The 72,089-nt window shown below is 36.3% G+C and overlaps 1 protein-coding gene across 2 annotated transcripts; it reads left to right on the top strand.

The window, feature by feature from the left end:
* The first annotated feature begins 33,728 nt into the window (after positions 1-33,728).
* On the top strand, positions 33,729-46,260 carry LOC142547362 (protein S-acyltransferase 21-like). Of its 2 annotated transcripts, XM_075655618.1 has the most exons (11): positions 33,729-33,917; positions 34,084-34,134; positions 34,911-35,024; positions 35,109-35,229; positions 35,517-35,722; positions 36,936-37,004; positions 43,511-43,582; positions 43,687-43,815; positions 44,194-44,274; positions 44,424-44,630; positions 45,297-46,260. In XM_075655618.1, the coding sequence occupies exons 2-11, from the start codon at positions 34,090-34,092 to the stop codon at positions 46,188-46,190; spliced, it is 1,938 nt and encodes a 645-aa protein (XP_075511733.1). In that variant the 5' UTR covers positions 33,729-33,917; positions 34,084-34,089; the 3' UTR covers positions 46,191-46,260. The 2 variants fall into 2 exon arrangements, with proteins under 2 accessions (XP_075511733.1, XP_075511732.1); XM_075655617.1 differs by having other exon boundaries at positions 33,729-34,134.
* The last annotated feature ends 25,829 nt before the right edge of the window (positions 46,261-72,089 follow it).

Here is a 72,089-nt window from a genome sequence, read left to right as displayed (position 1 = left end):
GATGAGTTCAACAAATATTGTGCAAAGAACAAGATCCAGATGGAGAAAACCATTCCTTGTACACTCAACAAAATGGCGTAGTTGAAATGGTGAAATGGAACCTGAATGAACATGCTAGGAGCATTATATTGCACTCTAAATTACCGACACTGCAACATATCTGCTAAACAAAGGACCTTCGGTACCGCTTGACTGTAGAATACCCGAAGAGGTATGGACGGAAAAAAAAGTAAACCTTTCTTTATTAAAAGTGTTTGGATTTTTATCCTATGTTCATATTGACTCATCTAGCAGAACAAATATTGATCCAAAATCAAAGAAGTGTTTCTTTATTGTTAAGGTAATGAATTTGGTTATCATTTTTGGGATGACAAAAATCTGAAGATCATTCGGAGCATAAATGTAATCTTCATTGAACAAGTATTGTACAAGGACAAGTCAAGCTTTGGATCTGGAGATGAATGTCCTGAAGTCAAGAAGACTGATGAAGTGGCATTGACAGATATATATGTGAATGAAATGAAAAGTAGTAACCAAGAAGATGAAGAAGCAACTGAACAAAATAATGACTCACAAACTTCAATGATTGAACTCAGGAGATCTTCGAGAACAAGTAGACCACCAGAGAGATAATCTCATGTACTTCAGTATATTTTGCTAACAGACAAAGATGAACCAGAGACTTATGAATAGGTAATGAAAAATTTTGATTCAACCAAATGGGAAGATGAGACAGATTCACTGTCATCCAACCAGACGTGGGAGTTGACAGAACTTCTGCAAGGCAAAAAGATATTACATAACAAGTGGATGTACCAATTAAAAGAAGAACATGATGGTAGCAAGTGGTAAAAGGAAAAACTTGTTGTAAAAAGTTTTCAACAAAAGAAAGACATTTATTATACTGATATTTTCTCTCAAATGGTTAAATTAACCACTATGAAGATTCTACTTGAATTAGTGGCAAAATAAGATTTATGTGAAGCAACCACAAGGCTTTGAAGTTTGGGGAAAATATAAAATTATATTCAAACTTTAGAAGAGTTTGTACGATTTAAAACAAGATCTAAGACAGTGGTACAACAAGTTTGATGGATTCATGAGTAACAATGGTGATGCGATCATGGTAGGTCAAGCTCCAAGGAAAGCATGAGATCCTTTAGAGTTGTCGGAGGGACCAATCACGAGAGGACGGCTGAAAAGATTCAAGGAGACACTACATGGAGTCATGAGTAATAAAGAAGGGCTTACAAGCAATGTGCAAAGTGCCGAAAGGTTCGTGATGCATGTAAGTAAGTTTGGGGGTCATAGGAACATTATTCAAGTGTTAAATGATGAGGAGTCCAGAAGCCTCGGCGTCCGAGTGGCCAAATCTTACCGCTCGAGCGCCATACTTACAGTCCAAGATTATGATTTCTAGAACACCTCGCGCCCAAGCGGCCAAATATTACCGCCCGAGAGCCAAAATTCCAGAACACTCGGCGCTTGAGTTGTCACATCTTATCAGCCGACCGCGAAGACTTGCGGGAGAATCTTTGTTTCCTAGTTTAGAGTCCTAATTATTTTGGGAACCAGATTTGATATCCTTTTGATATGTAAACATATTTTGCACGAAATTTGGAACACTTTTCGACAATTATCATTGATTTTATACGACAACTTTGACTTTTCTCTCAAATCTTTCAAGGCTTGTGCTTTGTTATCAAAATCAAACTTATCAAAGTTTTACTTTGTGGCGTTTGTCAATCGTTTCTTACGCGAATTGTGAAAGACGAGTTTTTGGAAGGTTTGTTTGAGCATTGGTTGTTCCTTTGTGATCGTTTATTACTAAACCACGTAGTTTAGGGGCGAAGATCGTGCATTGCTTGAATCAAAAGATCGGGACATCACAATACTGATCCTTGTTCGTTATTGAATTGAGGACACGATTCGAAGTTTGCCTTTCTTTCGTACGAGGATTCATATCATTTGGTATCAGAGATTTGGCTCATTGAATTCAAATACTTATCTTGTTCTTAAATTTTCATATATGTGTTATTCCTTTGTTTGCCTCCAGATCTGCTTTGTCTATCATTCTTCGTCTTTTCGTGAATATGTGATTCTCGAAATTTTGTGATTTTTTCTAGGGATTTTCGAGCGCACAAATCCTTCTTGTGCAAGAGGGGAAAAAAGTACAAAAATTTGCTACAAATTTGTTTTGGTATTTTGTTCTATTCTCTTTTGTGAGTCATATTCAGTCTCTCTCATGGTCAAAAAATAATATTTTTTTCTTTTCTAATTTCTTGTCTACGCAGTCCAAGTGAGTCGATCACAATTGTTCACGAATTCAAGTTGATTGTTTGATATCTACACATACAAAGCTTGAGCACCTCTGAGGGAACTCTCGAATTCGAGTGAAAATACTTGAGTGCGAGCGAATTTTCTTTGGAGTGACCGGTGAGTATTTGAAGTGAGGACAAAAAAATATAGAGACGAGTGCATACAATGCCCGAAATAAAAAATTGAGAAGGAGGTAGGAGATAGTTCGAGCCTAAGGGTTGTCTAAGGTTCAAATGGAGGCGTTGTTCGGTCATTTCACTAGGATGATGAGGGTTGAGTTCGAGCCATTAGTCTGAGAGATTTTTCTGGCACTACCGACCCTTTTGCTGCTGAGGGTTGGATTCGATCTCTCGAGATTCACTTCTGTTATTTGAATATGGGAGACGCTGACAGAGTTAGGTGTGTCACTTACATGTTTAGGGATGATGCTTCCATTTAATGGGAAGGTATGGAGCATGGGATTGACTTGGCTTACAATTACTTGGGTTCGCTTCAAGGAAATTTTCTATGAGATGTAATTCACTGCTGATGTTCGAGGACGATTGAAGAAGGAGTTTATGAGTCTCAGTCAGGGGGACACGACTGTGGTTGAATTTTTGAGAAAGTTTGAGAGGGGCTTTGTCCTCTCATTGCTTGAGACGCTGTCGAGAAGATGTGGCACTTTATGGATGGCCTTAGACCTACCATCCGCTGGGATGTGATGATGATGCGACCGATGGACTATGCTGTTGCCACTACTTATGCATTTCAAGCCGACCAAGCATTGAAAGATATTGATTTTGAAGTGCAGTGCAAAAGGCAGCAACACCAGCAGAGCTTAGAGCCGAATAAGAAGCCATATATGGGACCTCCTAGACCTCAAGGGCCGCAGAAGCCCCAAAATAAAGTAAAGAAGCCAGGACCACCAAAGCCACCACAACCTGGAGCACCAAAACCTGCTGAGAGGCCCCTATGCAAGGAGTGGAACCGCCCACATATTGGCAAGTGCATGTGGGGGACATACAAATGCTTTACATGCAAGGAGGAAGGGCATAAGGCTGTCGATTGCCCGAAGAAGAGATTACCTATGGTGGGAAGAGCCTATGTTATGCATGCTGAAGAGGCCGAGGAGGAGCCAGACACGACTCTCATCACCGGTAACCTAGTTATTTAATGTTTTATATTGCTTTTACCGCATGAAATGATAAATTGGTTATGAAATTTGAAATTGGGATCAAGAATAACCTAGTAGAAATTAGGTTGTATACTCTACCTTAGTTGAAATTAAGAGATGAAATAGGAAACTATGGAATTTGGACTTGAATTATGAGCCTTAATTGTGCAAGGAAGGTAATTAATTCCAAATGAAAGTTTTATGGCCAAAACGGGAAAAAAATCATAACTTTGGGCATGATAGAGTTATTTTGAAAATTAGAAGGACTAAATTGCAATTAACCAAAATTTAGGGGCTAAATTGGAATTTCCGAAATTTCAGGGACCAAAATGAAATTTCCTAAAAATCTAAGGGTCAAAATCGTACTTTTGAAAAATTGAAGGACTAAAATGATAATTTCGAAAGAATTGAAGGGTCAAAATGCTGTTAATCGGAAATTATAAAGGGGGAAAATTGTGAATTTTCCTAGGAACAATAGGGTCCAATCAATAATCTTCATGAAATTTTGAGAGAATAATGATAGAAATTCCTTAAACTTCAACACGAATAAATCTAAAAGCGTTTTCTTCGCAGGAGGAATATTCATTCTAGGTGTAGCTACCTATGCATTGCTGGATTCGGGAGCTACACACTCTTTCATATCTAAAACTTTCGTCAAGCGACTGAATATTATACCTAAGGATATGAGATTGGGTTTCAAAGTTTCTATTCCTTCCAGGGATCAAATGGTCACTATTAGTATTGTGAAGAATATGGAGCTTCGTTTATATGAAGATGTGGTTCGGGCAGATCTTATTGTACTCCCTATGTCTGAATTCGACATTATACTTGACATGGATTGGTTATCAATGAATGGAGATTCAATAGATTTTTGTCAGAGGACAGTATTTATTCGACTGCCTAGTGGGAAATCTTTTGTCTTTGAGGCGGCGAGGAACAAGCAAATGCTACACATTATCTCTTTTATGTGTGCGAGGAAACTTATGAGACGAGGATGCCAAGCTTTTCTAGCATGTGTCACTACAGCACATGCTCCAATCAGTCAGAAGATAGAGGATTTTGATATTGTCAGAGACCTTCCTAGTGTCTTTCCCGAGAACATTTCTGGCATTCCACCTGACCATCTCCGGGCTGTACCCATTTCTAAAGCATCTTATCTTCTAGCACCTGCCAAAATGAAAGAACTAAAAGAACAAATTCAATAATTGTTGGACAAGGGTTTCATTCGCCCTAGTTGTTCTCCATGGAGCGCACCGGTATTGTTTGTGAAAAAGAAAGATGGTAGTATGTGACTCTGTATTGATTATCGAGAGCTGAATATAGTCACTATCAAGAATAAGTATCCTCTACCAGGAATGGAAGACTTATTTGATCAATTGCAAGGAGCATCGATATTCTCGAAGATTGATCTTCGTTCTGGATACCATCAGTTGAAAGTGAAAGAGTCCGATGTTCATCAGACAGCATTTAGGACTAGATATGGGCATTACGAGTTTATGGTCATGCCATTTGGATTGACCAATGCGCCAGCAATCTTCATGGATCTCATGAATTGCGTATTTCAGCTGTACGTGGATCAATTTTTCATAGTCTTCATTGATGATATTTTGATCTATTCGAAGAATAAAGAGGAGTATAGTTGGCATTTGAGGATATCACTGCAAGTACTGCAAGATAGAAAGTTGTTTGCTAAGTTCAGCAAGTGTGAGTTTTGGCTTGATAGAGTGGCATTATTAGGCCACATCATTTCTAGTGATGGAGTCGAGGTTGATCCAAATAAAGTGGAGGAAGTGAAAGAATGTCCAGTACCAAAGAGCGTAACCGAGATCCAAAGTTTCTTGGGTCTAGCTGGCTATTTTCGAAAGTTTATTCAGGGATTCGCATCTATTACGGTACCCATGACCGCCTTGACAAAGAAGAATGCAAAGTTTGTATGGGGATTCGAGTGCCAAGACAGTTTTGACAAGTTGAAGCAAGCTTTGATTTCAGCGCCAATGTTATATATGTCATCAGAGCAAGGAGAGTATGTTCTGTATTCTGACACTTTGAAACTTGGTTTGGGTGAGTTCTGATGCAAAATGACCGAGTTATAGCCTATGCATCGAGACAGTTGAAACTTTACGAGAAAAACTACCCCACTCATGATCTTGAGCTTGCAGCGGTAGTATTTGCATTGAAGAATTGTAGACACTATTTGTATGGGGAGAAGTGCGAGATTTTCACCGACCATAAAAGTTTGAAATACTTCTTCACAAAAAAAGAGTTGAATATGAGACAGTGAAGATGGCTTGAATTGGAGAAAGACTACGACTGTGAAATTATCTACCATCCGATAAAAGCTAATGTAGTGGCAGACACATTGAGTCCGAAAGGCAGCAGTTATTAATCCATTATCACTTCAAAGACCACTACAGTCCGAGATTCAGCGATTTGGGCTTACAGTATATGCTAGGGGCGAGGCCCCTAATCTTGCCACCTTGACAATACAGTCGACTTTGAGAGATAGACTTCGTGAGGGACAGTCTACTGATGAGCAATTGTAAAAGTGGAGAGTGAGAGATGAAGCCAAGGGCCAGAAGCTTTATTCTGAGGTGGATGGTATAGTTCATTATGGAGATCGATTATGGGTTCCTAGTGACGACTCTTTGAGGGAGCTTATTATGAAGGAAGCTCATGACTCGCCATATTCCATTCATCCTGGAAGCACGAAGATGTATAAAGACTTGCAATTATTATATTGGTGGCCGGGCATGATGCGTGATATCCTGCGATTTGTAGCCGAATGTTTGACATGTCAACAAGTAAAAGCAGAGCATCAGAGGCCAGCAGAGAAACTTAAGCCAGTTCCTATTCCCGCGTGGAAATGGGAAAATATTACTATGGGCTTTGTTGTGGGATTACCGAAGACTATCAAGGGGTTTAATGTTATATGGGTGATAGTGGATCGTCTTACGAAATCAGCGCATTTTTTACCTATCAATACGACATTCACTATGACACAGTACGCCGATTTGTACATCCGAGAGATAGTTCGTCTGCATGAGATTCTTGTATCTATTGTTTCTGACAGAGATCCGAGGTTTACATCGTCTTTCTGGAGGAGTCTGCATGCAGCGATGGGGACTAAGTTATTATTCAGTACATCATTCCATCCTCAAACCGATGGTCAGTGTGAAAGAGTTATTCAAATTTTGGAGGATCTATGATAGGATCGGTTGGTAGGTGAAAGATTGTTTAGAAAGGGGGTTGAATAAACACTTGACAACTTTACCACCTTTTTGAATAATGAGTCAGTTTAGTTATAAACTGAACTCGAGAATCTTGTTATGTCAATGTCAATCAGTTAACTAATCAAAGTGCGGAAATAAATTGACTAACAGATAGAATAAAACTGAAATTAAGAGACACAAGATTTATGGATGTTCGGAGATTTCAATCACTCCTACGTCACCCCTTCTATCTAGAAGATAGGAAATTCACTAAAAGACTTTGATCAATACAAGACTTGTACAGACCCCCTTCAGTTTTGGACTTAAATATGTCAAACTGAAACTCTTAGTTTCAATACAGTTTATCAGTTCTCAACTGATCTGAAACTACTCAGCACAAGTGATCTCTATAAGATCGAATATTACAACGATAAGTGTTTGTGCTTGTAAGCTGAATGTATAGCCTTGAATGCTATGAATGTATATTCTAAGTGTGAGCTTTTGAAATCTTTTGAATATAAACAGAAAGCTTGTGAGGAGATTTCAGCAGAATAACAACTTGGTAGTTTGGTTTGTTTTTTTTATCTCAGCTGCTCTTATCGGCTATTTATAGGCTTTGCTTCCAACGGTAACAATGAATGCATTTAAATCTTTCTATCTATTGTTTGCCATGTCAATATCCTTCTGACAATCGTACACTGTAGTATTGCTGAAATGCGGAGTTCCCACTACATGTTGCACTCTGCTTTTGTATAGTTTTCGGTTGATAGTTACATTCCTTAACTGATGACGTATCAAACTATTTTATCAGTTTGACACAGTCGATAGAATTAAATGATAGTTCTCAATTGATTGTATTAAAACTCATCAGTTCCAACTGATCATCCAGTCCACTACGTAGTTCAGTTAGCTTAGTTCAGTTGTCTTATCTGTGCACTAATCTTCAGTTAGGCAACCAATAGTTTACGTATTTTTAGATCAGTTCTTTTCAGTCTTCTTGATCAGTTTGTTCAATCTTTATACGCTCGGTTTTTCAAACTTCCGAAATAGAGTTTCCAACAATTGCCTCCTTTTTTATGTTTGACAAAACATAGAAAATGGGAACTGATCAAGCTGAATTTTTTTTAGATAAAATAATCTTTTATTAACAACTCTTTCAATATACAGATTCGTACGAAGAATAAAAGAATAAAAGAACCTTTTGTAGATTAAAAATTCTGCAAAATCTGCCAAACTCTTCAACTGAATAAGAATATAAAGACTGTTTTCTAACTGATCTGGATCTCTTTATTTATTTTCTCTTTTATCAGCTAGTCCTTGATCAGTCAGTTGATTAGGTCTCTTTTTGGATTTCTTCTACTGATCTTCTTCTTTTTCTTCTTCCCCTTTTTTGTCAAACTTATCAACTCTCCTGGATAAAGCACGAACTTTCGAAGTGACATTTGATAAGGCATGCACTATATGTTCTTGCAGTAAATCCATTCTCTTTGTGACTATGTTTTGTGGAAATCCATACGTTTTGTGAACACCTCTTGAGCTTGGAAATGAACTTAAATCGTCACTCGGTCCTTCTTTAACCGATCTATTTGGAGAAATAGTGAAGTAATATCCTTCATGACCTGTTGTAAACTCTTAAAAGTATTCTCCTTTATATAATCAATCTTCATGGTGTGCAGCAGTTGAGTTGATTTGATGCCATAAATAGATAAGACCACATCGTGAAGGTTGGACTGAATTTCTTCGATCATAGATTCAGTTCCCGTTGGTATCTCAGGAGACAAAGCTTCAAAGGATTCAGGTTTCTGCTCCTTGTCTTCTTGATTAAATATTACCAAGGCTCTATCATTTGATTCAGCAACAACAACCATTTCTGAAACATCTTCTGGTATTTCTTCCTGTTGAAGTTCTGGAGGAAGGGTGAAAATCGGAAGATCAGTTGAGCTGGAAGGCTCGTCAGTTTGTTTATCAGCTGAAACTGTAGTTGGTTCTTCAGTTGGTTGATCAACTGATACTGTAGTTGGGTCTTGAGTTTGTACTTCTTCAGTTGGTTCCTTTTGCAACTGAGCCACATCAGTTTCAGCGAGAACTACTTGTTCAGTCGTGGTAGCCGACTGAACTGGTTCTTCAGTTATAATATTCAGCTGGATATCAGTGGCGACTGATTGTATGACTTCGTCAATATTTTCCAATGATAACTCAGCATCACTGTAGAGCTGAAGATCTGCAGTAGAAGATTGAGGAACTGAGGGTGATGGTTGAGCATCCTTTGAGGAAGGAGCGGTTGCTGGCTCAGTTGATTCAGTAACTGGTTCCTGGGATGGCTCTGGGTGTTTAAATGATTGTTCAGCTTGCTCTTCAGATGAGGGACTTTGAGCATTTTTTGAAATAATCATCTCTTGATCCATTTCCCAACTCTTGAACTTCATCTGTAGTGATCGTAGATCTAGTTGATCATGAACTGCTCTGTCATCGAAAGTAGGTGGACTAGTTGGATCATAATTTTGGCGGAGCTAAGCGATAAATTGTGCAAGCTTCTTGACACGCACCAGATCAAAGAAGTATGTCTTCCTTTCTAGTGCTTGAACAATCGAGACAGCTTTGACTACCTTCAATACTACAGTTTCTAAAGCAATGAATTTCTTCAAAACTACTTTCTTCTGCAATTGCTTCGCAAAAACTTCAGTTCTGAATCTGACCTATTCATTGTAAGTCTTGAGATTTAATTCAGAAAACTCATTGACCTCTTTCCATATCAGGTCAATATGAGTTTGAATTGCGTTTTTCAGTCGGGGTTCTTCAATCATCAGGCCCTTTCTTTTTGGGTCAGTTAGGACATGAGAGATACTCAGTCCTGATTCAGTTGCATCCACTTTCTCCCTTATGACTCCTCCTTTTGGTCTGGAAAATGGTAGAGCAGTTGGAGCTGTGATGGTGATCAATGGAGCTTTGACTCCTGCTGGTTTTTGCTTATCACTAGATGTGGTGATAATCTTTTTAGATGGATCAGTTGGAGATGGTGACTGATCTTCAGTTGAAGATTCGACTGGAACTACCCTCAAAGGTATGGAGCTGATAGGCTGTTCAGCTCCAGTCAGTTGCAATCTTTCAGCTGGGATTTTTCCAAAACAGCTACTGGTTTGGTTTTGAGATTTCTTGGCTTCTTCGTGATTTTAGGAGATGGAGTTCTCTCTGAATCAGTTTCACTGACAATCAGTTTCTTTTTGATTGTCTTTTTATGAGCTATCTCTTGACTTTTTTGACTGATTTAGGAGCTTCCTGCATCCCAATCTCCTTCTTCACTTTAATGAACTGCTCGATGACATGTCCAGCTTGATTTTTGGTAGCTGAACACTCTTAGCATTGAAAATTTTTAATTTGGATGACTTCTCAGAAGAGTCACCCACCAAACCGTTGTTCTACACAAGTAGCTGAGTGGTACAACAAATTCCTTGGATTGTTTGGATGTTTGAAGCATGTTCTTGAGGATAGAAAAGATGATGGCTAACCATTTCAGTCTTCATCCATCCATAATAGCAGTCATTACTTGGAACTTTTCCAAGGTGAGAGCAGCAAATGAGCCTGCTTTGGCAAGTAGTCCATTGGCCACAATGTCAGTCAGTAACTGAAACTCTAGCTTCAGTTCTTTCTTAGGATCAGAAACCTTGATTTTCCGTCCATCTGCAGATAAGAGTGTCAGCATCTCCTCTACATCAGACGTCTTAACTTCAGAGATATTATCCAAGCCATCAGAGGGTAGTTGGAAGAGATTGTTGAAGGAGTCTTCGTCAAGGATCAGCAGTTGACTGTTGACGGTTGAAGTGATTTTGCCGCCAGCAGAGATGAATTCATTAGCATACAGATCCTGAATCTCTTTAGGATAGATTTCTTGAGATGATAATCCCAAAAAGTTCTTCAGTCCAGCTGCTTCAAGTTTGAGAAAGACAGCCTTGATAGCTTCGTCCTTGACAGACAAAACTGAATCAAATTCAATAGCCGTTGCATTGAGAATGTATGCAGGGACTTGATTTGCCATTGGTGATAGTTAGAATATCTGCGAGAAAAAGCTCTATGCATGTGATTTGCTCTGAGAGTTGTAATGCACGTAAATAAACTGAAATGAAGCGGGTTCAAGTTCTTATGTTTGTGAATGTTCAAATTTTTGGATACGTGTCAGTCCAAGATAAAATCATGTGTACGTGCGGTGAAAATGTGAACAAAAGTCTAATGAACCACGTGGGACCACATTTCAAATTACTATTCATGAATGACACTAATAAATGCATGATTTTAACAGTCACATCACTTAATATGGAATACTTATCGAATAATCAGTTAACTTATTGGATAAGATCAGTTATGTCAGTAACTGAGTGATCAGTTGAAAACTGAGTCAGTTCAGTTGAAGAACAACTAACTATTGTCTTATCAGTTAACTATTTAAATTCGACATTCCCCCTCAATAAATGCATATTAATAAAAGAGGGTATAAGAAACTCAGTATGAATCAGTTAAGTGCATTCTGTTAACTGATGTCTCTTCGTCTTATTCTATTTCTTCAATACGGATATGTCTATAAATAAGATCACTGTCATTAAATAATAACAACATCAATTAAGCACAGATGGATAGAGCTAAGAAGTTTCAACATCCCTCTTTCTTCAGGAACGCTTCGCCGTTTGGAGAGTTTGAAAGAAGCTATTGAGGATCTTGTCTTGGAAAAAGTCATGTCCACCTGGACTAAAATACATGACCTCCAGACTATTCAGCGAGATGGATTAGTTGCTACTGATAAACTGAGGACAACTGAGATCAAGTATAAGAGGCGTCTCGATGTTATCAATACTTCAGATCTTTCCATTAATGCTATTGAAGGAGCAGAAAGTGCTGGAAAAGATTGTCTTTTTGGAAGGCTTCAAAAGAATTTCCTGTAATGATTTGTCTAATTGGATGTCTCTTTGGCTAGAAGCCAATGATAGGAAATAACTCGTGTGATATGTGATATATATTATCAATAAAGTTGCTATTTCGATTCATTGTTGTTTCTTTTTCTTCATACTAACTGATATCAGTTGACTAACTGACAATTGATTAACTGAATAATAATTAGCAATAACTGACATATCAGCATTAAAAACAAATATAATTAAGACAAATCAATTAAACCAAGAATATTGCAAAAATGAGAAAATTTAGTCTCGGGTAATATTTGGTGAAGATGTCAGCTGCTTGTTGGTCAGTTGGTATGTATTCCAGCCTGATTGTCTTCTTTAGAGCATGATCTCTGATGAAATGATGTCTGACATCGATATGATTGGTCCATTGAGTTAAGAACTGGATTATAGATAATTGCAATTGTGCTTGTATTATCACAAAAAATTGGTGATTCTTTTGCAATGACTACAGTCTTTCAGTTGTTGCTGAACCCAGAGCAGTTGAGCGCAGCAGCTTCCAGCAGCAAGATGTTCTGCTTCAGTTGTGGAAGTTGCTATGGATGTTTGCTTATTGCTGAACCATAAAATTAGTCTGTCTCCTAGAAATTGACACGATCCACTAGTACTTTTACGATGAAGCTTACATCCTGCATAATCTGCACCTGAATAGACAACTAAATTGCTCAACTGATATTCCCCCTTGATCATTATCTAATTTAATCGAAGAACTCATGAGAATATTTGCAGTTGAACATGTTTTCATGCCAAATTTCTTGAGCAATTCCTTCGTGTATTTGGTCTGACTGATAAAAGTATCAGTTTCCAGTTGTTTCACTTGCAGATCGAGAAAGAATGACAGTTCATCCATCATACTCATCTTAAATTTTTTCTGCATTAACTTGGCAAATTTCTCACATAATTTCAGGTTAGTTGACTCAAAAATAATATCATCACCATATATTTACACAAGTAAAATATGATCATTTTTTGAAAATTTGTACATAGTCTTATCAACTGATCCAATAGTAAAATCATGATCAGTTAGGAATTTTGTAAGTGTTTCATACCAAGCTCTTGGAGCTTGTTTAATACCATATAGAGCTTTGTTCAAATGATAAACATGATCAGGAAGAGAGTGATTAACAAAACCTGGTGGTTGTTCAACATATACTTTTTTCTGCAACTGACCATTCAAAAATACACTCTTCACGTCCATTTGATAGACTTTAAAGTTTTTTAATGAGGCACAAGCAAGGAATATTCTGATTGCTTCTAGTCTTGCAACTGGTGCATATGTCTCGTCGTAATCTATTCCTTCTTCTTGTCTATATCCATGTGCTACAAACCTCGCTTTATTGCACACAACTGAACCATCTTCGTTCAGTTTGTTTCTGTACACCCATTTCGTAGCTATAACAGTTTTAGAAACTGGTCTTGGAACTAAGTTTCAGACATTGTTATGGATAAACTGATTTAGCTCTTCTTGCATAGTATTTATCCAGTTAGGATCAGCAAGAGCTTCATCAGTTTTCTTCGGTTCCAGTTGGGAAACAAAAGCTGAATGAATAAATAAATTAATCATTTGATTTCGAGTTCTTACCGAATCAGATGTGTTATCTATCACCAATTCGGGTGGATGAGCTTTCTTCCATCTGTATTCAGCATTTGTTGCATTGATCTCAGCAACTGTTTCAGTTGGCAACTGAATGTTTTCTTCATTTTCAATTGCTGCTGCTTCAGTTGGTATTTGAATATTATCATTTTGCTCTACTAACTGATTATCAGGAACAATTTCTTGTTTAACTGATTGATCCAGCACTTCTGGTTCTGGTGTTTGAAGGATATTTTGATTGATTTGATTTTTCTTCTTCACTATAATCCTCCAAACTTATATCTGTAAAGCGATGAACTAGCTCAACTGGATCAGTTGACTTATCAGTTAGTACAGATTCATCAAATACCACATGAATTGACTCTTCTGCATTCAAAGTGCATTTGTTAAATACTCTATAAGCTTTATTAACTGATGAATAACCAAGAAATATTCCCTCTGTAGATTTAGCATCAAAATTTTTTAAATGATTTTCTGTCATTATCGAGAATAAAACATCTGCAGCCGAATATTTTTAAATAAGAAACCATACTTTTACATCCATGCCAGATCTCATATGGCGTTTTCAAATGATTTTTATTAATCATCGATCTGTTCTGAGTGTAACATGCAGTGTTTACTGTTTTTGCCCAAAACCTCTGAGAAATACCAGAATCAGCAAGCATTGTTCTAGCATCTTCTTTAAGGGTTCGATTTCTTCTCTAAGCTATACCATTTTGCTGAGATGTTCTAGCTGCTGAGAGCTCATGCTTGATCCCAATATTTTCTAAAAATTGTGAAAGATTTTGATTGATGAATTCAATCCCTCGATTAGACCTTATTCTATCATTACCAACTGATTTTTCATTTAATAATCTTTTGAAAAGTTTAATCAGTTGTGCAGCAGTTTGGTCTTTAGATTTTAGAAATATAACTCAAGTAAATCTTGAAAAATCATCAACGATTACCAATGTGTATTTCATTCCCCCTCTAAACTCATGACTGATATAGGACCAAAAAGATCCATATGCAGCAATTCTAAGCATCTGGAGGATGATTTACTCCCCTTGTTTTTAAATGAATATCTTACTTGTTTACCAAATTGACATGTTGAACTAATTTTATCCTTTGAAAAATCTATTTTGGACAAATCAGTTACAAGATCATGGTTACTCAGATAAGCAATAGACTTAAAGTTTAGGTGGTTCAACCTTTTATGTCATAACCAGTTCTTAGAAGATTTTGAAGCTAAAAAACAAACTAGTGCATTAGGCTGATCAGTCCAACTGACTTTGTACATATTTCCACAACAATTTCTAGTTAAAATGATATCATCAGTGAGTTTCTAACTGTGCAAGTGTGTATGTTGAACTAAACTGAGAAATTATTGTCGCATAACTGACTGATGTTAATCAAGGGTTGGAACATTTCATGTTTGCAATATTTATTTTGATGTTAACAAAACTTGTTATTGTGTTTCTAACATATTTACTCAAGTGTAAAGTTATTAAAACAAGAAGCAAGCTGAAACTAAATTCTGCACAAACTGAACTTCTGGCAATCTTTGGTATTTTGATGATATCTCTCAACTTGATTATCAAATGATAATCTGCCAAATTTTTTTATTAGAAAATACAATTTGTAACAAGTTTATTTCATGTCAATTAGGCAAATTCGGATGTTATCAAGGTCTAACTGATCGCTCAATTACCAAACTTGATTGCACAAAAACAGCAATCAGTTAAGAAAAATGAGCAGTTGCGGTAATTTGGCCTATATCTCGCAGCTCAGTTATTGGAAAGAAGCGACTCGGTATGCGTTGAAAATATAAGACGACGATCTACAAATCATCTTCAGAAGGTAAAGTCTGAATCGATACTTAAGATGCTAATAAATGACAATGAAGCTACTGGATCTACACAAACTGAAATCAGCTAGGATGATTTCATCACACCAGCTGAACTGAACTGAACCAGCTGCTGACCAGCTAAATTGAACTGAACCGAACCAGCTTCTGACCAACTGAAACTGAACCAGTTGAACTGAACCAGACCAACTGAACCAGTTGAATTGAACCAGCTGAACTGAACCGCACTAGCAGCTGACCAACTGAACTGAACCGAACCAGATGCTGACCAACTGAAACTGAACCAGTTGAACTGAACCAGACCAACTGAACCAGTTGAACTGAACCAAACCAACTGAACCAGCTGAACTGAACCAAACCAGCAGCTGACCAACTGAACTGAACTGAACCAGCTATTGACCAGTTGAACTGAACGATCAGTTGAGCTGACAAGAGTTGACCAGTCGAGAAAAAGTCCAGCAAGACGAAGTTGATCGTTGCAATCTCAGAAACAGTACATAAAATTTCCAAACGGTCATATTCTTGTGTCTAACGTATAAATCATTGTTGGGGCTTATAAATACAACATCTAGAAGATCAAACAAGAGCTTTTGAATGAGATTCAAAGCATGGGTAGTTAGCATGAAGAAATCAGCTAGTTGACATCACAAGCCCTTGTGTGAGGATACATTTGATATGTACACTGTAAATGATAAATTCCTCACACACAATCACTCACACATATACAAGAGAGTTGAACTTCAAATATTAGTTGAGTGAGTCTTCACACAAAGACATAAAACATTGTGTTTGTAGTCTTTGCATATGAGACATTAAACAATATGCTGATTGTGAGGTGCTGCCTACAATCTTGAGCGCTAAGAGTTCTAGTTGGGTGCTGCCCTTCCGGAGTGGGTTTGTGCAACGAGTTGTATAAATCAAAGTCTTCTAGTGAATCTTTCTCAAGGGGAAGAAGGGGTGACGTAGGACCATTTGAAGTCTCCGAACATCCATAAACAAATTTGTGTCTATTTGTTTATTGGATTTACTTATCATTTCCATTGTTTTAAGGATGCATTGTTGAAGCATTTGATGTGTTCTTTAAATACAAAATTATTTCATATCAAATGTTTGATAAAATACTTCAACCAAATTATTTTTTACTCATTCAACTTGCATATATTTTAAATGATTTAAAAATATTTAATCAGTTTCTACGAAGGATTATTTCGATTATTTTCTGCTTGGTTTTTAAAACAAACTTGATTTAATTCATCGGTGTTCAATATTTCAAGAACCGAGCTATTGTAGCTCAATGATAATCCCCCTAATCGATCATGTTATCAAGTTATACTTCAAATTCTCAACTAGTAAGACATCTTTGATAGTAAAGTTAACATGGATAAGCTGACTCTTGCCCACAGTTTTACCTTTAGAGTTGTCTCAAAAACTGATGTTTGAACCGGTGTATTTGATAAGTTGAGATAGCGAATTTGCATTCCCTGTCATATGCCGCGAGCATCCACTATCCAGATACCAGATTGATTCTTTATTTGTACCTGTCACCTGCAATCACACCCAATGAATAATTTTGGTACTCATATCTATTTGGATCATAAACTAATTAATCGTTTGTGAACCCAGACTTGGACCAGTCTAACTGACTATCCAGTTGCAGTGTTCCAAATGGTTTTTCCCGGCTTGTGTTGTGTGTAGATGAGGCAATATGTGCTTTAGCCTTATGCAACTGGTTTTTCAGCCGAATATCTTTTCTGAACCGATTTGCAATTATGGTAATTGGAATAGCCATTTGGAGAAATCAGGTGTTTATCGTTGAACCTTTTAGGTGGCCATCTACACGAATCAGTTGAAGTTTTAGGGCTATAACAAATTCTATATCTTTAAGTCTTCTTCTTATTTTCAATAGGTTGTTCAAGTCTACTTGGCTCAGGTTGTTCTTGTACCACAGCTGATTTGACAAAGTGAATATATTTCCCTTTGCCCATGTTCAGTTTTGGCTGAGTATCACTGATAGAAGTTTCATCATATATGCTAAAGCCTAAACTAGTTTTATCGGTAACTGATTTTTGCATATCTTGCATTTCAACTAGTGCAACTGATGAATTATTTCATGCCTGAATAAGCTCAGTTTGCTTTGAATTCTCAAGCGTTAACTGCTGAATCATAGTTTGATTCTTGCTTCTTTCAGCATTCAGATTAGCAATGTCCTATTTTAGACTCAACAGTTCAAGAGATTTATCAGTTTCAGTTTTATCGTCATTGGGATCAGTTTGCTTTGCTTTGGTCTTCTCAACTGAGAGAGCAAGCTTGTGATACTCGTTGACTATGTAATGTGAAAATAAGTTCATCACGTGTAAAGTTAGTTTAACTAAAATCGAATACATGTTCACTGGTTGATTCTAGTTCTGTGTCATCAGCCATCAGACACTTGACATCCTCATCATCGCTGGAGCTTCTCAAGCTCTCAGGTTCTGATTCATCGCTGTCAGATTCAGCCTATTTGGATTTACTTTCCTTAGCTAGAAGAACTTCGTGTTTCTTTCTGAATGATTTCTTATCATCTTTGGTTCTTCTCCTGTGCTCATGTGATTTATTTCCCTTTTCAGCTGACACTCGACTATCCTTCTTTGGCTTAGGACAGTCAGCAATGAAGTGTCCAGTTTTTCCACGGTTGTAGCAAGTATTTGGTTCTTCCTTGGTATTATTCCTCTGATATTGTCTTTGAAAAGAGCCTTGATTTCTTCTCATGAATCTTCCAGTTTTTTTGACAAATAATGACATTGCGTAATTACTTAACTGATCAGCAGTTTTCTCAACTGAACCAATTGGTTCCAGTTTGACAGCACTAAGAGCTGTTGTAGCTGCTGGTGTGGAAGGTTCTCCTTCTCTCGTTTGCAACTCGAACTCATAGGCCTTCAGATCAATAAATAGATCACGTAATTCAACCTTATTCAGGCCCTTTGATTCTCTCATAGCCATTGTCTTAACATCTCATTCTTTGGGAAGACCTCTAACTACCTTCAGCGTTACTTCTTTATTTGAATAAACCTTTCCAAGTGCATTCAATTCTTTTATTATGTCGCTGATTCTCTCATCATATTCGTGCATAGATTCACCAATCTTCATTTTAATATTATCAAATTTTTGAACAGCACTGAAAGTTTATTCTCTTTGGTTTGCTCATTGCCTTCATAGAGCTGAGTCAAATTCTCCCAGATTTCTTTTGCACTCTTTCACATCTGTATTTTGCTGGAAGTGATTTTATCCAGCGTTTTGTACAAGATATCTTTGGCCACATTGTCCAAATTGGCTTTTCTTTTGTCCTCTGCTGTCCATTCTTCTTTTGGCTTCTCAATACGGTGTGGTACGCCATCAGTTATGGTAACAGCAGTATTTGCTTTCAGTATTCTCATGGGTCCGTCAATAATGACATACCACATGGCACCATCTTGTGCAGCTAGATGAGCCTGCATTCTAATTTTCCAGTCATCGAACTCTTCTCTTGAGCAAATTGGAATTTTGTTGAAGGAAGACATGGTAATTAGATTTTGTAGGTAGGAATATTCTGGAACAAGAATCATTTGCTCTGATACCACTTGATATGATCGGTTGGTAGGTGAAAAAGTGTTTAGAAGGGGGGGTTGAATAAACACTTGACAATTTTACCACCTTTTCGAATAATGAGTCAGTTTAGTGATAAACTGAACTAGGGAATCTTGTTATGTCAATGTCAATCAGTTAACTAATCAAAGTGCGGAAATAAACTGACTGACAGATAGAATAAAACTGAAATTAAGAGACATGAGATTTATGGATGTTCGGAAATTTCAATCACTCCTACGTCACCCCTTCTATGTAGAAGATAGTAAATTCACTAAAAGACTTTGATCATACACGACTTGTACAAACCCCCTGCAGTTTTGGACTTAACAATGCCAAACTGAAACTCTTAGTTTCAATACAGTTTATCAGTTCTCAACTGATCTGAAACTATTCAGCACAACTGATATCTATAAGATAGAATATTACAACGATAAGTGTTTGTGCTTGTAAGCTCAATGTATAGCCTTGAATGCTATGAATGTATATGCTAAGTGTGAGCTTTTGAAATCTTTCGAATATGAACAGAAAGCTTGCGAGAAGATTTCAGCAGAATAAAAACTTGGTAGTTTGGTTCGTTCTTTTTTTCTCAGCCACTCTTCTCGGCTATTAATAGGTTTTGCTTCCAACGATAACAATGAATGCGTTTAAATCTTTCTATCCGTTGTTTGCCACGTCAATATCCTTCTGACAATCGTATAATGTATCATTGCTGAAATACGAAGTTCCCACTACATGTTGCATTCTGCTTTTGTACAGTTGTCGGTTGATAGTTACATTCCTTAACTGATGACGTGTCAAAATATTTTATCAGTTTGACACAGCCGATAGAATTAACTGATAGTTCTCGATTGATTGTAATAAAACTCATCAGTTCCAACTGATCATCTAGTCCACTACATATTTCAGTTAGCTTAGTTCAGTTGTCTTATCTGCGCACTAATCTTCAGTTAGACAACCAATAGTTTGCGTATTTTCAGATCAGTTCTTTTCAGTCTTCTTGATCAGTTTGTTCAATTTTTATATGCTCAATTTGTCAAACTTCCGAAATAGAGTTTCCAACAATCTACTTTGAGCTTGTGTCATTGATTTTCAAGGAAGTTGGAAACCGAAGTTTCCTCTAGTGGAGTTTACCTACAAAAATAGCTATCAATCATCTATAGAGATGGTTCCTTATGAGGCGCTATATGGAAGGAAATGTAGATCACCTATTCATTGGGACGAGGTTGACAAAAGAAGGGAAATTGGTCCTGACTTGATCGAACAAACAGCCTAGCTAGTAGTCAAAGTCCGAGAGAGGATGAAGACTGCACAAAGCCGACAGAAAAGCTATGCTGACAAGCGACGAAGCGACCTAGAGTTTGTCGTGGGAGACCACGTATTTCTGAAAATATCACCTATGAAGGATGTTATGCGATTTGGAAAGATAGGCAAACTTAGTTCTAGATTCATAGGGCCATTTGAGATTTTGGAGGGGATTGGAACACTTGCCTATAGAGTAGCATTGCCATCGATGCTATCTGGAGTACACAATGTGTTTCATATCTTGATGTTGCGAAAGTACACGTCGAACCCTTTACGTGTACTAAATCATGAACCTCTGCAATTGGCTCCAAATATGACTTATGAGGAAAGACCTATACAAATCTTGGGTAGGCAACAAAAGAAGACTGAAACAAATTCATAACAGTGATCAAAGTCAAATGGCTAAATCACTTGGAGGAAGAAGTCACTTGGGAAACCGAGAGGGACATGAGGAGTCGCTACCCGACGTTATTCGGTAAGTTCTAATTTCGAGGACGGAATTTTATTTAAGGGATGGAGGAATTGTAAGGTCCAAAACTAGGGAAAATATAAAATGGCTAATTACATGATTTTAATTGCTTAAATTAATTATGTTTGACATGTTTTTATGGTTTTGAAGTAGTTTTCTACTTAAATGCATAAAATTGTATTTTTAAATATTATTCGAGATGCGATCAAAGAACGGAGACCGAGTGCTGGAAAATGGAAAATATTTTTATTAAATAATTGTTTTTAATTATTTAAAATAAGTTTGATGCTTTAGGATATTTTTAAGATTAAGCCATTTTGAGGTGATCTTATACGCCGAGACGTAATTTTATCGGTATTCAGTTTTCCACAAAAATATGAACTTTTTAATAATTGGGATGATAATTTCACGAACTTTCCTAAGAGAAATATTTTAATGGGCTTTTTGGACCTATTTAACCATGTTAATGGGCTCAAGCTTGCATGCAAGTTTAATTATCATTAAATAAGCTAGTAAACCCCTACCCCCAAACCCTTAAACACACGCCCCAGTCTCCATAACCACACAAACTCTTTTCCTCCCCTCAAACACCCGTACACACGAGTTTCAAGCATAGGAAAGCATCGGTTTTTGTAAGAGAAATTCGGCCAAGGTTGTTCGTCATCGTTCTTCGCATCGTCGATTCGTTTTCGAGCGTAAATTACGCAAAGGCACGCCTTAACTTACTTTCAAACATCTTTCACACCATAATATGTATATTTGATTAACTTTGCATGAAAAATATGTTGCACAAGTTTTATTTTCGTTTTTATGGGACATACATGCATATAACTCATGTTTTGATGATATAAAACTCTTCCTAATGATGCACAAAGGGCTGCCATGGTAGGGTAACTTGGAATGACGTTTTTTCAATGTTTTTAGGGGCCATAGAAGGCTGGACGAAGGATGCACCAGTGGGGGAGAAGGCTTGCACGATAAAAAAAATTAGTACTATTTAAGAAAAACGAGTAGTGGACATTTCAGTTGGTATCAGAGCAATGCTCCTGTAAAGGGTTGTGTCACCACAGTTCCGGGAAACTCAGTCATCACGCCTCAAATTCGTAAGTTTAAATGTTTTATATGATTTTATGCTTAGTACCTGCATGATAGTAACTGAAACGTCAACTACTCGTTTTTATAAAAAAAGTACTAAAAAATTTCCAAAGTGATCGGCCGAAATAAAATATATATATTATATATATATATATATATATATATATAAATATATGTATATATATTTTTAAAATACCTTGCACCACTTTAAAATAAAACGACCAATGGTATTTGAAATTCAAAAGAAAGAATTCAAAACATAAAATCTTCAAATGTTTGCCAATCCTAACTTAGCCATATCTCAAAATAAAGCTAACTCTAACAACCTCTCAAAAACCACTCAAAAGCATAATAAAAGTCGTAAAAATCTTTAACATAAACTTTAAATCATAAATGCGAAAAACTAGCGCTGGACCTCGCGTCATGTGCACCTGCATTCCATTAAAATCATCCATCAAAACCTCCAATATCATGCTCACCTGCATCGATCACACCTAGTGACTCTATTGACTCAGCAAACCATAACCATAATAGAAAATAATATGCATACAATCACATGCCACAGTGAAAATACTTTTACTTAAAAATAAGATTTCATAATCATGCATATACACATTTTTCAAATCATCATAATCATATTCCTTTTCATTTCATCATAAATATATACATTTTTCTTTTATTGAATATGGATCGTAAATTGTGACTTTCGTTTCATCATAAGGTCGATGGATCCATCTACATGTAATCACAGTACTGGGCAGCAGGGATATCAGCGACACTCTCATTTGTCAATTGAGCATTGGCATATCATCATCATCATATAGAAATACGATCGTCGGGCTCCCTTTGGGGCCTTCTCTCTCACGATATCCCCATTCATAGCATCATAATAGTCACAATTACTTCATCTCCTCCAATGTTTCGTATTTTCATCACTTATAAAAATCATGCATCAAAATATCATTTTCTTTTAAAACCAAGACGTTTACTATTTTCAGGTGAAAAATTACCGTTTTACCCATAGACGTACAATTTCTCGATTTCCACTTTTTCTTACTATCATTGACTCTAGACCATCCCATATAATTATTTAAGTTTAAATAAATTTTTTAATATTTTTATTTAGCTTAAATTCAAGGCTTTTTATTTATTTCGTAACTATTAATTCGTAGTGCGTTTTAATCTCAGTGCGTTTTAATCCCGAATTAATTTCAAATTTTATTAATAGATTCCCAAATTTTAAACATAGACTTTTTATACCTAAATTACCCTCATGAACCATGATTCGACCCCCGTGGACCATGGTTTGAACCCTTAGCCATTAAAACCAAAAATTCGAACCCTAACCCCTTTCCCTTGAACCATCTCACGTTTCTCTCGAGCCGCACCCGAGCCACCCTTAGCCAGCCTCTTCCCAAACCACCCCTAGACCCTTGTGAACCCACTGGACTCGACCTAACTCACTGCAGCCCCTTGTACAACGAACCCGAGCCGCGTGAACCTAGTAGCAACAAACTAGGACTCTTCGTAAATCTAGCTAGGACCCTTAGCCCAATCACAACCCGAGCCCTTACCCTCTTGACCCTCACCCGACCACCCTCAGAGTCAGACCTATCCTAGCCCAGCCTTGACCACCCTGGCCGAGCCACGATCCCTGCGCACAGCTGCACTCTCGACTTGCATGGGAAGGAGTCCTATCACGCAAGGACTCCTTCCTAGCCGCTGTGCACGAGTCCTAGAGTGGCTAGGACTCTTCTCTACACCCAACCATGTCTGGCCCCATCCCCGGTCAAGCCCTGGCCGAGCCATGAGTCGTGGTTCCCTTCATCGAGCCCTAGTGCATCAACCTGCTTTGATTCGATCAAGCTCGGTTCTTGTTATTGTGCATCCTTTAAACAGTGAGCCTAGGGACGTTTAAACACCCTTAATTCCCTTTCGGTGTCCCTATGATGGCAGCCCCTTCATGCAATAATACATCAAGTTTTGGAACATAAAATCATACCTTATTCATACATGAATGCATAAAAACGAAAATATTCAATAAGAAACCATGTTTTTCATGCAAACAATAATCAAACACATATTAGGGTCTGATAGATGAGGGAAAAAAAGATTTATGGCATGCCAATTACGCTCGAAAACGAATCGAAAATTCAAAGAACGGCGACGAACAACCTTGGCTGAATTTCTCTTGCAAAAACCGATGCTTTCCTATGCTTGAAACTTGTGTGTGCGTGTGTTTGAAGCGAGAAAAAGAGTTTGTATGGTTAGGGGGAGTGGCGCGTGTGTTAAGGGTTTGGGGTAGGGGTTTACTAGCTTATTTAATGATAATTAAACTTGCATGCAATCTTGGGCCCATTAACATGGTTAAATAGACCCAAAAATCTCATTAGTGCATAAGTAAAATATTTCGTTTAGGAACGTTCGTGAAATTATTAGCCGAGTTATCAAAAAGTTCATATTTTTGTTGAAAATCGAATACTGATAAAAATTACGTCTCGACGTATAAAATCACCTCAAAACTCTTTAATCTTAAAAATATCCTAAAGCATCAACCTTATTTTAAATTCTTAAAAATAATATTTAATAAAAATATTTTTCATTTTTCCGCCATCGGTTTCTAGTTCTTCGATCGCATCTCGAATAACCTTTAAAAATACAGTTTTATACATGCAAGTAGAAAACTACTTCATAACCATAAAAACATGTCAAAAATAATTAATTTAAGCAATTAAAATCATGTAATTAACAATTTTCTATTTTCCCTAAATTTGCATGCAGTTGGATTACGTCGTCTTAATTTTGGACCTTACAATTTCTGTTTCGTCTATCATATCAGAACCCTCAGTTTTTATATTTAAAGTGAGTGTTTTTATGATATTTGGATCAGAAAGAGAAATATGAAAATTAGGGAAACAACTAAAATGTATTGGTCCTTCAAATAATGATGACTCTATTATCCTAATAAGAATCTTCAAATTTATTATGTCTTTGATCTCTAACAATAATTAAGGCCGATGTATTTAAACCTAATCTTGTAAAATGCTTTAAACCTACTTGGATTATTTCTAAATGCATAAATTTATATGATTGCTTATGAATATTAATAAGCTTTTGTGATAACAAACTAAATGAATCATATCATCCTTTTAGAGGGATTGCTTCTTCAATTGTTTTTATGATATAATCAGATCTAAAATTAAAACTATCAGATCTATAAATCTTCGTATTAGAAGATGCTAGTAATTTCTAGTCTTGAATATTCTTTTAAAATTTTTCAGAAATAATTAATTCTTTATTTTGGTATTACTATTACTAGAAGATTTCTTCTTAGTAAATAACCTTATTACCTTGTCCATTAGGAAATAGAGTAGATACTGTCAAGGTTTTACTCATACCTTACCCTTCAGGCTTTATGGATTCCCAATTTAAGGATTGCTCCCGGGTAGAGCTACCTTCTTTCCCTTTAAACAAGAGAATATGGTCTCTTTTATCTTAGAAGAATTTCTTCAGAAAATGACTCTGATACCACTTATGCAACGAGTATTGAGCTTTGTTTTTCAAAAGTTTTTAAAGATTGCTTTAATCTTGGTATAACAAATCAACTTTTAAATATTGGATTGATGTCTGGATTTTTTAGTTGATTCTCAACGAACTATTGAGCTTTGTTTTTCAAAAGCTTTTAAAATTGTTTTTAATCTTCTTAGGTTTTGTATAACAAATCAACTTTTAAAGATTGAATTGATGACTGGATTTTTGAGTTGATTCTCAGCAAAAAAAATATGATTCTTTGTAGATTTGATTTTTTTTTAAAAAAAATTTCAAATAATTTACTTTTTGAGACATAACATAATCAATGGGAGGATTGAAGATATAATCAAATTCATAACTCATAAAATACTTACATGATTATAATTCTTGAAGTTCAGCAAGCAACCAGAGAGAGAGGAACAAGCTTTAGAGAGAATATAAAACTTTTATTGCATAAAATGTTTCGTACCCAATACAAAGGAGAACACCTCCTTAAATAGCACTAGATTAAGCACTATTACATGACTTAGTATTCTTTTTCTATTTTACATGATAAAACACGTTATTACATTATTGCATTATTGTACCATTACATACAGAGCCGTACCTATTGCGAGGCGAGAGAGGCCATCATCTCATGGCCTGATGGCCTGACCATCACAGGGGTCCAAAAAAAATCTCATGTTGTTGAGGTCTGCACCTAAATAGTATGTGAATTGGACATTTAAAAAAAAATTGGACATTGACCCATTGAAAACATGATTAAATATGATGATTGTGTTCATTGATGATTTAATCAAATTATGTAGAGCCCAAACAATAAAATTACACGGCTCATTAATTAAATTTTTAAAAATTTTGTATGCATAAAATGGTAATATTTGTCCAATATATTTATTATTTTATCTTGTGTCAACTCGTGTGTTAAACTTTTATATTTTACTTGTCGATTATTTGACCTCTTTTCTTAAATTTATGTAGTTGGACACATTTCAAAAAATAAAACACAAAAAATTATGATACTTACCTATTTTACATATCTTTATTTTTATTTTCTTGAATAAAATATTATATTTATTATTTAAAATAAATCATATATTTTTACAATATTGATTCATTATATTTATCATTTTGTATTTGGATATTTTATATTGATAAATTTCAATTTTAGCAACATATCTTATAATTTTTGCCAATTTCAATCTTTTTCCAATATAATTATTCATATGACACTGCATTACGTTAGAGTCATGTTGATGTTGTGGCGCACGAAGAAAAAAATTCGCAAAAAGATAAATATATAACTCGTAAATTATATTTTCGTTATATCTATTATTTTGTTATTTTTAATTTGCAAACTGAGCTTTACGGTTATTTATCACAACAAGATTTTTTTTTAACGTATCGTCTCAGGTCCTGTGAATCACAGGTACGGCTCTGATTACATAAATAATGCAACCACTACTGACATAAAGTAAAAAATAAAAACTGAATGGAAATACATATTTCACTATCAAACAAACAATACAGTGGGTTTTTCCACTATACTTTCTTCCTGAATATATCATCATTATACTTTTTTTTGTCTTTTCTTACATTTTTATTAAATATATTTTAAAAGCTAGTTCGTTGTACTCAGTTGATTGAGATTTGATTCTTGCTTTTAGCCCAGCCATAATCACTCATATTTGAAAAAAAAAAGTAAAAATTTTGTAATGTGTTTATTCACTTCTTTCTAAACATATTCACCGACCCCCCGCACTTATAATCAATTGTACGTATTCCTTTATCCTAAAAAATATAGATATTAAAAGAAATAGGATTGCAACAAATTTTAAAATCGAACACAATATTTTGTTTGAAATGTCGTCATTTTAATTTTAAAAAAGAAAAATAATAATAGATCAAAAATATTGAAACCCTCAATTTTTTTAAGAATGATTAATTTGGAAGTAAATGAATCGTCAATTTATTAAGCATAAGCAATATGATTCCATTTCAAGATTACATATGAAATTAGGATTTTAATCTTTCATTTTACTAACACAATAATTATTGTATTTAATTACTTTTATTGTGAAAATAATACGAGAAGTGAGCAAATTTCGTGTGTATATAGTTCAATATATATCTTTAATTGTAAGAGATAAAACCTACATTAACATTTTACTGAAAACTAGGGTTATATATGCATGTGGAGCGACGATCAATAGAAGGAGCGATATGTAATCGGACATGGCATTGTTTCATTTAAAGTTTTAAGAGGTTCAAAATAATATTCATATTATATATATACACACACATATATGTTTATCTAACAATTTTATCTAAAAACACAAATAAAACTAGTGAAAAAAACCTCGTGACTAGGGTGTTTATTGGTCGGTTCGGTTCGATTTTTGGTTTTTTATTCCGGTTTTCGGTTTTATAAACATATAGTCCGATATTCGAATCATTTTCCTTCGGTTTGGTTCGATTTTCTATCAAAACGATTTGGTTATTTGGTCGATTAATTCGGTTTTGGTATAATTATTTAAATTAATGATAAAACCTCCTACTAATCTTAAAAAGAAAAATTTCTTTTAAGTTCCAAAATAGACGATGATTTTACAGAAAGTCTAATAGATAGACTACAAAAGATTAATATAAAAAGAAAGTTATGTTTCAGTAATAACTAAAAATGAACAATTTGAAAATTGTTCAAGTTCTTCTGATGAAGAAATGCAAAATAATAAAATGTATAAGGTATCAATTGTAAAACCTGATTATAAAAAGGCAACGTACACCAATTGATCTTCAAATAAAAGAAAAGACAGAATACGTTCAGTTTAATGGAGAAGCCATTACTGAATGGAATATAAACGAAAAATCTGAATGTCAGATAAAAACTGTTATTAAACCAATATTAATATGCTCTTCTGCCGCTAAAATAAAAGGTAATAATGACAGGCAAATTACCCAAGCCATTATTACTGGTTTTACCGGACAATTTCAATGTTGGAGAGATTTTATCTTTCAAAAAAGGCAAAGAATAAAATTCTTAATTCTACCATAATAGATCTTACTGGTAGAGAAGAATATGATCCTGTAAATACACTTATTTACAATATATTATCTAATTTTATTGACGTTAATGAGCTTCAATTAGATAGATCTCAAGAGAAATTAATGAATTTAAGATGTCCAATATTATCTGAATTCAGATGATATAAAGACGTTTTTATGACAAAAGTTTTAATCAGAAATGATTGCAATACAAATTTTTTGAAAAAAAAATTTATTTCACGACTTTATGTTCTTTTTGCTAAAAGAGTTAAAAACAAATTAAAATCTAAAACTCCAACAAATTCCATAGATTGGAATTCACTTACTTATAGTGATTTATATGCAGAAATAACAGCAGAAAGAATAACTCTTTGCAATGACATCAAGTTAAAAAGATAACTTGATATGAAAAAAGAAGAAAATAGAAATATTATAAGTGATTGTAAACAATCAATTAAAAATTATTAAAAATGATTCTTCATTCACTAAATATCATATCAAAATATATAACATAAATAAAAATATAAACGAAATTATTAATTTAATGGAATTTCGGTTTTGACATGTATAATCTGAAACCGAATCCAATAAACTTCGGTTTTAACATTTGTATTCGAATTATAAAATTCGAGTTTCGGTTTGATTTTTTCTGTTTAGATTTTCATTTTTTTCATTTTTATCCGAGGTTTGAACACCCCTGCCCTGCCCATTATTTTATCAACTATGTTCACTCGGTACAAAAATACAGAATGTTACTAAAAGATAAATATAAATCGGCCTTCTATTTGCGGTGTGCGCTATCCAGGTAGCTCCATAATATTTCAGTTTATGCTCCTATAAGAAAATAAACAATGCCTTAAATTTTTACTTCTATTATACTAATTAGCTATTTGCATGCGAGAAAAAATATATATTTATAATTAAGAATGGCATCAATCACATTATTGTTTCCTATATTTTTTTTATTCATTGGATCTTACTAAATTTATCATAGATTAATGAGGTAAACCAATCGTAAAAAGTGACGTACTTGTCAATCTGAAAACGCAAGACAACTATCAACCTGGGATTTGAGGAATACGTATTCTAATTGTTAGAGTAGATATCATGTAAGTCAATTGTTGGCTAGTGATTTTATTGACTCAGTTGTAATAAACAATCTTTATTTTAATATAATTCATTATTTCATGGTTTGTTATTTCTTTATCTGTATACTCATGTTATCAAATATAGATAAAGACTTTGATTATACTTTATTACAAATGAATCGTAATTCGATGTTGAAACTCATTTGTAAGCACTGTATGATCTAATTTCGTTCCTAGTCGATTCAGCCGCCTAAAACATGGATAAAGGTCTCTTGAGCATTAGACTAGCATCTGTGATGTTGTGTACCGCGTTTCTTGGTAAGGGCATAGAGATGTCCAAACATGCAGATGAGTAGTCATATGATGATTATACCGAACAACCTTTCCTCGGACTTTCCAAGTGGTTATCATTCATCGAGAGGATAAGTCCGTTGTTATGATTGTACACCATTAGTCCTTATGACCCGGGACAACACTGAGGTTCTATATGCTAAACTGTGTTTTGACTCGTTTACCGACTCCAGAAGAGTCATCAGGTGGCGAGGTTGGGCATAGTTGCGACACATGTAGGAGCCAGTGTATCGTATTCGGGGATTCAACGCTCACCTACAGGTATGGATATCCTATGTGATGTGATGAAATAATAGTGCGTGGAATCTCTGGCCAGAGTATGAGATGTACGTTGGAAAAAGAGTTCTCAAATAGTACATGCGATGCCACTATTTATGTGTCACATAGTTATCGAATTCTTATGCAACCCTCGATGAACCAATTGTTGCAGATTCGATCGGTATATATGAGATGAAGGGACAGTACTGTACGTTAATCATAATCGACTGGTTCTTGCAGGCACTATCAATGATACCTAAGGAATCATGGGGCGATGCTACTAGACGCTCTTACCATGATTCGATGGGTTTAATCAGAAATATGATTTCTGACATTCTCATTATCAATTGTTGATACATAGAATGAGGCAAATTAGGGTAAGCCCGAATAAAGGATTATGTCCTGAATCACAAAGAGTTGTGAGCCCACGGCTAGCTGTATCCCTAAACCATTGTCACACAAGCATTAGATCATTTGTTCCCGTTGAGAGAATAAATTCAAGAAGTTGAATTTATATTATGATATAGTAAATTCAAGGAGTTGAATTTATGAGATAGTAAATTCAAGAAGTTAAATTTATGAAATTTGGAGAGAATAAATTCAATGAGTTGAATTTATACAATTTGATAATTTAATTTATTAAACTCAAAAGTTGAGTTTATTAAATATTAAGTTTTGGAGGTGATAAATTAAAGGAGTTTAATTTATAATTTAAATATTAAATTCAAATGTTGAATTTATAATGGATTTAAATTAAATGCAATGGATATATGTATTATGGGCTTGTAGGGGTACAAGACCAACATACAAATTATTAAAGTTATTAATTTGGCTTTAAAAATATTTAATTAATTAAACTAGTTGGACTAGAGTGATTAATTAATTAAGTCCATTAAGTGTTGGATTTAATTAATGGGCCCTAAGCTTATAAATATATATATGTGTATTAGGTTTGAGGTTAATTAATTAACTCTCATAATTTGAAAACCCTATCCTCCACTTGACACCAAATTTTCGAAAACTCTCCCCTCTCCTCTCAAAGAATTTTGGCCACCCTCTTTTGAAAAAAGGGTTGAGTCGCCTCTCGTTTTTTAACTCCAACATTGAAACATCTTCCAAATATTCTAGTGCTATTTGGAAGAGGAACAAATCTTCCAATCGTGGACTTGATAGAAGGATTGAAGGAAGGAGTTCTTGAAGAAAGTTCGTAGGAAATTCATCAAGAGCTATATCCGCCTATACCGGATTAGTTGGAGCCAAGTGATTTAATTCACTAAAGGTATAATTCTAACACCCTATGAATATTTTGATCGTAAAACCGTACGAGTGCTCAAACAAATATATTTTGTTTGTCAAAATAAAATAAAAATTTTAAAACTTCCGCTGCGTTTCGGCACGAGAAAACCGAGATCCAACACTAATTAATAGAAATCGAGTCAGTTGGTTGTTAATATTGTTGGTCCTAGAGAAAATGTACGTTGATGGTGGGTTCAGATAATTGAATTGGTCTTCCCATTATTGTGAATCGCCTTTAGTTTTGGATTTATCAGATGTTCTGGATAGATGAGTCAAATCATTCGGTTGAGGGTCTTATATAAACGAATCAAGTTGTTCTAGAATTATTCGAAGTTCTGTTCGATAAAAAATTCTTTGATATCGTTCGTTAAACTTGTCGAACCGAGCTCGAGTACAAAGATACCCAACTCATAAGTTCATGAGCTCGACTAGTTTGTTAAGACTTGAGTGTACAACTTGCATTATACCACATCGAAATTTGAATGTAAGAGAAGTAAATGAAAGACTATAAAATGATAAGCATATTCTCTTAATTTCTTATATCTTAGTTGATTTGTTGGCTAAGAATGTTCGACGGGATCGAAAACGAGTTTTTTAACGAGCTCGAAAATTATCTTATTTAACGATAAGCATATTCTCTTAATTTCTTATATCTTAGTTGATTTGTTGGCTAAGAATGTTCGACGGGATCGAAAACGAGTTTTTTAACGAGCTCGAAAATTATCTTATTTAACGATCTAAAAAACGAGCCCAGTTACCGAGCTAAGCTCGAGCCAGACTCGTTAAAAATGATAAACGAGCTAACAACAAGCCGAGATCGAGATATTCATGAGCTTAATAATTTTAAAACGAGTCGAGATCGGTTCTCAAGATTAAAGCTCGAATCAAAGTCAAGCCGATCTCGAGCCTATATACCTTAAACAAGCATAGCTCGAGCCTGATAGTGTTCGGTTCGGCTCGGCTCGGCTCGGCTCGTTTACATTCATAGCCTTACTCTTAGGATACAACATTGAAGAACGGATATATCATGTTTGAAGTGTTAAATAGTAATAATTCGAATTTTAACTCCTGCACGAAATATAATTTCTGACACATTTAAAATAAATTGTAATGGTGTCCTCAGGGTGTGTTTAAATTGGTAGAGTTGATGAGTATTTGGTCAATGATCATGTGTTCAATTCTCCATGCAACACTTTTTCGGACGAGTCAGTCGTACAGTACATGGTCTACTCAGCGCGATTTACTCGACTGACGTTGTCTGCAGGCTACTATGTTAGGTCGATAATTTACCCAATATATACTAAAAACTATCGAACACCTCATAAAAAGAAATAGATTGCGGTGGTATATAAGAGTTAGCATGTGGTTTGAATTATTAATCATCATAACTTGAATCAGCGGAAGAAAGTTAAAAATATTTTGTATGCAAATTGATTTCTTAGCGGCAATTGGCACAATACAGTTTGTTATCAATTAATTTAATCTCAACTTCATATATTAAATTTATGACCAATATTTATTGGCATTGTCGTTTCGCACACCTAGTAATTGTTTATTTCGAGACATTAATTAGGTCAAATGGTGATCATAATGCCTAAAATGGGTATTTTGTTTTTTAATCTCGATCAACTATTTAATTAAGAAAATGTTCTCTTCATGTATATTTGAAATACACACGAGAATGTCATTTTCTTAATTAAATAGTTGACCGATTTTATTTTACAAATATTCCCACAAGAAGATGCAGTAAACTAATTTACAACAATTTATTTTAAAAATTAGAATTACAATCATTTGACATTGATTATCCAACTAACAAACATGTTACATCATTTCAATCCATTTTAGGTATTTTTTTTTGTGTGTGGAAATGATGTGATTTCATTATTATTTTGGCCGAACTGAAAGTTATCGGTTGGACATTAGTGTATTTTGATTTTGATTTTAACTTTGATATGTTTGAAACATTATATGTATTAATTTATTATATGTAAAATGGTTTCGGAGGAGTTAGATGTTTTGGCGAAAAAGAAAATTTTAGGTCAAACAATGTGAAGGAAAAAAGAAGGAAAAAAATTGAAATCTCAACAACTTTTCGATCAAAGAATAAATTTTCAATATTATATCATATTTTGATAAGTTTTATTTTTAAAAAGATATTTTTTTTCCTAAATCTATATACAAATAATGTCAATGTCAAATTAAATATTATAAAATTTGAAATGACAGTGCATTGAATTTGGTTAGAATAAATATGTAAGCGTGTAATATACACAAAAACTCTCCCGACCATATTATAGTCAATTTTGTGAGTATTAATTTTATATCAAGAGTAAATATCATTCAATAGAATTTTTTTTGAAAATTATAAAAAAAATTAGAATTTTAATTTCCGAATATGAACATATTTAAAATCCAATATCTTTAAGAAAATTTATTATATGTAAGATTTTTCTTAAAATATTTTGATACCATTTATATATATTTATTTACCTATTATAGGAGACAAAAATTAAAACTTTTTTTTTTCTGATTACTTTGTTTAATTTAATATCAATTAATTGTAATTATAATAAAACAATAAATGCATATAACAAGAGGCACTCAGAGGCCACGACTCACTAGTCACCAGCATCACTAACCTGAAAACAAGATTCGTCTGCTCTATTCTTCTTCTTCTTCAACTGAGCTCATTTCGATCGGCAAATCGAAATGTATAAACCCTAAACCAAGAACATTGGTCTTCACAAAATTGGTTCTTGGCATCTGGGTTAGCATGGGATTCTCCAGAACTACTCCATTATCCTTTGTAGGTTCAATAGTCGTGCGAGTAATGGAGATGAAATTCGAGAACTCTATTGTTTAACGTGAACAGTCCCTCGATTGCTCGTTGTGACGAAATTTTTTCTGCCGGAGATTTTTCAAATTTTGTGTTTTGAAGTGTGAATGGTGTTGATTTGTTATTGGTTTTACAGTAATCGATGGCTAGGCGACATGGGTGGCAGCTGCCTGCTCACTGCTTTCAGGTTTAGATTTTCTCATCCTGTTTTTTGCTCTGCTGTGTTAAATTCTTACAATGTATGCATCTTGATTGTTGTTTGGCTCGTGGAATTTGGTTTCTTCTCATGGGCGAACCAGCCGGGAGTTACTCGAGGACAGAGAGATTTAATTATTTGTTGGCAAAACTTACATGAAATTTGAGTTTTTTGAGGCGAAAATTACATAAAATCGAATCTATCTGGACAGGTAGGGACCGATGCTCGTTCAATGGGTAGCCCTTGTCTTATCGACTTTTTTCTGAAGCTTGTGATAGATGCTCCCTCGCTTGCTTTGTCCATATTCTTTAATGTTTGTCTTTTGCGACAGTGATAGTTCAATCATTGATTTTTCGTTAATACAACCAAAATAAAAGATTCCTGTGAAGATACCTTTTTAATTTTATGATGATTACTTTATATGGACATGTTTTCCGATTTAGTGTTTTCCGATTTAGTGAGAAGTACAAGAAAGCTTCGTCGCTTTCTTCTTTGATATTTTTGCTTTACAGTCTCCTTAAGTCAATACATAGGCACATGTACACTTACCGTTCAATTTTTCTCATCGGTTATATTCTTCAAGAGTTATATAAAAATTTGTTGCCTTCAGATTCTAGCACACAGTTGCTTCGGTTTGTAAAGCATTTATAACATTTTACCATTTACTTTTTATTTGATATTGTGAGGCAGTTCTGTATAATGATGTCATATCTCTTTCTAATTAACATTTTTCACCCTTTTCTTCACGACTTTCTTTTTCAATCCAGGTTGTGGTTATAACAGTATTTTTCCTGTTATCTGTTGCATTCTTTGCATTCTTTGCTCCTTTTTTAGGAAAGGACATCTATGAGTACCTAGCCACAGGCATTTATTCCTTCCTGGTAAGTGTATTTGAGCTCTTATGTTGTAAGTTGTGTAAAATTATACTCTAACTGCTTCTTATCATACTTAATTGTTATACGTAGGCACTTTGTGTATTCATACTTTATGCAAGATGCACTGCTATCGATCCTGCTGATCCCGGAATTCTTATCGCTGCCGACAAGACATCAGCTTATGGATCACACAATGGAACAGAGTTGACTGGTAAGTGATTACTGTTGAAGACTTGAAGTTATCTTAGTGGAACTTATCCTGAGTAGTGTCAAAACCACCATGAAAACATGTGATCGAGCTCCAATGAATGCACCATCCATTGATTTGTTTGATCTTGTTTAATTAGTATGTGGTCCTTGAAGGATGAGTTATTTACCACACATTTTCTTGAAAAATTAATTCTGGGCCTATCTCTTCACATTTTCTCTCTTCTTAACTACCAGGTTGTTGTTAGGTGTATGTATCCTTCTGTTTGGTGATGGTTTTATATTGATTAGGTAATTTGTCTACGGCTGAGGAGCTGAGTAAGGTAGGACATAAAAATGAAGGAAAATCTTACACAAAAGATAAAGGTTGCTGTGCAATACTTGGAGGTTGCCTCTGTGGTTGTCTTGTGAAGGAGGACTGTCGCAAGGATGAAGGCTATCTACAGGAAGAAAATGATGAGGAGGATGCTTTGTTCTGCACATTGTGCAATGCTGAGGTCTCTATTCATTTTTAAAAAAAGATTCTCCGTATGCAGGAGTTCATTCGGGAGCCCATTGTAGAAATCAATTTTCTACTTGCGTTAAGATTTTGCAATACATTTGGATAGTATGACCTGTCCATGCCCCATGAAGGAAACCAGTCACCTCCTGTTAACTCTTAAGGACAACATGAAATTGTCAGTTACTCCCCTGTTCCCCCTTATATCTGAACCCTTCACTCCACAAGCTTTTCTTTGGCTTTACAAAGAACACTAAAATAATCCATTTCATTAAAATATTTGCTTTAATTACTTTGATTTATTTCAGTAGATAGCTGTTGCAGACACACAGAATGGTTCAACGGTTAACCTCCTTTTAAAATATCATATATTTGGGTTAGATTATGAATGTTATATTTATCCGACCTGTAATAATCTGTTTTATTTTAAGCTGTTTCAATGTTGGTGTTGGGGCCCATCTGAGCTTGTTTTATTACGTAATCCAAGTTCGCGTTGCTTTTGCATTTATTATAGTGTAGCTGTATGCCCAAACTTTTTGAACATTGATATCTACAAAGTGATCACACGAAATAAAAATAAAATGAGAGGAAGGGAACTTATTGGTTTTACATATACATGTTATGATGAAAATCTACTATCCAAAATACGAAGTTTAAAGAGCATTTGGAAGGAATCCTCAGCTTTTACTGGTACATGTAGATTACAAGGTGGATGGCCAGAATATCCAGTTATATTTTTTTTGGTCCTAATATAATCCTAAACTTAACTGTAACCAGTGGAGTTCTGGAGATTTAATGTATAATTTTCTTATGTTTTAAGTGATAATTACCGCTGTCTTACTCCCTCTCTTTAAAAAAATAATTGTGTATTCCAAGCTATTATTATATGCATGGCAATCATACCTTGTGGGTGAAAGTAAATTGATTAATTCATACTCGATGTCTCAGTCCACCCAGTTGACCTTGTCACTTTGACCTCCAATCTTTCTAATTGCCTGAAAGACATGCTGGAGCAGTTAGAAAGGTTTAATGCAGAATGTATGTATGATTCAGAAGTTTTCCAATCCTGTTATCAATGTTTTATCTACTTGTTGTTGTTCTTTGTTTGCTGTTTCCCTCCTTGAATGTAGACATGTAGTTTTTATCTGCAGTTTGAATAAAATAATGAAAGTTGACGGATCTGATATTTTTAGTTTTCTTTTAATTCTTAGGTGCGCAAGTTCAGTAAACACTGCAGAAGCTGTGACAAATGTGTCGATGGATTTGATCATCATTGCCGCGTAAGTCTGAACTTTTTTTTATTATAAGAAACATAATTTATTAATAATGTAATAGGAAGGTTACAAAGTGGACTAGTGGTCCACTCTCGTCATGAAAAAAAATATCAAATTGTTTCAGTGATACACATATTCCCAATTTCTCACTAAATCTAAAACTGAAACGTTCCTAAAATCATGATGATTGCCAATCCACAACGCAATATTGATCTTTATTTTTTCCCAGCAACTCTCCGTAGTTTCTTCGATGTCTTCAAAAATTCTTCTGTTTCTTTCAAGCCATGTTGTCCAACATATGCACTGAACAACCACATTCCAAAAAATCCTTCCCCTTGATCCAGTTTGCTGTCCCAAATCCATACATAATAAATCATTTGTTGACTTCGGCATCACCCACACCAAACTAAGTTCTTGCAAAGCTCTAGACCACAGTGAGAATGTGAATGGACAGTGAATGAGCATATGATCCTGAGTCTCTGCTTCATTTCTACAAAGGACACACCAATTTGGGCACAATGCAATTATTGGCCATCTTTTTTGAATCATCTCCGAGGTAGGTAGCTTACCCAACGACGCAATCCAAGAAAATAGTTGTATCTTTTTTGGGACTGGAGTTTTCCAAATAACACTGAATACAGTAGAAAGTGGAAAGCGATTTAGTGGAAAGAAAGAATCGTAGAAAGATCTTACTGAGAAAATACCCGAAGGGTCCCCTTGCCACTGAAGAAAATCATCTACCCCTTCTACCAATCTCACTGAATCTAGAACCCCTAATAACTCGGATAGCTGAGCAATCTCCTCATCTCTGACATCCCTTCTAAAATGAAAATCCCAAGAAAGAGTAAACGTGACATTATCAAAACGAGCAAAATATGAAATAGGCAGATTATGAAGTGATGAAAGCTGAAACAAAGCTGGAAATAGGTCTTTAAAAAAAGAACCCCCCACCATCTATCCTCCCAAAACCTAACCTTGTTACCTCCTCTCACCTTAATTACAACCCTCTGTTTAAAAGTTGGGTAAACTCGGGAAATAAATTTCCAAGGGCACCTGAACGTGACGTTTAATGCCAACCCTGCATCCCACCTGTTTTCTTGTAGCCCATATTTGCTCACTATTATTCTCTTCCACAGTGTCCCATCTTCCACAAAAAATCTCCATCACCACTTTCCCATCAATGCCTTGTTTCTCAACATTATATTCCCAACACCCATTCCTCCTTTATCCTTCGGTGTACACACCTTATCCCACGCAACCAAGTGGCAATGAGCATCACCATCCACTCCGTCCCACAGAAAGTTTCTAGAAATCTTCTCCATTGACTCCGCTATACCTCTCGGGACCTTAAATAAGGACATATAATATATCGGAATAGAATTCAAAACCGATAAAATCAATGTCAGCCTACCGCCTCTAGACAGAAATGATTTCTTCCAGTTTGCTAACTTTTTCGAAACCTTAGCCACAACGGAAGCCCAAAAAGAAGTTTGCAGCGGATTGCCACCCAGAGGCATTCCCAAATACTTGATAGGCCAAGTCTCCCTACAACATCCCACTTGTTGTGCCAATAAATCAACCTCTTCTTGATCACGGTGTATACCCAGCAAAGCACTTTTTTCCCAATTAATTTTTAAGCCTGACATGTCACAGAACGATCGCACCACTTTGACCAGGAATCTGATATGATCTTCATTTTGCACAAAGAAAAGTGTGTCATCGGCAAATTGAATGTGTGATATCTCTATCCTGTCTCTACCAACTTCAATCCCCCTTATAAGATTTGTTTCCTGCGCTTTATCAATTAATCTCCCCAACACATCCACCACCAAATTGAACAAAAACGGGGATAATGGATCACCTTGTCTTAGCCCTTTGAAAGCTCTAACTTACCTCTTGGTCTTCCATTGATCAAGATAGAAAATGAGACATTTGACACACAACCTTTCATCCAAGACCTCCATCTTCTTCCAAACCCCTTTTTCATGAGAACAAAATCCATGAAATCCCAATCCACATTATCATATGCTTTTTCGAAATCCACCTTCAAGACCCATCCTCTTTTTTTCTTTATTCTGTCCTCTTCCACCAACTCATTCGCTATAAGTCCGCAGTCTAAAATCTGTCTCCCTTCAATGAAAGCATTTTGAGATTCGGATATGGTGTCTGCTATCACAATCTTAAGCCTCGCCGTTAATACCTTTGCTATAATCTTATACAAACTCGTTGTAAGGCTTATTGGTCTGAAATCCTTAACGTTATTCGATTCCAATTTCTTTCGAATCAAGCAAATATATGTTTCATTAGTCGCCTGCATTTATGATTCCTCGTTGAAAGAATTCCTCAAAAACCTTCATCAAATCTTGTTTGACTATATCCCAGCAATCTTGGAAAAAAGCCAACGAAAGCCGTCTGCCCCCGGGCTCCTACATCCGTCGCACTGAAAAACAGCGTGCTTAATCTCATCTTCTGAAAATGGTTTTTCTAATTCTCTGCTCAACTCATCATCGATTGGACACCATTCGACCCCTTCAATACCCCAACACCTCGCATTTGACAAGCTGTACAAATCCCTATAAAACTGTAGAATAATAGAAACGATTTTATTCTCATCCGTCGTAATTGAACCATCATTTCTTTCCAATCTATCTATTATAGCTATGTTGTTTCGTTGAGTTAAAATTGAGTGAAAAAAATTTGTGTTTTGATCCCTCTGTAATCCATTTGATTTTGCTTTTCTGATTATTGATCTGATTCTTTCGACATATCAAATTTTCCAACAGCAATTTTGTTTCTTTTCTTTCAATCAGAACTTCTTGCGATCCCCAACCCTCACTCTCTAACTTGTCCAATCTGCTGATTTTGTTTATTAATTCTGCTGTTTCCATTTCCACATTCCCGAACACATCCTCATTCCATCTTTTGATTTCACCCTTAAAAGCTTTTAGTTTCATCATAAATCTATATCCCTCCCATCCTTGAAAACCCACATTGTTCCACACCGCTTGCGTCAAATTTTTGAAACTTGAATGCTTCAACCACACATTCTCGAATCTGAATGGAGTCGGACCCCACTTAGTTTTAACCAAATCAAAGACCACTGGATAATGATCTGAGGTAATACGTGGCAAGATTGATTGCCTATAACAAGGATAAATTTCAGACCACCCCACCGTGAACAAGAATCTGTCCAATCTGCAGCAAATGGGCGATTCCCTAAAATTCGACCACGTGAACTTTCCGTTGAGTAGGGGTGGATCGATCAACTCCAGTTCTTGAATCAATGAATCAAAACAGAACATGCTTGTTGTATGTGAATGACTATTAATTTTCTCTGTAATTGATCTGACTACATTGAAATCTCCTTCCAAGCACCATCTATCTCCACATAAAACCCGCAATCCAGCCAGCTCATCCCAAAAATAAGATCTTAATCTAGGTTGACAAGGACCGTATACCGCTGTAAACCACCAATCGATGTTAGTGTCCTTCTGAATATGAATTGAAACCGAGAATTCCCCAATCAAATTATCCTTAATCGAAATGATCCTTGGATCCCACATAATCAGAATTCCCCCTGATCGGCCAATTGCAGGTAAAATGAGCCACTCCACAAACCTCGATTTCCATAAACTTGCAATAAATCTTCGATCCACCACCTCTCTTTTTAATTCCTGCAATACTATTAAATCTGGTTTTTCTTTTACAAGAACAGCACGTATCAATCCCCTACGTGAAGCTGAACAACTCCCCCTAATATTCCATGAAACAACTCTCATCGATTCACTGCATCTGCCCTTGAACTCACTCTGCACATGGAACATCACTCTCCAACATCCTTCCTTCCTTCGCTGATTTTCAAGAATTCTACCTTCTCAACACCCATAGCTGTCAAGCAATCATTTTCAACTACACTCATAAAATCCTGCATCCCGAAGTCCACTGTTGTCATTCCTTCAACCTTCTCATATTGTTGCCCTTATTGAATTATTTCCGGAGTTACCCAACTTATCTACAGAAGGTGTAATTCCCATCCCTCCTAATTTCTCCACCCCTCCCACCAATCCCACTTTCGTACTTGAAGAAGAAAGAGAATGGATAGAGGATTGATTAGGATAAGAATTATTGGGTAGATTGCCAACCTTACTCGGAGACTCTTCGAAAAAGACCCCCAAATCATCAAAATCCGTGGATTGCAATGTCGAATGATCAGAAATAAGACTTTCGTCTGCACTGGATTCACAGCCTTCTTCTGATAATGCTGGATTTAAATTTTTCTCCCAGTTTCCTTCATCCCCATCTGTAATATCAATGTCATCTTCGATGAATGGAATCTTTGAATCTTCTCCCTGTCGCCCATGAGTAATTACATTCTGTGCCTTGAGTTTTTTCCTACTGTAGACATGCTCAAACTCCCTTTCTTTGGGAGTATTCTTCAGAGACTCAATCGTCCTTGTCTGAAATTCATTCACAGCTTTTGGCTTTATCTTTTTAAGAATCTTGATTTGCTTCCCTCGATACCATGGTTCGGAGATACAATTTCGAACTTCAGAATTGTCTAACATTCCTGCATCTTGAATTTCTTTGGCATTTTGATTACTGTCCATCTTCAGAGTTTCAACCTTCTGATCTTGAACAACACTCGCTTCTGTTCCTTTGGGTCCTTTCAAACTACCCCATCCTGGTAGTACTCTAGCTCCATTAACCACCACTTGAGCATAAGATCTTTTTTCATAATTATCATACGCTGCTAAATCGACGGAATCCACTATAATTCGAATAACCATAGGGCCTCTTTGAGTTTGAATCCTTAAATTTCTGTTGATGAACCCGCCTTCAATACCCACTACTTTGATTTTTGCTGCTGATAAATCTTTGAGTAGAATGGTGTCCTGACTAATGTTCAGTAAACCTCCACACTGATCACCAATTTCCTTGAAAAGATTCGTGGACCATAGATCCCAAGGTAACCCCAATAATCGCACCCAGCTGTTGCAGCATTCAAAAGTTTCTTCTTCGATATTGATCTGTTGATTCCATTTTTCAAATGACAAGGTAACTTTATTTTCCAGAAAACATTTTTTCAATCTCAAATAGAAGGATGCATCCTCCTCATTATGTGGCCACCAAACTGCTTTGTTGGCTTGGAACGGAAACAATTCGATCTTCCTCTGGACTGCCTTCCCAAGGGTAGTACGAACCAAATCCCATGATATGTTAACACATTCCCTTGTAATGATGAGAGATTTGCTCCAATCCTTAGCCAAACAAGCTGGTAATTGTTCAAGAGTGGCAACCTCTGGAATCCCTTTGTTATTATGAGTCGAACTACACTTATGACGCTTTTGAGCTTGTTCTATATGCTCTCTTCCGACTCTAATGCGCAGTACATTATTCTTTCGTACTACCATGAGTTTGGACATATTATGTGCCATCCATTTCCAGCCTGAATAAAATCTTCCGCTTGGTATGATGATACGCTGCGTCTTTCCCCTCCAAACAAACTTAGATAATTCTAGATAGCTTCCTCGTCCATTCACAACTTTCTGCACAGATACGACTGCTTCTCTACCTCTGAATCTATTAAACTTCGAACATGAAAGTGGTTTGTTGATGTATTCCCACAGTCTTGCCAGAATCCAATATAAACTGTCGAAGTCCAATTCCAGCACATAGCTTGCATTTCTGGTTCTCTCGATCACGAGCACTGTATTACCCCTTCTACCCTTACTCATTAAAAACAACTTATGTTCGATTTTAATCTCACGGCTTGTTTTGAGTTGATCCCTGGCTAACCCACGATTCATCTCTATTGTCGCTATTCTATTCTTCTTGCTCAGAATAGATTAAGGAAGAAAAGGAAATGAAAATGACTACTGAAAATCGGAAAGATGATAAAATGACCGGATATATCAAAAGGGTATGTCTGGATTGAAATGAGAGAGAATTACGAAAAAACAGTAAGAGGAAAGGAAACCTAGGTTTTTCAGAATTTAACGGTGAAAGTATTTGGTGACCGGGAATTAGTCGGAGAAGGCAATCGGATATCAAGGTTGAACAGGGGTGACCAGAGATGGTGGGCGGTGGTCGGATCTGAGCTCGCAAAGGTAGCAATAATTTGAGGAAAGTAGCATTTTCAAAAGCTAAGACTCGGAATGAAAGAGTCGCCGACGGTCGGCGACCGTCGCCTGAAGATGGTGAACGAAACGGCCAGCAGGATTCAGGGATTTAATGAGATGATGGAACAGTAAGGGCTCTCGGTTTCAACCAAACATTTCAAACTATTTTGAAGTTGTGAGTCTGAGATCTGTAAGTCTGAACTTCAATCCAAGATTAGACATTCATATACACATATATACGTGCACCCAATAAATTTGGATATCAGAGAGATATTCCTCTTTTAGAAGATTTTTTTCTTTATTGGGCAGTATTTTCTCACAATCTGTTTTATATAACTGTCACCTTGGCATTTGGCATGGTTGAATGATGTTAGGACATTTTATTGCTTGCAGTGGCTGAATAATTGTGTGGGTAGAAAGAACTACTTCACATTTGTGTGTCTGATGGCTGCAAGCCTTGTCCAGGTAAGTTTTTTACTGGATTCTTACTTGGTTGACTTGCTTAGGCATCAGTGTGCTGACAGACCCTTTTCTCGTCTCTTTTAATTCACGCTTTCCTTTGGTGTCAGCTTGTGTTTGGATGTGCTGCGGGCATCCTTGTCCTTGTCCGTTGTTTTGTTGATCGAAAAGCTACTGAAAATCAAATTATCAACAGGCTTGGGGATGGATTTTCTCGCTCACCATTTGCAATTGTAGTGGTATACCATTTTACGTGTGTGCCCTCTGTAGATAGAATGTTTACCGAGATTGGCTGTGACATGATCTGGAAGATCAAAATTCATGTTTAAAAACTAAATCTGACTGGATTTCTATATCAAATTAAATTAGAAGATTGATTAATCTTAGAATTTTAAAAAATAGTCTTTTGTCTAGGGATTATTTATGTATCCAGTGTCCTTTCTTGGACTAGCTGTTTTTCATATTTTTGCTTGGAGGGGAAGGTTGAATATCTGGTTTTAAAGTTATGATTTCTCTAGTTTCCGGTGATTTGGATTTTCTTTGCCTGATAAAATGCATTGAATTCCAACTGGATTGTTTTGACATTTAACTAATAGATTTATAATTTTCTACCTCAGGCAATATGTACAGCTCTTTCTTTTCTTGCCACTGTGCCTTTGGGAGAGTTGTTCTTTTTCCACATCATTCTTATCCGAAAGGTGTGCTTTCAAGTCTACTTCCTTTTTTCTCTCCTTTTGTTTGCCCACAATTGTATTCTTCTATGTTTGTGTTTACATATGATATAGGTACAATCTTTTGTGAGACCAAAACAGAAATTTCTAGAGCTATAACCATATTTGTTCGTCAGGGCCTCACAACATATGAGTACGTCGTTGCTATGAGGACACAAAGTGAACCTCCTGAGCTTTCCCAAGACGGGGGAGATCAACAAAGTCTGCCTTCTTCACCAACTAGTTCTGCTGTGACTGCAATTAGTGGAAGAAGCTCGGTTGGAAAGGGCTTGCAGTATAGAGGCGCTTGGTGTACACCACCTAGAATATTTATGGATCATCAGGTATTGATGGTTATTCGTTCCTTTTAACTGGATGCTTTTTTTTACTTGTCCGAAAATAAGTTTATTTTGAAACTTACAGTCATTCATGTGGTATTTTAATCCAAGGAATTCGATCCAGATCATGCTCGGTAGGCATGAAACTTTTTTTTATATATATATATGAAACCATATTAACCATTGTGGACTGAAAAATAGTATCCTTGTACCATTTGGCAACTGTAATTTTAAACTTTTTGTGTTGAGCCGTTTGATCCAAACTTCGCAAATTTGTATTTGAACATTTATGTCTCAGAAACCTACGCATCGAATGACAAAACGCACCTCTCCATTGCATCTGAGTGTTTAAACACTCATTGCTGTACAGTACTTCTCGTTTCGTACTTCACAGTACTTCTTTTCTTACAAATTGTTTAACCATTTGAAAGCATGTGAGTCCTGATAAAAAAAAAGGATTGTCGCGGAAATGATTTGCATTTTTTAATATCAAGTTATTAGGGTAATGCTAATGGTAGGAATTAGTGATGATGAGGAATCTGACATTATTACGTTTAGATTACATTTCTTGCCTCTAGTTCTTGTTTTCCAACTCGATTATACGCGTGATATCTGTTAGCTCGTTGCCTTTTGAAATTTCAATATCATTTTTTCTTGCATTCTACTTTCCAGGATGAAATTATTCATCATCTCGAGCCAGGACGGTTACCTTCCACAGTTGATCCTGATGCTCCACAATCCGAGAGGGGTAAAAGAGGTTTGCATCGTCCCATCAGAATCAGTGCATGGAAACTCGCAAAACTGGACTCAAACGAGGCAGTTAAAGCCGGTGCTAAGGCCAGAGCTTCATCATCCATTTTGCTCCCAGTAAACTCAAAACATCATCGTTATGATGCTGATATTTTATCTAGTGCCACAGTGAGCGGTAAAAGCAGCCCAATTAGCACAAGGCAAGGATATTACGATGCAACTAGTAAAGCCGGGATGTCAAGGTTATCTTCATCCAAGGGCTCTTATCCCCCGAGTGGAGCCAGCAGGGATGACATGGATACATGCTGTCCTAGTGTCAGTAACTTGAGCAGCCCCCTTGCCTCGAATCTTGCTCCATCTCCACTGGTTGAGCGTGCTTCGAACCTAGACCATTTTAACCCCATCTATCAGTCTTCCACTTCTCAGTCCCCTCTGTCGGCTAGAACTATTCAAGAAAACGTAGCACGAGCTCCTTTGAGGAACAGCAATGTAAATCTTGCGGAAAACTCGAAATCCTCGGTATACTGGGACCCTGAATTGGGACGTTTCGTCTCTGCTACAACACGTAATGTCGGTTCTTCCTCCCAAGGTCCCACAACAGAGCTTACTTACACCGGTCAGTCTATATTCTTCGGTGGTCCACTAGTGAACGAACCGATGAATCAAGGGACGAGGACCGGAAGCTCGAACTCGACGACTGCTCCCCAAAGAGGAGGTACTATCTCGAGTTACTATCAGCAGGGTAGATCTCAGCGGGGTGGCCAGCTTCCTGTATTTGTCCCGAGTGATTCTCAGCAAAACAAATTTTCTTCTTGATTTGGTTTCCGAGAGGAGTTAGTTTTGAGAGAGATTTAGATTTTCAATATGAATTTCTCATTTTTTTTTCTGCCTTCACTTTTTCTTTCTGGTAAATTGCTTCACCTTGTGCTGTCTGATTATTTCACTCTCTTTTTCAAAAAAAGAATTAACCAACATTTAACGATCATGTGACCGAGTTGAATTTCTCGCTTTCCAAAATCCAAACATTGTTCATAATATTTTATTAAATATATGTATGTATGTACGTGGTAGGTCAATTATAAATGTCCGACCGTTCATTATTCTTTTATTATTATGTAATAGGCAAAAACTTGTGTGAGACGGTCTCACGGGTCGTATTTTGTGAGACGGATATCTTATTTGGTTCATTCATGAAAAAGTATCACTTTTTATGATAAGAATATTACTTTTTATTGTGAATATTGGTAAGGTTGATCCGTCTCATAGATAAATATTCGTGAGACCGTCTCATAAGAGACCTACTCGTAATATATATTTTAATGCATAACGTTTTATCTATTTGGATCCAAGAATTTAGATTTAAATAAAGGATTTAAAATGATAAATAATAATTTGGTATTTAAAATTTAGTGTGAAACAAGTTTTGAAGGGAAATATAATTTCCGTATTAAATTTATTTTTCAAGATTAATTTTTCCTTGTTGATATGATTTTGAAAATTTAAATATGTTTTGGCTTTCTAGATAATGTGATAATTAATATGATAATTATGCTAAGATTTTTGTGATATGATATCTTTGTTTAAAAAGAGTTTGTTTCTAATAAAACTCTTACTTTCCATGTTATGTAGGTTTCCTTGTTGATAAACCATATGATTATAAATAAGATGATTCATATCATGCAAACGAAGGTGATTTACGTGTGGACTTTTTACGCAGAAGCATATATACACTGTTTCACTTTTGCACGTCATGAGCTTCAGAGAAAAACATTCTATAAGGACGTTGCTGTTTTGGAGAGGAGTCGACAATTTTGTTTTTCACTCTTCACTTGGAAGTTTTCGTGACTGCATATCGTGTGCACTTTGCACGTCGTGGATTTCAGAGAAAAATAATTCTCAAGGACGTTGCTGTTTTGAAGAGTGATGTTTCACGTGTTGCCGTGATTGTTGGATACATCTGCGGACAACATCTGTGAAAGAGTTGGCTGAAGATTTGTTTTTTGTTGCTCCAGTTTTTGGAATCATGTTTTTGCTTTCTTAATTACGTTTTATGTTTGTTCTTTGTTTTATAAAGCATTTTATTTTCTCAACGTGTTGAGAAAATTGATTTTTGATTAAGATCATTAGTGTTGGTTTTCGTGTAAACTTATTTGTTTTCTAGTGATTATTTTTGTCCTGAGGCACCGCACAAGTATGTGCAATATTTATACTTGTGCAAAATTTAGTCTGGTTCATCTATTTACTTAAAGTCAATTTGTGTTACAAAGTTTTACATTCCGCTGCATGTTGTCAAAAATGTCGTAACATTTCGCACAACACTTAATTATGATAAAACACAACTTTACTATCACATATGTTTATACTCATTACTATCAAACAAAATAGGTCTCAAACCTTACAAATGGTATCAGAGTCTACTCTTGATATACTAAGTGCTGATCCTAACTATTTTGTTTAACAGGTTTACTTATTATTATGGACGCGTAACTAGCAAATACAACACTGCGACCACCAGTGTTAGATGATTCTAACTACAACTTATGGAAGGTCAAAATCAGATTTTACATAAAATCCATAGATGAAAGGGAATGGCAACGTGTTATCAGTGGTTGGACTCCACCGAGGAGGGTAGACGAAGATGGTGATAACATGATAAAACCGGAAAGTGATTGGACTGTCGATGAAGTACAGATTTCGAATTACAATTCAAAGGCGTTGAATGGAATTTTTTCTTCAGCCTACTTAAATATGTTCAGTTTGATTACAAACTGTAATTCTGCTAAGGATGCATGAGATACTCTCCAAAGACATTGTGAAAGCTCGGAGAGTGTGCAACGAACTAGACTGAGGATACTGTCTTCCGAATTCAAAAACTTGAGGATGGAAGAAACATAGATTATTCTTGACTATGATCGTCGCCTAAGGGAAATTGCTAATGAAGCGGTCAGTCTGGGTGACCCTATCTCGAATGACCGATTAGTCAACAAGGTACTCCGATCTTTGCCCGAAAGATTCAACATAAAAATATGTGCAATTGATGAGGCTAAGGATAAAACTCATATAGCTTTAGAGGATTTGATAAGTTCACTTCGTACATTCGAAATGATTATGGACATGCAGAAAAAAGACAAGGGCGAGACTATTGCATTCCAAGTTTCTAATGACTCGTATAATGATCTTCTTCAACTATCCCAAGAGGTTAATGAATCAGACCTTTGTGAGGAGTCTATTTCCTACATCACAAAGAAATTTGTGGATTATTTGAAGAGAATCAGAGACAAGAAGAAGGCTGGACAACCATCAAAGTTTCCTAGTCTGTCAGCTCTGAAAGACCACAGAAGTTTCCTGTTCAAGGCCAGTTTCAACCAAGAAATGAAGGTAAAGGTCAGTTTAATCCAAAGAAGTATGATTCAGTGCAATACAGATAATGCAATGGATTTGGACATTATGCCAATGAATGTGCAAATAGAACTCGCAAGAATAAACGGTACAATGTTTCTTTAAGCGATGAGGAATCTATTGAGGAGGAATCCAATGAAGAAAACAATCACACCTCCTTGAATGCACTCTTGGTAGAAAAACGTTGGCTGCATGTGAATCCCTTCGGTGTTACCTTAGGTGTTGCCACACGCGGGTGCAACACATGTTCAAAATCAGTATGTCTAAAATCTACAACTTCTAGAAATTCAAGTGTCAATGATGATTTGAAAGCTGATGGTGAAGAAATCACTCTTGAGATTGTACAAAAACTTTATGAAGAGTTGTATGCTGATTGGATTAAAAAAAATAAGCTTAACTCAACTCTCATAAAGGCAAACACTGAACTGAAAGTTGTGGTTGCCAAACTTGAAGTAATCCTGAGCAAAAAAGACTTAGAACTATACACGACCAAGGATGAGCTTCAAAAGGCGACTGAGACACTAACCAAGTTCAATTCGAGCACATCTAAGCTTGAATCCATACTTTTGATGGGAAGAGATGACAAGAAGGGTTTATGTTTCAAAGACAGTGTGTTTGAAATTGGTGAATTATCTAAGTCAACTGTTTTTGTGAAAGGAAAAGCTGATTCTTCTAAACAGTCACAATCCACATCTTCGAGCAAAAGTCCTCCATCAAAAAGACAACTTGCTGCATTTGTTTCGAAGCAAAGAAAATGCATGTATATATGCCATTACTATTTTAAGCCTGGACATATCAGGCCCTACTGATTTAAACTTAGGAAAAACTGCATGAATACAAAGGCGAAACGGATGTTGCCCCAAATGTTGCCCAACACTTACCGCAATACCTCAAACCGCCGACCTACAGTAAGACAAATTTGGATACCTAAAAACTCACTGTAATGTTGTCTATATGATGGATGTTGCGTGTTTTCTTGATTGCTCGCAAGAGCACGACGTCAAGTTATAATAAAATATATTTTCGAGTACAAGTGTCGATCCCACGAGGAGTGTGTATATAAACGTATATTAATGCTTGTGATTAAAATAATCTTGACTTTATTTAGAAAAATCAATTTAAGGATTTGATTTTATGAATGACTAAATTGAAAATGAATTTAAAAATAATTAAATATAGATATATAGAACACCAAATTTTAGCAAATAACAATGAGATAAAAGATCTAGAGGTCCGATTTCACGCAACTATCCACCATGTGTAATTCTTATTAGTTTGTTATAAAAGTCCTTTTTTATTCATTAGCAAAGAATCCTATTATTATCTACTCCCTCTTCCAAGTAATAAGTAGATATTTGTTATCTAAAAATGAATTGTGACATTCCCATCAACAATTTACAATTAAATAACACAACAAGCAATAAATTCTCTATAGACTTCGATAGCATTATAGGCCTTCCGAACTCTATAAATACCATTGATGTATTTGATCTTTTTCTTGTTTATAACTTCCTCTTCCGAGTGATAAATTGTAAACATATAAATCATTCAAAATATGGCCAATAAATTGAAAGCATTAAGATTAGAACAATACAAATGAACAATATAAAAACTTAAATAACTTAATTTATAACTTCTAACACATGGTTTCTAGTTTTGTTCCATCATTCCTCTAGAATTAAAACTTAGTTCATAATAACACAATCAAAACAACACAACATAGTTTTAAAATAAGACATAACAAATGAAAAACAAAGGAAAGAAGAACTTAGAACAAGAGTTTGAAGAGCTGATTCCGTTTCCCGGAGTTGTACAAAAGAGTTCCTCAAAACTTGATGAATTTGATTCTTCAATCTTGTAGCAGCCACCTCTTCTCTTCCTTTGGTTCCCCAATGCCCTAGATAGTAGCAAATGATCTCTTAATATAGTCCAGACAAGATAGGAATCGTAGCACACAAAAGTCTTCAACTTCCACGCGCAGCACACAAAGTTACAGAATTTCCGGATTCTGTTTGTCGAAGACCGCGGGTGCGGTGAAGAACAGACCGCGGGTGCGGTCCTCGTTCTGGTGTATGAGCGCAGGTGCGCTGCCTGTGTCAGTGCGGGTGCACTAGCTTACCGCGGGTGCGGTATAAAATGTATCGCGTGTGCGCTGTTGCTACTGTATTTTTTTTATTTTTTTGCACTTTCAATTCAACACTTTTAATACTTCACACTCTTATTCTATACTTCTAAACTATAACAACAAAAACAACAACAAATCAAATAAACTGCTCAAGAACCACATAATTCTAAGTTAAAAACAAGTAATAAAAGTGAAATAAATTACACTTATCAAATTCCCCCAAACTTAAGATTTTGCTAGTCCCGAGCAAAATAAAAACACACAAACAAACAAATCATGAAATATTTTTAAAAGAACTTGGCCTCAAGATAATTTAACTAAATCTTCATGCAATCACAAGTTAAATCAATCTAACCAATTTTTCATCCGGATATAATCATGAAATCGGTTAATTTTCTTAACTTCTAATCTCTTCAACTCATGTTTCAAAACATTCTCAATCAATTTCAATTTTTACAAACACAAATCAAGAGGTCTTTTTTGGTAAATGTTGGGTTCAAAACAATATTCATTCAAGAAAGGAATACCCAATAAATATTTGATGCAATGAGGTGTGTGCAAAAATGATCAAGATTCGTACTCAATGGAAGTGTTTATCGATTATCCATAGGCTAAATCCTCCCAATCCCTCTCCACTAGTATATTGGACAACTATGACTAGGTTAATAGGATTTTCAATGGTAGTAATGTTAGGCCTTGGTTTATAGCTACAAATGAAAATTAGGAATTCAAATAAGGTAGTAAATTGAATTTTTATAACTCTTTTGCATACTCCGCTTTTTCTTTTATCTCCAATTTTTATTCATTTCATCTCTTTTTCTCCCCTTTTTCTCCAACTTCTTCAATCAAACATCATTCATCATTTTTCTTTTCTTTTCTTTTGTAGGAGAATATCACTTTCTTTAATCTTTTGAATTCTTACTCCCTTGAGAAGGTAGGAAATAATTGTATAAGATATTCAAAGGGTTGGTAAATGTGGGCTACATGAAAGGATATCGAATGGGGGTCTTTTACACATATTAACGTGTGCCATTCGAATTCATATAAGCTCAAAGAGGTGACAAATGATAAATTATTTTTATTTGGTAGCTTGAAAGGCTCAATCGATAAAAAAAATCACCTAAATCATTTCTAAATCATAGTTTGTCCGTATTTCGCCTCAAGTGTTGTTTGGATAGATCTAGACAAAATCTCAATTCACTAACACAAAGTAGAATCTAATCATCGTGAAAAGTGATGTCTCAATGCATCAACCAAATACATATATATTCAAAAGAAAAGTGATTGGCTTCCAAGAAATTTCAAGAACACAATTCTTTTCTCATATAGGCTCAAGAGGGCTTCAAATGAATATTTATGAACAATATAAATAGGCCCAAATAAAATCAAAGATTGCCTCAATCATATATGTGTTTGCAAAAATTTATTTCAATAACAAATGAAAATCGCAGAGTTGTTTAGAATTTATAAGTCTCAAATTTACCAAATCTCATGATTGTTCTCTAAATTTTTCAAATTGATTGATGAACATTAATGAAATGCATGGCCTTTCTTCTCAATACAAAATTTTTTTTCATCATTGGCCATTTCAAATAAAAAATTTCATGACTATGACACTACAAACACACAAGCAACAAACTCACAAGAAAAAATAAAACACTCAAATAAAACTAAATAAAATGAACAACACACAAAAATAAAACACACAAAATAAAATAATATCTCTCCCCCAAACTTAAATATGTGCATCGTCCTCGATGTATATGATCGTGAAAGTTAGGGAATACACATACCTCGGGCAATGACCGTCAGTGGTCATCGCCATCCTCATTGTCTGCTCCTTCTTGTGGTGGGTGATACTCAGGCGGATCATATGCGGGTGGACACTGTGGAGGTTGCGGAAATGGATTACCATATGTGGAAGCCGATGGAAATTGTTGAGCCAAGACAGATGTGAAATCCATCATATAATCCATGAATGTATCGGTCCTAAACCGAAAAGCGTCCATGTCCTGGCGTTGTTGGCGCATCTCCTCTTCCAAATAAGTTAATCTATCCCGCACATTTCTTCGTTGCAGTTGTGTTTGTTGTTGTTGGGCCTGAGCATGGTCACGTCTTTCAGCAGCTCTTCGGTTGAATTCTCTTTGAGCTTCACGTGTATCTTGTTGATCAGATGTCAGTGACCTATGTGGTTGAATTACCACAATGACATTTTTTGGTTTCAACAATTCTTCGTTTGCTGCCCAAGTCACTCCAGCATAATGGCATAAGTCTGTGATAAGAGAAGGGTGGAGGAGTCCACTAGGAGAGTTACCTTTTGCATAATCTAGCATTGAGTTCTGAAGCAATTGACCTAAATCAATTGTCTTTCCTATTAAGATGCAATAGGTCAGGATTACCCTCTCCTTGATGACAGTAGTAGTATGCTCAGTGGGCTTAATCCTAGCCGAAATGAAAGAATACCAATCCTTGGCAACATTTTTTAGATCAGATTTGGCCAGGCTTAAATGAACATCATCTCTCATTTGCCACTCTGCTCCCTCGATGCAAATAGTATGAAGAATATCATTATAATCAACTTCCTCGTTCCGGTATTGTTCATATTCATCATGCATGATTTGAGGGATACCATACATTGTGTTGATGGTATGAGAATCAAAAGCTACCATCTTGCCTCGCACCAAAACCTTCAAGTGATCATGCTTAACCTTAAGGTTAGCATAAAATTCTCTTACCAAGGAAATAACCGCATCTGGTGGTGGCTTACCAAACTCCTCCCAATGCCTAGCAGTAAGCATGAATCCGATTTCAGTTCGTGGGAAGCTCAAGTCAAAGCCCCTCTCTTTCACAATGCTCTTGTTTAGAATTTTGCCATAGTTTTCCTCCGCTTTCTCGTCCCAAAACTTGTTTACATCATAATTTGCAGATGATGATGCACCCTTGGATTGTTTCTTTCTTGGAGGCATTTTATCAAACACCTTCAAATCACCAACTTTCCCTTCAATCTAATTCACAAAACTAGAAGATTTTTCACACCCCAAACTTGTTAACCACAATAACTACACCTCAATAATATACACACCAATTCAATCAACAATATCAAGATTGTACTACACTAAAATTCAATTTTATTCCATAGCCAATGACACCCACAATTTCGAATTTGAAAGCAAATGTACTATGAAATGGCTCACCTTGATTGTTGAAATGATTCTTGTAAGAACAAACTCGGAGCTCCAATCAATTCTTTGTGAAAATTTTCGAGCCCTCTTTCAAACCCTAGGTTTGGTGTTGAATTTTATGCAATAAGATGGATATAAGATGAATTATTGAAGTTATGTAGGTGTGTAGTGGAATATTTGTGCTTGAAGAACAAAATTTGAGAGTGAAGTGTGTTTTCATAGGATGTATTTCGAAGTGGAGGAGAGAATTTTGAAGAAGGGTTACGGTTATGTCCAATTTCTGCTTGTTTCAGACTTTTAAAACATCGACAGCGGGTGCAGTCCTAAACACACCGCGGGTGCGGTCAGGACTCTGTAATTTTTAAGCTTCGAGCTTCAGCGACCGCGGGTGCGCTGCATTTGGTATCGCGGGTGCGGTGTGTGTTCTGGAATTTCAGCGCGGGGGCGGTGACAAAATGACCTGCGGGTGCGCATGGCCTACTGGAAATTTTCAATTTTTTTTTTGAATCCACAACAACCGCGGGTGCGGTAATCTCTCGGCCAATCCAATGCAGGTGCGCTCCTGAAACTACCGCGGGTGCGGTCTTGCTACTGGAATTTTATGTTTTTTTTAATAAGCACCGCGGGTGCGCTCCAAAAGAAACCGCGGGTGCGGTGTAGGTACTGGAAAATTTTATTTTTTCTTTCATCAACTACTGCCAGTGCGGTGTTTTTCCAGCGCGGGTGCACTATCAGAAATGGTTTTCTCCTCAAATTTTAATCCTGAAAAACACAATTTAGTTCATAAGATTTTGGGAGGATAAAAGAACACATTAGATCAAAAATACACATCCCAAAATAAGAATACAAAAGTAAAAGCTACACCAAAAAAAAATGTAATAAAGAAACAAAAGAATTTGGGTTGCCTCCCAAAAAGCGCTTGGTTTAACGTCGTCAGCCCGACTATACCAATTTTGTTCATGGTGGTTCGCTCAACCCAATGATGTCGATATTCCTTACTTCAGTCCCATAATAAGGCTTAACCCGCTGTCCATTCATCTTGAAAGTTCTTCCATCGTTGCATTTTAACTCGATAGCCCCATGAGGGTATACTGTTTCTACAACAAATGGTCCTGACCAACACGACTTTAACTTACCAGGAAACAACTTCAAACGAGAATTGAATAATAATACTTGTTGCCCCAGTTTTAGCTCCCTTCGAACAATGATTTTGTCATGCCACTTCTTAGTTTTCTCTTTATATATCTTGGCATTCTCATATGAGTCATTTCGGAATTCTTCCATTTCATTTAGTTGCAATTTTTTGACATCGGCAGATGCTTTCAAGTTAAAGTTCAATTTCTTAATTGCCCAGAATGCTCGGTGCTCCAATTCAAGTGGCAAGTGACATGCTTTTCCAAATACGAGCCTATAGGGAGACATCCCAATAGGTGTTTTGAATGCAGTTCGGTATGCCCATAGTGCATCATCCAACTTGATTGCCCAATCCTTTCGGTTAATATTGACTGTCTTCTCCAATATTTGTTTAATTTCCCGGTTGGATATTTCAGCTTGTCCATTCGATTGGGGATGATACGCCAGTGCCACTTTATGCTTTACATTGTATTTAGTCCAAGAGTGATTTGAAAATGTTATTGCAAAAATGTGTACCTTCGTCACTTATAATAGCTCTCGGTGTTCCGAACCTTGTGAAGATGTTCTTATGCACAAATTTAGCTACAATACGAGCATCATTAGTATTGGTGGCTATTGCTTCCACCCATTTTGAAACATAATCCACAGCTAATAAAATATAATAATTACCAAAAGAAGGGGGAAAAGGTCCCATGAAATCAATGCCCCAAACGTCAAAAAGTTCTATTTCCAAAATATTCGTAAGTGGTAGTTCGTGACGTCTAGAAATGTTTCCTAACCTTTGGCATCTATCACACGATTTTACTAAGGTATAACTATCTTTAAACAAATTAATCCAATAGAAACCAGATTGCAATACCTTAGCTGCTGTTCGTGTTGCTCCAAAATGTCCACCATAAGGTGACGAATGACATTGTTCCAGGATTTTGTTTGCATCGTCGCCATCCACGCATCTCCTTATAACTTGGTCAGCACATCTCTTGAATACGTATGGATCATCCCATAGGTAAAACTTTGCATCGTGAATGAATTTCTTCTTTTGGTGATAACTCAAATCTGGAGGAAGAGTACCACAAGACAAGAAGTTAGCTATATCAGCAAACTATGGGAGTTTAGAATTTACCTCAAAAAGCTGTTCGTCTGGAAATGCTTCTTTTATGATTTCTTCATCTTTTTTATCTTCAAGTTCGAGTCGTGACAAGTGATCAGCTACTTGATTTTCACACCCCTTCCTATCCTTTATTTCAAAATCAAACTCTTGGAGCAATAAAATCCACCTTATCAAGCGTGGTTTTGCATCCTTCTTGGCAAAAAGGTATCGAATAGCTGCATGGTCAGTGAAAACAATTACCTTTGTGCTGACCAAGTAGGGTCTAAACTTTTCAAATGCAAATACTACTGCAAGCATCTCCTTTTTAGTAGTTGTGTAATTTTGTTGTGCAGCATCCATGGTTCGACTTGCATAGTAGATTGATCTAAAAAATTTATCACGCCTTTGGCCCAACACCACACCTACTGCATAATCACTAGCATCACACATCAACTCGAAGGGCTCCTTCCAATTTGGTACTATCATGATTGGTGCTGTCACCAATGCCTTCTTGATCTTCTCAAATGCCTACAGACAATCATCATCAAAAATAAAAGTTGATTCTTTTTCAAGCAAATTACACAAAGGTTTAGAAATCTTAGAAAAATCTTTGATAAATCTACGATAAAACCCGGTGTGTCCTAAGAAACTCCTTATCCCTTTGATGTTCTTTGGTGGTGGAAGCTTTTCAATTGCAACCACTTTGGCTCTGTCTACCTCTAATCCCTTATAAGACACTTTATGTCCAAGAACAATACCCTCTTGGACCATAAAATGACATTTCTCCCAATTAAGAACTAAGTTCTTTTCTTGACATCTCTGCAAAACAAGGGAAAGGTTATGTAAACAGTGATCAAATGAAGAGCCAAATACCGAGAAATCATCCATGAAAACTTCCATGATGTCTTCCACCATGTCTGCAAATATGGCCATCATACACCTCTGGAAAGTAGCAGGTGCATTACATAGTCCAAAAGGCATCTTCCTAAAAGCAAACGTGCCATAGGGGCACGTGAAAGTTGTCTTCTCTTGATCCTCTGGTGCTTTAGCAATCTGTTTATAACCTGAATAACCATCTAAAAAACAGTAGTGACAATAACCAGCAAGTCTATCAAGCATTTGATCAATAAAAGGTAATGGAAAAGGATCTTTCCGTGTGGCGTTGTTCAACTTCCTATAATCAATACATACTCGCCATCCAGTTACAGTACGAGTAGATATTAGTTCATCATTTTCATTCTTTACCACAATCATTCCACCCTTTTTAGGCACTACTTGCACAGAAGACACCCAACTGCTGTCAGAAATAGCATATATAACTCCAGCATTTAACAATTTCAACACTTCATTTTTCACTACCTCTTTCATGGCTGGATTTAACCTTCTCTGATGATCCACGTAAGGAGCGTATGACTCCTCCATTAAAATTCTATGCATGCATACAGTGGGACTAATCCCCTTGATATCAGAAATCGACCACCCAAATGCAGTTTTAAATTTCCTCAACACTCTCAACAATTTCTCTTTTTCATCTAAAGTAAGAAAGGAAGAGATAATTACCGGATATGTCGACTTCTCACCCAAGAAAGCATAGCAAAGATGACTTGGCAATTCCTTCAAAACAGGGGATGAATGTATAATCTCTGAACACTTTTCTTCATCCAACTTCTCCTTTGCGGCTTCCTTCACCTTTGGCAACTCCTCAAGAGCCAAAAGTTGCTCTCTCAATTCCCAATCATCATCAACTTTACCAACAGTACTAGAAAGGCATCTTTCTAATGGATCTTTTACTGTATGACTTATACCAATCTCAGCAACACAAGAGTCAATTATATCAATGCTTTTACAAGTACTCACCTCGTCATTACCTTTAATAGCCTTATAGATGTTGAATATCACAGCTTCCCCACCAACTCTCAAGGTGAGTTCTCCTTTGTGTACATCTATCAATGCTTTCCCAGTGGCTAAGAAGGGTCGCCCAAAAATCAATGGAGCATCTTGATCTTCCTCCATATCAAGTATTACAAAATCAACAGGGAAGATAAACTTGTCAACTTTTACCAAAACATCTTCAACAATTCCACGAGGATAGGTGAATGATCTATCTGCAAGTTGCAAAGTTATAGTGGTTGGTTTTACCTCCCCAAGCTTCAAGTCCCTATAAGTAGAAAATGGCATAAGATTAATACTCGCTCCAAGATCACATAAAGCTTTATTAACATAATTACCACCAATAATGCAAGGAATAGTAAAACTCCCTGGATCTTTTAGTTTTTGTGGTAGCTTCTTTTGGAGAACGACGCTACATTCTTCGGTCGGCATTTGCCCTAAAGCATCAGCAAATGGAATGTTGATGTGAATCTTCTTGAAAATCTCCAAAAATTTTGCAAATTGATCATCAATAATTTTCTTCCTAAATCTCTGTGGGTATGGAAGAGTCGGATTAAATACTGGAGGTTGTTCAACTTCAACTTCAGCTTTAGATCCCTCGGTTTCAACTTCTTCAACTGTCTTCTCGCTTTCCTCATTCTCTTTGGATTTTTTAACCTCAAGTTCTCTTCCACTTCTCAAAGTTACAGCTTTGCATTTCTCCTTTGGATTCACTTCAATATTACTTGGGAATTGACCTCTATTTTGATCTCTCAATGCATTAGCCAACTGTCCAATCTGTGTCTCCAATGATTTCATTGTGGCACCCATATTTCCCATGTGAGTTTCCATGCCATCAAGACGAGATTCAGTCCTAGCCATCCTTTTACTAGATTCAGCAACAAATATCCCAACTAGATCCTCAAGTGAAGGTTTTCCTTCCCCCTTTGATGTATTGAACCCCGGTGGAGGATTCAACACATTCTTATTATTAGCATATGAAAAATTCTCATGATTTTTCAAACCAGGATGATAAGTGTTAGGGGGAAGGTTACCTCGATATCCTCCGTAGCCACCAAAATTCCTATTGTTGATATAATGAGCCTCATCAGGAATATGTGGTTCTTCAGTAACAACCGATGCATTTTCAACCTCTGTTGTACTAGCTTTATTCATAGCTGCAATTTGAGTTGTTAAAGCTGAAACTTGTGCGGTCAGTGATGTAATAGGATCTACGGCATAAATTCCAGCTTGTTTCTTTACTCCTGACCTCTCAGACGGCCACTGATAACTGTTAATGGTCATCTGTTCAAGCAAATCATATGCTTGATCAGGTGATTTGGCAAATATCATGCCACCAGCTGCTGCATCCACAGTGCCTCTTGTTTGTCCATTCAAACCATTGTAAAACAATTCAATTTGTACCCAATCTTCAAAACCATGGTTTGGTCACCTCCTCAACAACTCCTTATACCGTTCCCATGCCTCATATAATTGCTCAAAGTCAGTCTGCCTAAAAGTACTTATCTCAATTTTCAACTGTGCAGACTTCGCAGGTGGAAAATATTTAGCAAGGAACTTGGTTGCTAACTCCTGCCATGTAGTGATACTCCCCAAAGGAAGCGATTGGAGACATCCTCTTGCTTGGTCCCTAAGAGAAAAAGAAAACAAGCGCAATCGAATTATATCATCAGAAACACCATTTATTTTTACCGTGTCAGTGATTTCAAGGAATGTTCTGAGATGTAGATGAGGATCTGCGGTAGCTGCTCCCCCAAACTGATTCTGTTGAACCGTGTTTATTAATGCAGGTTTGAGTTCAAAGTTGTTTGCATTAATAGTCCCTCATGCTATTCCTGAATAATGAGTATTTAATACCGGCCTAAAATGATTTCTGATGGGTATTGCAGGGGGTGGATTTTCATTATCTCTGTTGTCAGCCATTGTTTGAATATCTTCTCTTCTTGCCTTTCTTAATCTTCTTGCGGTTCTTTCGACCTCAGGATCAAAGATAAGCAAGTCAAGATTTTGCGATCTTCGCATGCACTGTCAAACAAGGATAAGAAACAAATCAATGTTTAATGGAATACAATAAAAACAACTCTAAATTAAAATCAAGACTAATTGGTAACAATACTAATATAAATTTAAAATAAACACTCCCCGGCAACGGCGCCAAAAACTTGTTGCGTGTTTTCTTGATTGCTCGCAAGCGCACGACGTCAAGTTATAGTAAAATATATTTTCGAGTACAAGTGTCGATCCCACGAGAAGTGTGTATATAAACATATATTAATGCTTGTGATTAAAATAATCTTGACTTTATTTAGAAAAATCAATTTAAGGATTTGATTTTATGAATGACTAAATTGAAAATGAATTTAAAAATAATTAAATATAGATATATAGAACACCAAATTTTAGCAAATAATTTTAGCAAATGACAATGAGATAAAATATCTAGAGGTCCGATTTCACGCAACTATCCACCATGTGTAATTCTTATTAGTTTGTTATAAAAGTCCTTTTTTATTCATTAGCAAAGAATCCTATTATTATCTACTCCCTCTTCCAAGTAATAAGTAGATATTTGTTATCTAAAAATGAATTGTGACATTCCCATCAACAATTTACAATTAAATAACACAACAAGCAATAAATTCTCTATAGACTTCGATAGCATTATAGGCCTTCCGAACTCTATAAATACCATTGATGTATTTGATCTTTTTCTTGTTTATAACTTCCTCTTCCGAGTGATAAATTGTAAACATATAAATCATTCAAAATATGGCCAATAAATTGAAAGCATTAAGATTAGAAAAATACAAATGAACAATATAAAAACTTAAATAACTTAATTTATAACTTCTAACACATGGTTTCTAGTTTTGTTCCATCATTCCTCTAGAATTAAAACTTAGTTTATAATAACACAATCAAAACAACACAACATAGTTTTAAAATAAGACATAACAAATGAAAAACAAAGGAAAGAAGAACTTAGAACAAGAGTTTGAAGAGCTGATTCCGTTTCCGGAGTTGTACAAAAGAGTTCCTCAAAACTTGATGAATTTGATTCTTCAATCTTGTAGCAGCCACCTCCTCTCTTCCTTTGGTTCCCCAATGCCCTAGATAGTAGCAAATGATCTCTTAATATAGTCCAGACAAGATAGGAATCGTAGCACACAAAAGTCTTCAACTTCCACGCGCAGCACACAAAGTTACAGAATTTTCGGATTCTGTTTGTCGAAGACCGCGGGTGCGGTGAAGAACAGACCGCGGGTGCGGTCCTCGTTCTGGTGTATGAGCGCAGGTGCGCTGCCTGTGTCAGTGCGGGTGCACTAGCTTACCGCGGGTGCGGTATAAAATGTAACGCGGGTGCGCTGTAGCTACTGTATTTTTTTATCTTTTTGCACTTTCCGATTCAACACTTTTAATACTTCACTCTTATTCTATACTTCCAAACTATAACAATAAAAACAACAACAAATCAAATAAACTGCTCAAGAATCACATAATTCTAAGTTAAAAACAAGTAATAAAAGTGAAATAAATTACACTTATCAATGGATCAGTTCGGGCACCTTTGAAGGTGCTTCAAACACAGTATTCTCAATGAGCTGCTGTAACACTCGTGACTAAAATGCATAATTAGTGCGGAAGCTTTAAAATATAATTTGGAGAAAAGGTGTAATTTTAAAAATATTTGGGCAGCATCTACTCACAAATAGGACATGTCACCTGTCTCAAGCAACACATAAAATACATGCAAAAGATTTTCATATTTATCAGATACCATTTAATATAGTATCTATACATATTTCTAATTGTAATATCAAAAACAAGGTTTTCAATGTTTCCCAAAATAACCAAAAGCTTAACATATCAAAATAACATCCAACCACTATCTCCAAAGTTTGGCATATTCCCTTCTCTCGCTTCGACAACTCAGGTTGATCAGTCTTTCTTACATGTGCCTGCATCACATGAACATAACTGGAATGAGTATAAAACTCAGCAAATGGAATCAATATTAACAAGATACATATATATAATTTTATTGTAAAACATGAAATGGATAGCCTCAATTTTATTTTCTTGAAAACATTATCCATCTCATTTCATAAACGTAGAATCATGATTAATATCATCCGTCAAGAATCATAATACAACAATACATAGGGATGATATTCATTTCATTGATCAACTGAAGAATTGATAGTTCTTATAAGATAGTTTATTCATTGCTTACCCTCTTCGTAAAAACGAATCTTATAGGAGGGACATGTACCTCTGCATAAAATGCATCTTATAAGAGAGCACATGTTTTCATCGTTAATTGGCCAATTACATTGCGGATTTAGAATTGCCAGAGGCAACACCGCTACTATCACTATCAATCCAATCATTCAATCATATAAAACTTCATTCAAGCATTTTATCAAACACATTAGAGGCATCTTGTAAAGTTTAACTCCTTTCATTCAAAAATGCATATAATTGCACTACCATATATACATATTTACATATATATATCATGAATTGAATTTGAAAGGAGTTAACATCATAAAATCATCAAAAGACATACATAAAGGATCATGTGTTGCATTTAAGAAATGATTCCACTTACAACACTTGGAGCACTTGGTTTCCTAAACCTTGACGGTGATCCTACAACAATAAACCCAATAACTAACCATCAACACCCAAATAATAACATTAGATGACCATTTAACCCAAAAAATCTAACACAACTATCATCCCCTAACTCCACCATCTTCAATAACTCAAGAACAAGAAGAAAAACCACTTACCTTTGTCCCTTTCACTAAAAAGATGAAGTTCCAACTCCGGATTGAAGATTAATTGCTTGATTGAATGAGAAAAGAAGAAAAAGATGAAGAACCCTAGCCTTACACGATGGAGAAGAGAAATGAAGAGAAGGGAAATGAGAAAAATGAGAGTCTCCTTTGATTTTATGCCTTAAAATACCCAAAACACGTCTTTGTTGGGCGCCCGGGCGGACATCTTTTTCCGCTCGGGCGCAGAACTCTCGGCCAAAAACACCAGATTTTCGAAATAGGCCCGCCCGGGCGGACATCTTTTTCCGCTCGGGTGCGCTCTGCGCACAACTACGACAAAGATTGCTTCCGAAACGCCTCTTCCCTTCATAATTAGGAAAAGTGGTAAACATGAAAGTTGTAACTCTATGTCTTGGCTCTCATCTCCAATTGGCCTCATGTCATTTGAAGGTTTGAGTAAAAAGTTATGCTCAATCTCCCAACATGTGTCACTACAGGAACAACGAAACACACGACAGACTTCGGGACGTTTTTGGCTCGTCTTCCACAATGATTTGAACAAAAATCAAAACATGAAAGTTATAGCCTTATATCTTATCTTTCTAATGGAAGTGGCTTTACATCATTCGGATTGATATACAAAACATTATGCTAAAAACCACAACTACTATCACAGTTTCATACCGTTTCAGCACTTCCATTACCTATTTGGCTAAGGATCAACTTTCTATTCTACCCATACATTCTTTGCTTCATTCTATATCATTCAATACCATTCATATCATATCTTGAAACCATAAACCATCACCATTACATCACATATCCCCAAACAATCATCATAATAAACCATAAAAGGAATAATGACCATACTTAATCATAATCATTACCTTACATCATATGCATACGAATGTCTGGGCGTTACAATTCTCCCCTCCTTACGAAATTTTGTACCCGAAATTGTCATTACTGTTCGAATAACTCAGGATATCATTGTTTCATTTCCTCTTCTGGCTCCCACGTTGCTTCTTCAACCAATTGATTACGCCAAAGAATCTTTATAATGCCGATTTCCTTATTCCTCAGTACTTTAACCTTGCGATCCAAAATCTGGATTGGTACTTCTTGATATGTCAAGTTTGGCATCAGATCCAATGGTTCATGTCTGAGAACATGGGAAGGGTTCGAGATGTACTTTCTGAGCATTGAGACGTGAAATACATTGTGGACTCTATCCAAGTCCGGCGGTAAGGCTAGACGATATGCTCTTTCTCCTATCCTGTCCAGAATTTCAAATGGGCCGATAAATCTTGGGCTTAGCTCATCTTTCTTCCCGAATCTCATTACCCCTTTGAGAGGAGCAATTTTGATAAAAACATGATCTCCAACTTCAAACTCCAAAGGCCTTCTTCGGTTATCAGCATAACTTTTCTGTCTGGTTTGGGCCGTCTTCATTCTGTCCTGGATTAAAGTAATCACATCAGCTGTCTGTTGGACCAATTCTGGTCCTAACATCTTTCTTTCACCGACTTCATCCCAGTTCAACGGTGACCTACATTTTCTGCCATACAATGCCTCGTATGGTGCAATGCCAATCGTCGCCTGATAACTATTGTTATATGTAAATTCCGCAAGTGGAAATTTAGAATCCCAGCTACCAGGAAAGTCAATCGTGCAGGCTCGTAGCATATCTTCAAGAATCTGAATCACCCTCTCTGACTGCCCGTCACTCTAAGGATGATATGATGTGCTAAAAGCCAATCTGGTGCCCAAGGCTCTGTGCAAGCTCTTCCAGAATTCAGAAGTAAACCTCGGGTCACGATCAGATACAATGACACATGAATACCATGAAGTCTCACAATTTCAGCTACATAGACTTCAGCATACTGGTTCATTGTAAACGTCGTCTTGACCGGAAAAAAAATGAGCTGACTTGGTTAACCTGTCAACAATCACACAGATGGAGTTATAACCCTTTGGTGTTCTTGGAAGTCCCGTTACAAAGTCCATGGTGATGTGCTCCCACTTCCACTGAGGTATTGGGAGGGATTGCAAAGTTCCAGCATGTCTTTGATGCTCAATCTTTACTTGCTGACATGTTAGACATTCGGATATAAACTTTGCAATATCACTTTTCATACCTGGCCACCAGTATAGACGTCGGAGATCCTGATACATCTTAGTGCTACCTGGATGTATCGAGTATGGCGCTGCATGAGCCTCTGTCAAAACATCTCGTTGAATGTCATTACCAATGGGAACACATATCCGACCTCTAAACCTTAACAAATCATCAGTATTCATCGCAAACTCTGTATTTATTTTCTCATCGGCTTTAGATCGCAATTTCATCAACTGATTGTCATTAGGTTGCTCCCGTCGTATCCTATCTGTCAACGTAGGTCGAATAACTAAAGATGAAAGTCTAACGATGGTCCCTTGCTCTACCATAGCGATCTCGATTCTCTGAAGATCTAATAACAACAGCTTCTGAATCAATGAACTCAAAGAAGAAACTGACTTACGGCTCAAAGCATCTGCAACGACGTTTGCTTTACCTGGGTGGTAGCTAATGGTCACATCATAATCTTTAACAAGTTCTAACCACCTCCTCTGCCGCATATTGAGTTCCTTCTGTGAGAATAGATATTTCAAGCTCTTATGATCTGTGAAAACTTCACATTTCTCGCCATACAGATAATGCCTCCATATTTTCAATGCGAAGACCACTGCAGCCAACTCAAGATCGTGGGTGGGATAATTCTTCTCATAGTCTTTCAACTGGCGAGAAGCATAAGCTGAAACGTCTGCTATTCGCTTTCTTAAAAAGTACTAGAAATTCTTTTTTTTTAAACCTCCCTTAGCATCGGCCGAACCACCAAAAATTACATAAAATATTTTTGACATCATTTTAAAATAAATCAACCATCTAACATTTGAAAAGTATAGCCCATACTATAACCTCTCAATAACCACTCACAAATAAAACGTCGAAAAAATATCTTTAACATAACTCAAAATCATAAATCATAACTAGTGCGGAAAACTAGCGTTGGTCCTCGGGTTATGTGCACCTTCTGTCCAGTCAGATCAACCATCAAAACCTCCATTATCATATTCATAATCAATACCAACTGCATCAATCATACCTAGTGAGTCTAAAGACTCAACACGTCATATTTTTGATAACGAATAATACGTAATACAGTTAACATATAACAGTGAAAAATACTTGTACTTAAAATATCATTTTCATGAAGATGCATAAACATAAACAATTTCGTAAACATTTTCATGATGCATAAAAACATTTTCATAAAAATGTTTTTTTATAAACATAAACATATCACATAAACATATTCATATTCATATCCATATTCGTGTCCATATTCATATTCATATTCATGTTCATGTTCGTGTTTGTTGAATTCAGATCGTGATTGTGACTCGTATTATTAAACGTATTGGGCGATGGATCCATCTACATGTAACCACAGTACCGGGCGGCGGGAGACACCAGCAACACTCTCACCGGTCAACTGGGCCCTGGCCTACGTATTAACATATCATGGCATTGGAAATACGATCATCGGGGCTCCCTCTGGGGCCTTTTCCCATAAATGGACTCCCTCTGGGGCCTTCTCCCCTCACGACATCTCCAATCATATTCATCATATTCGTATTCGTATCAACGGAAACACGATCGTCGGGCTCCCACTGGGACCATAACCCTCAAGATATTTCCAACATATTGTAGTAGTCACAATCCCTTCACGTCCTTCAACATTTTATCATCACTTGATAAAAACATGCATATAATATCATTTTTATTTTGAAACCAAGCATGCAACATGTCTTTTAAATGTCCATATTTAAATCATAAAAATCATAGACATTTAAAAATCATCACTTAACATATTAAAAATCATAAAAATCCATGAAAATTTTTAAAATAAACATTTTTACATCATAAATTTTTAAAATAAACATTTAAATCATAAACATTTAAAATAAACATTTTCGCATATTATCATAAATCAATAAACATATCCTCTTAAAAATCCATAAACATTTAGAATTGACATATTAACGTATAAACATTCATAATCATTGAAAATAATCATATTAGCATATAAAATAGCATTTAGGACACTGCCATGATGTTTACTAATTTTTAGGTGTAAAAAGACCGTTTTACCCCTGGACGTAAAATTTCATATTTTTGATTTTTTCTTAATTCCATTGACTCTAACATGTCCCAAATAATTATTTAAGCTCGCATGAATTTTCTCATATTTTTATTTAGCTTAAATCAAGTACTTTTAATTTATTCTTTAAATATGACGTATTAATGTGTTTTAATCTTGAATTAAACCAAACCTTAATATAAAATTCCCAAATTAAAAAATTAGACTTATAATAATTATTTAAGCTTAAATATAATTTTTCATAATTTTATTAAGCATAAAACTAGGCGTTTCAATTAACTCGTTAATTAGCGTTTCGTGCGGCGATTAAATTCCGAATAAATCCAAAACTCGTTATTTTGATCCCAAATTTTAAACATAGCATTCTTAAGATTTATTCTACCCTTCCAAGTCATGAGCCACCCACGTGGACCCTTGGATCTATTTTTAGCCTTATAATTTTCGTTTTTGACACTAAATCAAACCACCCGAGCCAACTCCTAATTTACTCGAGCCACCTTGAGCCAAAACCTAGCCAACCCACCTAGGGACCCTACTAAGCAAGCCCAGCCCGTAAAATCAGCCCTGGCCCACTCAAAAAAACCCACTGAAGCTTGCACCAGATTGCATGTGTGTGTGCGTGTGAAGAGTCCTTTTTATCTATGGACTCCTAGCCGCCTGGGGCTCTACCAGCCCCTACCCAACGACTACACCAGCCCCTTAATGACTCCTGACTAGTCCCTGAACCGAGACACCCCCAGCCCCAACCCCTGAACCAAGCAGCAAGGCGCTGCCCTTGGACAGCACCTGCGCGTCACCTTTGTTCTTCCACGGTTCTAACTTTCCCTCGAGCCAGCAGCGACCCATGCCTCTCCAGACCTTGCCCTAACCCTGGACCATCTCCCTGGGACCCTGACAGACAACCTAGCCCAGCCCAAACCGAGCCACAGCCCCTGGAACTCCTGAACCATACCTGCGCATGCCTTGGGGGAGAGTCCCACTTCCCATGGACTCTTCCCCAGCCCAAGGCTCGAGCCCCCAGCCCTCATAGGACCCTTCCTAGGACCTAACCATGACCCCTAGGACCCAACCACCAAGATTGGTCGAGCCACTTGCCCACATGCAAAGAAACGAGTGCTTTGAACCACACATACACACAATCCCTTCCAAAAACTCACGGTTCCTAGCTTGGTTTTCTTTATTATTTTACAGCGTGTGTGGTGTCTATTTAGGGCCTTATAACTTGTGTAAAACCATCCTTTATCAACCCCTAATCATGGCAGCCCCTTAACAACCCAATATACATGTTTTTGAGTCATAAATCATGCTTTAAAAATCACATATGCTAGAAAAACGAAAATATATAAAGGTGTCCCTTGTTTTTCATGCAAAACAATTTTAAATAATTATTATGGTGTGATGGATGAGAAAAAGGAGAATATGGCGTGCCTTTGCGTATTTTACGCACGAATTCTCGTTGACGAATCGAAGAACGACGGCGAGACTTTGGCTACAAGTTTTCCTCAAGGCTTCCTCGATTTTTCTCCTCTAAATTTGTGGGTGTGTGCACGTGTATTTGCTGCTGGTGGGGAAGAGTTTTAAAACTCTAGGGGTGTGGGGCGTGTAGAATAGGTTATGGGGTAGGATTTAGTACTTTAAATACTTAAATTAACTCTTCAAACAAGCTTAGGCCCATGAAAAGATAATTAGGCCCATTAGTCTTAATTAGGACTTAATTAAAATAATAAAAATAATTTTGGTACAATAAGTTTGTGAATTTATTAGCCGGGTTGCGAAAACGTTCGCATTTTCGTTGAAAGACCAACACCGATAAAATTTACGTCCCGGCGTATAAAATCACCTCAAAACCCCTTATTTTCAAAAATAATAAAAAGCATCACCCATATTTTTAAATAATTAAAAACAACTATTTAATAAAAATCATTTTCTATTTTTCAGCCATCGGTCTGCGTTCCTCGATCGCAACTCGAATAACCTTTAAAAATATATTTTAATGCAACCATGTAGAAAAATATATTTTAAACATGTAAATATGCACAACATAATTAATTAATGCAATTAAAACATTTAATTAAAATACAGGAGAATTTAATAATTGCATGCATGTGGTTTTCGTGGACTTTTAAATTTTCGGGGCGTTACATAAGCGATTACTTTCCCACGCTGCATTAGTACAGCTCCAAGTCCCATATTTGACGCATCAGTGTAAACAATAAAATCTTCAGTACCACACGGAAGTGCTAGGATAGGGGCTGATGTCAACTTGTCTTTCAACACTTGAAATCCGTGTTGGCACTCGTTTGTCCACTCAAACTTCACCGCTTTCATCGTCAGATTGGTTAATGGCAGGGCTATTTTGGAGAATTTGGCAATAAAATGTCGATAATAACCTGCCGAACCTAGAAAACTACGCACCTCGGAAACTGTCGTAGGAATAGGCCATTGTTTAATCGCTTCAATCTTCATGGGATCCACAGCAATGCCATCTTTCGAAACGATATGGCCCAGAAATGATACTTGCTCTAACCAGAATTCACACTTTTTCAACTTTGCATATAACTGCTTTTCCCTCAATAACTGCAATATAGTTCTGAGATGCTTGGCATGAAGTTCCCGAGTCTTAGAATAAATAAGGATATCGTCAATAAAAACGATAACGAAGCTATCTAGATATGGCTTGAAGACCCGGTTCATTAGATCCATGAATACCGACGGAGCGTTCGTCAACCCGAATGACATGACTAAGAACTCATAATGGCCATACCTGGTTCTGAATGCAGTTTTAGGGACGTCGGCTTCCCTAACTTTCAGCTGATAGTAACCAGAACGCACGTCGATCTTTGAAAACACTGTCGCTCCCTGTAGCTAATCAAAGAGATCGTCAATCCTCGAAAATGGATATTTATTCTTGATCGTGACTTTGTTGATCTCTCTGTAATCAATGCACAACAGCAAAGATCCATCTTTCTTTTTGACAAATAAAACTGGAGCTCCCCACGGAGAAGAACTCGGACGAATAAAGCCTTTGTCTAATAGATCCTGCAACTGATTCTTCAGTTCGTTCATTTCAGTCGGGGCCATTCGGTAAGGAGCTTTCGAAATCGGAACAGTACCTGGAACCACGTCAATCACAAACTCAACTTCACGGTCAGGTGGTAATCAAGGCACATCATCTGCAAATACGTCAGGAAAATCCCGAACTACCTCAATCTCAGTCAACTTCCTCGTCATCTTAGTATTCACATCAATCACAACAGCTAAAAACCCCTGACACCCCTTTGATAACATTTCATGAGCTTTGAGACAAGAAATATAAGGAGCGTCAAGCGAAATACCTGAACTCTGGAAAATACCGCTATCATCATCTTTTGCAGAAAATCGCACCATTTTAGCCACGCAGTCAATAACGGCACGATATGACGATAGCCAATCCATTCCCAAAATAACATCAAACGCCACCATGGGAATAATAATAAAATCAGCAAAATAGATTTCCTCATTCACTTGTACTGTACAACCTTTAAGAATACTGAAAGTCCATAATTCGTCTCCCGATGGCAACAAAATACTATAGTGGAGGGATTCAAAAGATGGAACAACATTCAAAGAGCGCAAGAAAATTTCAGACATAAAGGAATGCGTAGCACCAGTGTCAATCAATGTAATAGCAGCCTTGCCTGAAATTAAGATAGTACCTGATATAACAGAAGAATCAGGATTTGTGTAATAGCCAAGCCTGGTGAACGGTACGGTCTAAGATTTCATATGATTATTGACTATTTGGTCGAGTTTAGTATGGTTTGGATGTTAAGAATCTTGATTTATGGTTTATAATATTGTTGTTTATAGTTGTTGTGTGGCAATTATTGTATCAGCGTTGCGATTCGATTTTAGTTGCATAGAGTTTGTTGTTGGCTTCAGGTGACAGTGCACCCGCGCTCAAGAGAAGACCGCACCCGCAGTCTTTAATTCAGATTTTTGATGAGATTGCCGAAGTCACACTGCACCCGCGGTGTAAAGGTTACCGCACCCGCGGTCGTCGTGTTTGGATTTTTGGTTGGAATGCCGAAGGCATAACGCACCCGCGGTGCAAGGTGTAGCGCACCTGCGGTCGATGAACAGTAGAAACGTGTTTTCGGATTTAAGTGAGATAAATGGATGAGTTGCTCACTTTTCCCTCATTTCTTTCCCATTCTCTCGGTTTCTTCAGAGTAAGGAAGCTAGGGTTCCTTTTCCTTTCTTTGATTCTTGCATCTTGTTGGTTGTTTGTGTTGAGAGCAATGTTATTTTGGGTTCAAGGAAGCTAAGGTAAGCTTTTGGTTTAGTTTATTCTTAGTTTTGGTGTTGGGAGAAATCATGGGTTTTGTGATGGTGTTGGTTTTATGGATTAATTGATATGGGTTTATGATTATTGAGATGTTGATGGTTCAATACATGGTTTATTGTTGTAGGTTGTGTATCAAGAGATATATTCAAGGGTTTTATTGGTTGTAAGTGGAATTTCATTCCTTGTGCTCACATGATAGTATATGTATGGTGTTTCAATGGTTTTATCATGTTATTCCCTTCCATTTGATTCATATTATGTATTGATATACTTGGTTGTATATTAGAGGCAATTGAATGTCTCAATTGTGAAAAAGGGAATACAAAAGAAAGAGTATGCAAAGTGTTTGTTTAAATGCCCAAGAGAGAGTTCAAATGATTTATGGATTGATAGATACATAGTCAGAGATTGCATGCAATTAGTTAATCAACGACCATAGGCTTATATCCCTCAGAGTTATCGATTTATGTTGATGGGATATAGGTACAGAGATAGAGATACTATATAGATATCAATCCAACAGAGAAAAGAGAAATACCATCGTTATTGTTATTCATACTATGATGTTCATGTTTCAGA

This window comes from Primulina tabacum, chromosome 5 (genome assembly GCF_025594145.1).
Source record: "Primulina tabacum isolate GXHZ01 chromosome 5, ASM2559414v2, whole genome shotgun sequence".
NCBI lineage: Eukaryota > Viridiplantae > Streptophyta > Magnoliopsida > Lamiales > Gesneriaceae > Primulina > Primulina tabacum.
The sequence above is the reverse complement of the archived record's forward strand: the minus strand, read 5'-3'. Positions and strand labels throughout refer to the sequence as shown.

What these genes read in the sequence shown, in the direction of transcription:
- LOC142547362 (XM_075655618.1), top strand. Translation starts at nt 34,090, where the DNA reads ATGGCTAGGCGACATGGGTGGCAGCTGCCTGCTCACTGCTTTCAG. An exon ending in TGCCTGCTCACTGCTTTCAG is followed by an intron (nt 34,135 to 34,910) that starts GTTTAGATTTTC and finishes TTTTCAATCCAG; the next exon opens with GTTGTGGTTATAACAGTATT. An exon ending in CACCATTTGCAATTGTAGTG is followed by an intron (nt 43,816 to 44,193) that starts GTATACCATTTT and finishes TTTCTACCTCAG; the next exon opens with GCAATATGTACAGCTCTTTC.